Source organism: Triturus cristatus, chromosome 3_1 (assembly GCF_964204655.1).
Source record: "Triturus cristatus chromosome 3_1, aTriCri1.1, whole genome shotgun sequence".
NCBI lineage: Eukaryota > Metazoa > Chordata > Amphibia > Caudata > Salamandridae > Triturus > Triturus cristatus.
Genome location: NC_140583.1, coordinates 1,101,475,490 through 1,101,547,578, shown reverse-complemented (window position 1 = coordinate 1,101,547,578; position 72,089 = coordinate 1,101,475,490).

Here is a 72,089-nt window from a genome sequence, read left to right as displayed (position 1 = left end):
CCAATTCAGAAGGGGCTCTACAGTTGGCAGAATTGATGCCAGAGAACATGCTAATGCTGGACAATGCTTCACTCATTCTAAATATTTCAAAAGCATTCTCTTTCATCTAATGTCAATCACATGGATTACATTTCAGGAATAGAATGTTGTGAATTAATCCGAAATTGTTTTTCTGGATTGTGTGGTAGCCATTAACATGCTTTGCCCTTCGCTTGTGAAAATTAAACCACCCATTTTGTATTAATTTAATGAAGAAGAACAATTCTGCTCAGACAACACCATTTGGTCCAAGTTGTTTCACAACCTACAACCTCTTTTGCCCTGCTGGCACTGATTTGCTTTTCTGACTGTCTCTTATCAGCATTATATTCATTGGTAGGGATAGGCAGCTCTACATTCTTCCACATCAATGCCCCCTTGCAGATACTAGAGACACACATTGTTCTCAGTTGTGATTATGTGTACTAAACAGCCCTGTATCTCCCCACTTTTCCATTCACCAAGTTGCCTAAAGTTTCTCTGAAGATCATTATGAGGAAGATCCCACCTATTAGAATGTTGCTTGGCAAGAAAACACCTCTGCATTGTCTAAGGACAACATATAGATATGTCAGGCAGGATTTTGAGAAATTAATTGAATAGTCTTTCCCATATGTTGAGAATCTGTAGCAGTCGATGCAGAGAAGACCTTTGATTGCATCAAGTGATTGTACCTATTTATAATGCTTTACAGAACTGAAAAGGCTGAAGTCTTTATTTCATTGGTGAAATGGCATTATATTCATTTTTGTTTTAGCTCAGATGAAATGCAGGGTTTTTCTCTCTGGCACTTTAGAGGGTTGGAGAGGCATTAAGCAGTGTTATCCACTGTTCTGCTCCTTTTTTCTTCTGGCATTCAAACCCTAGTCAGCAGCCATATGCCAATCCACAAATATAATAGACAAAATCATCTGCTGTTAAATCTAAACTAATACTTCATGATGAGAGCATATTGCTCACCTTGTCCAACCACAGGCCCTCAACCGCTCTTCAACTGATTCACAAATAAATGGTTTTTCCACATTTTCAGATTACAAGGTTAATTGGGCAAAGATGAAGGCATTTTCCACTTTCGGACCCAGTACTTGTGCCATGGTAGAGGGCTATAGATTTAAATCGTGACTAGATTTCAAATGTTTGGGTGCCCTGAATAATAGATATGAGAAGATGGTCTCTGACAATTTGGAACCAGCAATTGCTAAAACTAATAATGACTTCATTAGATGTTTCCAACTTTATCTACCTATTTGGGTTAAACTTCAGGTGGAAAATTGGGATGGTGCTACAATATATTAATACTTCTAATTTTCTGTGGATACCTGTTCCCCAGAAGACCCTGTTTGACAGTGGCCATTACATCTGGGCTTTTATTTGAGCAGTTAATTGGCCAGGTATTAAAGTGTCAGAACTTATGGTGACTACAACATCTGGTGGCCTTCAAATGCCCACAATGGAAATGTATTACCCGGATATCCAAATCTTGCAACTAATTTTTTCGGCCCCTATCGCCAACTCCCAGAATACTCTATGATAGAAATACCCTATATGCAGGGCCTGGAAGGGCTAACCATTTTTTGTAATAATCATATTTATAGAATTTTTGCACAGCCAATTGTAACAACAAGTTATCACACATAGCCGCCTAAACAAGAGTAATTATACAGTCTCAGATTAATCCCTTCACCATATAGTAGCAATGTCAGAGCCCTCATGTGGGGAAATATATTCAACATTGGTATGGGGTGCTCATCCCAAACTAGTCCCACCTGTTGCTCCAAATCTTGGTGTGTGTTTTGGGCAACTCTGGGCCTCATAAAGCAGCTTCTGCTGCTGTGCACACCAGTTCACACCCTGGTACTATTGAGTCAGCGAGGGCACTGTGGGGTATTTCCATCGCCGTACAACGTTCCGTTTCGCAATCTCGTTGGCCACCCCATTAAGCACTTTGTCGACTCTCATGCCTCCTATTCGCTCAAAAATCCACAATAGGGCAATCTGGGGGCATGTAAGCAATAAAAGATAACAAACACTCAATTTTGTGAAGAATATGTGCTGTTAATCCAGATCGGGGGTGCTAGTGGGTTGATCTTCCTGAGAGAAAGGATGGATATAGAATAATGATAGCGCTATCCTCTGTAGAGGGGCGTCCCCCTTTAGCACTCCAGCATGCTATGTATGCATTTCATTAACTTGCAAACGAGTTTCTTTTGAGTATCAATAAAGTTGTATTTACTTTGAACTGTAGTTTGTACGTTTCCCTTATTATTTTCTCCAAAAAAAATCAAGTTCATTTCACTGTGATTAATATATACTTGTGTTGTCCACACATTGTTTTCATCTTGCGTCGCTTCTAGATGTATTACAATTGATCATTAGCCCAATGCATTTCGGGCCGTAGCCCTTCTTCAGGGTCAATATATATTTCTAAAAAATGAAAATGTGGAAAACAGTGTATTTATCAGTCAAGGCACTGGATTTAACCTATTGCGGTTAGAGCTATATTTTAATGAAGTACGTGTTGTTTATAGCGTCAAATACGCTGTATGAAAGAATATGACATTTTTGAAAAAACAGGTGACCATGTGTTAAGAGTGATCGAACTAGGTGGCAGTCAAAATAATCAATTCCATTTTACCATGTGGTGCGCATTTGAAAACAATCTGTGTTTAAAATTAAAAGACATGCGTAATTAGGGTGAAGAAATAGTCATAGCCGAAAAAGATCAACTCGGTTGTACCACAGGGTGCACGTATATGGTTGATTTGAAGAAAGGCGTACATCAGTGAAAGAAAAAACATTGTAATGCCCAAAAGAAAGACGCCATCAAGAGAAGTATTCAGTGTAATCGCAGTGAGTAAATTACTTACTGCGCGGGTTGGGTATGCAAAGATTGTAGAAATTAATCATCTGTAAAACGGTAGAGAGTTATTAAATGGCCTGAAAAACGAAATCAGTAGAATACTAAATGTTCATCTCTACGCTATAGAGAGCTTACCTAATAATACCGAAGAAATATTCAAGCGGTGGTGAACGCCGTGTGAACTTCCGTAGAATGCGGAAGTGAAAAGGTATGACTCTATATGCTGATGTCACGGTGACACGTGACTGTAAAATACGGTCCCTCAAAAAATGTGAAAAAATGTAGAGAAATATTTATACTACTTGGTCGAATACCCGAGTGTATGAATGGTGAAATGAGACTGTATAAATGATTTGTCAAAGGATATATAACATTGAAGTCGCGAGTCATATGACGCATGGTGTGGAGTAACAATCAGATAATTACAACAAATATAAAATTGAAGAAAGAAGGTAATGGTTAAAAAATAGTAACAACTGAATATAGGGGTGCCTGAGAGAAGTATTAATATTAAAGCACTGCTCTAAATATATCGGTAAGAAATAATTCAAAGTCACGTGTTCATGAAAATAGAAGATTTTGTAGTTCGAACTGTGAAGGTTCGTAGGGATGCCAAATAATGATGTGTTGGAGTCTGTGTACGACACAGAACTGTAATACTTGATGACGGTTAATGTGTAAAAGAAATTCAATAAAAAGGTGTGTATGTTGACGATGATTAAAATAAAGTGTGAGAAAAAGCCGTGAATTGCTCAAATGTGACAAATTACTGAAAAACGTAATGATTCTCCCTGTGAATTTTTGAATAAAATTATGCATGACTTATACAAAATAAATAAATAAACATTGATTTACAACAGTTATATCAACAAGAATAAATGTAGTATATTCTCAAAGAAAGCAACTCAATTCAAGTTTTTCATTAAGTCCATGTGGGCTGGTGGTATTCATGCGATAAATCCAAGCTGTCTCCCGTTGTAGTAAGAATTTCGTGTGGTCTCGGCCAGGAATAGATGTAATTCGTTCAAGAACACAGAAGCGTAGTTGGCTGATGTTATGTTTGAGTTCATTGAAGTGGACAGCCACTGGAGATTTAGGTGCCGATTCCGATCCTGTAAAACCTGGGTACGAATGGCCGTACGGAGCGTATTCTCCATCCGACTCGTACCCGGGAAAACCACCTTACAAACCCGCAAGTACGATTCGTACAGAAATGCCATTTCCGTACGAGTCGTACAAAACCACGACCGGCTAAAAAATACCCACAATTCCGATCCGGGACATCGCGTACGTGACGTCCGGACGGAGTCAGGCAGCGTTTTACGAACCAGCAAGTACGATTCGTGCCTACGTCACTCCGCACGTAGCATTTTTTACGGGAGCCAAAAACTTCTGGGAAATTGAGGACGACGCGAAGAAGGAGCACCTGTACGCGACGGACAGCCATGGACCCCATCCTACGTGTCATCCTGGCCCTCATAGCCTACGACCTGGTGCACAGGAACCGACGCAGACGCCGCAGAAGGTCAGAACAACACCCAGGGGCAAAGGTGGGGGGCAGGGGCAGGAAAAATAACCCCCACCCAAGTTAACAAGTAAACATGCCCTGTACATACCTTCCCACCAGGGTCTGGTCACTTCGGGGGGGTGGGGGCGTGTCCACCAAGGCCTGCATCCCGCCACAACGGAAGTGGACGTGGACGCATCCCATCACCACAACAATTGTGGTACGCACCGTACCCAGGCCTTCAGACCGTGGGTACGGGTCGCACCACGCATACCCCTATGTCACCCCAACAATGGCGGTACGGCCCGTACCCACGTTCTAAAGGCCTGGGTATGGGCCGTACCACCATTCTTGGGGTGATGTAGGGGTACGCGTGGTACGGCCCGTACCCACAGTCTAAAGCCCTGGGTACGGGCCTTACCACCATTCTTGGGGTGACATAGGGGTACGCATGGTACCCCTATGGCACCCCAACATTGGGGGTACGGCCCGTACCCAGGCCTTCAGAGCGTGGGTACGGGTCGCACCATGCGTACCCCTATGTCACCCCAAGAATGGTGGTACGGCCCGTACCCAGACCTTTAGAACGTGGGTACAGGCCATACCTCCATTGTTGGGGTGACGTAGGGGTACACGTGGTACGACCCGTACACACGTTCTCAGAGCGTGGGTACGGAGCGCATCACGCGTACCCCTACGGCACCAGCACATCATTGATACAAGGTGTACACACGCCACGAATGATGGGATAGGGCCTGGTGCAGCATCTGACCAGTATATTGGGGGGGTGTATGCCCAGGTGAGCAGTGTACTGCACCAAGGGTGCAGGCGGGTGGGTGGGTGTCGTGCTACGATCCACATCAGTGGACAGAGACATAGGGGCGGGTGCCTATCACTCCCAGCAGTGCCCAGACATATGAGGGGTGGGTGCCTATCACTCCCAGCAGTGCCCAGACATATGAGGGGTGGTTGCCTATCACTCCCAGCAGTGCCCAGACATATGAGCTGTGGGTGCCTATCACTCCCAGCAGTGCCCAGACATATGAGGGGTGGGTGCAGAGGACTCCCAGCAGTGCCCAGACATATGAGGGGTGGGTGCCTATCACTCCCAGCAGTGCCCAGACATATGAGGGGTGGGTGCCTATCACTCCCAGCAGTGCCCAGACATATGAGGGGTGGGTGCAGAGGACTCCCAGCAGTGCCCAGACATATGAGGGGTGGGTGCCTATCACTCCCAGCAGTGCCCAGACTTATGAGGGGTGGGTGCAGAGGACTCCCAGCAGTGCCCAGACATATGAGGGGTGGGTGCCTATCACTCCCAGCAGTGCCCAGACATATGAGGGGTGGGTGCAGAGGACTCCCAGCAGTGGACAGAGACATGGGGGTGTGTACATCATCCTCCGATGACCAAAACTCCATGGGTGCATGAAGGCATCCACAATGTGCGACTATGTTGAGAGTGCCATGACAACACATCACTGACAGCAGTGTCCCACTCCCATGAGGATGGATGTCCTTCCCCCACTGCATTACACACCACATGTGGGTGTGATGACAAATTACACATGCATACCCACCCCTGGCGGTGGCAGCACAATACACACACTGAGATCATGCAACAAACTGTATACTCATGTTAAACCCTACTAAACTAAGAGAGCCTAAAGGAACACACACTGTTGTGCACATTCCAGGACTGATAGGAATGTACAGGTGCTGGGGCAGCCAACAAGTTGTTGCCTCCCATGGAAGGAAAAGGGTGGAGTACCCACAGATACAATGCCCACATTTGTCAGTCAGGTGCCCAAGTACCCTGCAGAACAAGTAACACATGTGTGCTAGGCTTGGAGTACACACATGCATAGTGCGGAAAAGAGACCATGTCCACATGAAGCCATGGCAACATACTCCATACACAAGTACAGTGACTACCAAGGATGGCACAGACGATGCAGGCGGAGACATTGCTGAGCAGGCATGGCCAAAGTTGAAGGGCTCCGTCACACACCAAGGAAATGTAAACACAGGTCAGCACAACAATTGGGAAACACCCTGCAGGGAAGATGTCAGGTGCCACAGAGGAAGGAACACTCCTTGGGACAATGTCACCATACAGTAAGAGCTTACATGATCAAAGATTGTTTGCAGAGACCTTGTTATGGCACGCAGATACCAGGGTCCACCCCATGAGCAGCACACTACAACATTTCCCAGACACCTAACACATTATCACCACCCCAACTCATGGAGCAGACGCACCAACAGCAATACCAGAAAAACATTAGTGTGCAAATGAAAAGCAAAATGCTTTATTCAGCATAAAAATAATATTTGAATTGAAATGTACACTATATACAAGGCCCAGAGGCCAGTCCATATGCGAACTCCTGGGGAGGGACACATTGGGACGCGTCTCCCCTAGCTTGCCTGCACAGTTCAGAGTTCCTTTTCATCCACAGGGGGGGCAAGGACCAGGCACCGCAGGGGCAGGAGGGGCAAGGGTAGGTGTTGTGGGTGCAGGGACTGACGACTCCACCACAGGGGGTGGGGCAGCGCCAAAGGTGGTGGTTAGGATGGCGCTGCACAAGGTCGCAAGGTCTTCCAGCATCTCCCCTGCACCCGAAGGAACCACAGGCCCCAAGGGGGTCGGAGGGTTGGGTTGCAGCGCTACTGGGGGAGGGTGTGGACAGGGGGGGACTCAACTCCCCTGCCCGGGGACTTCCTCGACCGCTTGCAGGGTGGTGTCACACTGGGGCTGAGGGACAGATTGGCCATGAAGGACTCTTTGTCTGACTGTTGGGCAGGGGAGCTAAGGGGAGTGGTTTTGGAGGAAGTGGGTCGTGAGGACTGCGGACTCCCACTGTGGCTGCGTGTCTGCCGGCCCGCTTCCATATCTCCCCCTTGGCATAGGCGTCTACCTGTGAGGATGACAAAGTGAGACAACATCAATACACCTGCTCCATGTCACAGAGACACACATTAGAACAATTTGGCATCTTTGAACAGGGCATAGTATGCAGCCAACTCATAGTCATAGGGACATTATGCTTTGGGGAAGGCCAAAAGCACTACGTGGCAAGTACACAGGTGCCATGAGGGGTGCGACACAATCACTGATCATGGCTCACACTGTGCATCACAAGTAACACCAGGATTATGGACAGCACCTCAAAGCAGTCACATGCCCCAGGCCACTCACGCAACCTCAGCGGAGTACACAGACACACACAGGCACAGGCCAATCATCTGCCATTAGCAACTGCGGGTAAAAACCTCACTCTGCACATGTGCCACTTGACTGGGGGGTGTCACAGGTGTGGGGCTAGCTCGCACGTCAGACACACAGCACGGCTCCCTGCTCACATCAGATGGGTAGGGCATATGCATCCTCCGTGCAGCTGGGGTGCAACACTCCACATAGACACTCACCCACATGACAGGGGACTTACACACACACCAATGTCCATGGCCCGTACACATCATTTGGACACTCTCACCACAGGTACACTCAACTCACACACATCTGTGGGTACAGTCACCTGTCACACTGGGGGGACCACAGAATCACATCAGGACTATAGAAACAACATTCCCAAGAGGATTAGCCAGGCTGAAAGTGGCATGCACTGTGCAGTGATAGTCACAGTAAGCACAATGCAAGTGAGGAGTGCAGACATGAACCACATCATGCTCTGCATGGGAGACATAAGGCATTCCCCCCCCCCCTGGGACCCACCATGAACAACATTGCATGTCTTTCACACCTGGACACAATGCCAGAAGTGTCAGACACAAAAAAGGGACCCAGTCAAAGCTAGTGGAGTCAGCACTCACCTGCTCCCCTGGTCTCCCATACAGGCAGGGGTACTGTGGGAGGATGACGTCCAGCAACGCCTCATTCTCCTCTTGGGTGAAAGGCTGGGCCCTCTCCACAGACCTGGACATGCTGCCAGAGGAATCACAAGCAGCAGCAGTGGTGTGGAATGAAAGGTTGTGCAGGCAAGTGCTCTCTCATGGGTCCTGTCTGCCTTATATCTGCCTTGCTGGGCTGTTTCATTTACAGGAGTACAGAGTGATTGGTCAATCTCATTTGCATCCTACGTTTCCTCCAATCCCTTTAAACCTACCCCAGTAATGTCCTTTGCATGGTTCAAAATTTGAGCATGATGGCAAGTCAACAACCACTTTGCAACATAGTATATTGTCTCCAACCGACTTTTGCTGGCCACCTGATGAAAAATGTTGAACTGGAAACTCGGTCTGCATGACAACCAGCATGCATTCAGGGCCTTATACTTGTCCCTCATGTGTCCCCTATGTAATTTCACTATCCACACACAGGTACGGTGCGTTCCACACGTACCCCTAGGGCACCACTACTCCAGTGATACGGTCCGTACACGCGCGTGTAGGGTCCGTATCACTATGGTAGTGTTGCCGTAGGCGTACGCCATAGTGATACGGTCCGTACACGCGTGTGTAGGGCTCGTAGCACTATGGCAGTGTTGCCATAGGCGTACGCCATAGTGATACGGTCCGCACACGTGTGTGTAGGGTTCGTAGCACCATGGTAGTGTTGCCGTAGGTGTACGCCATCGTGCTACGGGCCGTATACCCGTGTGTAGGGTCCGTATCAATATGGTAGTGTTGCCGTAGGCGTACGCCACCGTGCTACGGGCCGTACTCACGCGGGTACGGCCCGTAGCACTATGGCGTACGCCTATGGCAACACTGCCATAGTGCTACGAGCCCTACACATACGTGTACGGACTGTATCACTATGGCGTACGCCTATGGCAACACTACCATAGTGATACGGACCCTACACACGCGTGTACGGACCGTATCACTATGGCGTACGCCTACGGCGACACTCCCATATGGATAGGACCAGTGTGTACACGTACGTGTGTACGGTCCGTACACACACGCGTACTCCTACCCAAACCCCATATAGTGATACGACCGTACACACGCCCTCAGAGCGTGTGTACGGTGCGTTTCACAGCTCACACTGGTGATAGGAGGCGCACAGGAAAGGAATGGAGGTGTCAGACTCGCACAAGGATAGACATCAAGTCATTGTCAGTGCAGTGCTTCATGTGTAGGGCCTAGGTGTGTCAGGCAGTGAGCTGGCACATGTCTCCTCATGTTTTAACCCAATAGTTGTGTGATGACCTGTGTACACATGTCATGTGTGATGGGGCACTATGTGGCGCACTTCCCCTTCACACCTTTTACATGTGTGCATGTAGTTCAAACTTCTCAAGCACTGCATCAGTGGCATGGCACAGTCACCAACACCCGCAACTGTCCCCTGATGCTAGGTACACAGATGATGACACCTGACATCTCACTATCAGCATGCCCCGATGTGACTATGTCATGTGTGTGTCATGTGTTTCCATGATCTTGCTGTTGGTGTTCCGTCAACGGCATCTGCTGTAGCTGCATCCAACATGTGTCTGTGTATAGATGCCCATGTCACACTATTACACACACCAGGACACATGTTGAATAACACGTAACGTGTGTCTGTATGCATCGAACAGGGACTTGCGAGCTCAGGACATATCAGCGTAGTCTCAATGTCTGTGTGATCATTTTTGACATGTACCACTTCATGGCAAGGTGTGTGGTCTGTCCTTTTTCCACGACATGTGACCTGTGCGTCTAGCTTGCCGGCTGCTGTCTGTATGAGATAAGATCCTTCAAATGCACATATGTGGATGTATGTCACTCCTGTAATGTGTCTGGCTGTTCACTCACACTGGCCCACAGCTACTTTCATGGCATGTCATGTAGACCTTGACAATCCACGTTTGTAGCTGGCTCTTGGTAGGAGTATCACCTGGCTGGCATACATGTGCAGGATGTATTTCACAGACCAGACTCTGTATGTAGCATATGTGTATTAGCTGTTGAACATGTGCTCAGTTCTTCGACATTGGTGTAGTAATGTACTCAATCATCGTTATTACTTCCATATTTCTGCAGGGCACCGCCTCTCCCCCGACCAATGCCAGACTTGGCTGCCATGAGGGAACGCGACTGCATACGCCGCTACAGATTCCCCCAACGTTTAATTGTGGACCTGACAAACAGACTGGCCCCACACCTCCAACCGCGACACAGTTATCCGACTGCGCTGACCCCCAAGATGAACGTGATGTCAGCCCTACATTTCTTTGCCACCGGTACGTTTCAATTGACCATAGCTAATGTGGGTGGCATGTCCCAGACCATGTTCAGCCGTGTCCTGCATGATGTTTTAGAAGCCATGTTGGAGCACCTGGATGAATTCATCCATTTTCCAACTCCTGAGCAGTTGACAGGTATCAAGGGTGAGTTCTATGCCCTGGGAGGGATGCCCCATGTAATTGGGCCCATTTATGGGACACATGTGGCTTTGGTACCACCACAGGCACAGGAGGTAGCCTTTCGTAACCGGAAACATTACCACTCCATTAATGCCCTTGTGGTGTGTCTTGCTAACAAGGTGATTTCCCATGTCTGTGCACGTTTTCCAGGGTCAGCACACGATGCCTACATCATGAGGCGTAGCAGGGTGCCAGAAATGATGCTGCAGCTGCACAACGAACGAGCATGTCTTGTTGGTGGGTAGACTCTGTTTGTCCAGTATTCAGCGGTATCTTAGTATGTGACGGCATCTCCTGACCCATTTCTTTAAATGATGTTTCCATGTGGGGGACTCTGGCTATCCCAACATGCCATGGCTGGTGACGCCTCTCCGCAACCCGAGAACAGCTGCAGATCACCGTTACAACAACGCCCATGGGCAGACCAGGTGAGTGATTGAGAGGACGTTTGGCCTCCTGAAGAGCCGATTCCGGTGCCTCCACAAGACCGGCGGGTCCCTCCCATATGCACCGGAGAAGGTCTGCAAAATCTTCCCCGTGTGCTGCATGCTGCACAACATGGCAGTGGAGAAAGCTGTGCCACTCATCCTGGATCCCGATGAGCAGGAACATCCACCCGTGGAGGATGACGGCCTTGGTCACGAGGCAAGTGAGGAAGAGGAGGAGGAGAAGGAGGAGGACATCCGGAGTCAGCTCATACGCAACTTCTTCTCATAATGGTGAGTCCCTGGGTCTGAGTGTGCACGCTTGGAACCTTGTGTGGCATGTGTTGCAATGTGTGTGTCCAGCTGACTGTATGCGAAGTGACTTTGAGGTGTGTGCTGATGTGTCACTCGAGTGCTGATGTCATTCCACACATTTTAGCTGACACATTCAATTGACAACTAGCATGGTGTCAACCTTATTCATGTAGAGTACATGACCATGCATGTGGATGACTATGTGTTTCCTGACTTCTTGTGTCTCTCTCATCCCCAGGTATTTGCGCATGCTGTCTGCTCGTGGCATCGTTGTGCTCCTGCTATTCCTCATGAGTAATGCAACGTGTGCTGAATCAGCGTTACATGCACGGACATGGTGAGAAGTCTCCTTTGGGTAAGGATTGCAGCAAGGCTTTTTTGGTGTGGTAGTTGTTTGTAATGTGTGGGCAAAGCTTCGGTGCAGGTATTGTTACTATGCATACATGTCGACTCACCATGGGGCACATCACATGTAGCATGACTCACATGAATTGATAGTCACACTTCGTGACAGTCATCTGTTATGGGATTGTGGATTTTGATGAAGGCATCTGTGTGTGTTCAACTTCCCTCGGAAACATACGGGAGGCTACGGGTGGACATATTGCGGGACATCCCCATGAGAGGGTCAATGGGGAATTGCAGCCTCTCCGTGTGCAGCAGGGGATGTTTGGCTCAACCCCTTTACTTGTGTGCCAGTACAATGGATTGACAGCATCTGTGGTGCGAAGGGGGTGTCCAGTGTAGGTCCCACATGTTAATCCAAAAGACCATGTGAGTCTGTTAATATTGATGCATTTCCATAGGTGTGAGCCTGAGTGTTCCTCAGCCTCCAAGGTGCCTCATCTCTGTCAATGCAGGTCTCTTGCCACTGTGCAAGCGCCATCTCTGGCATGGTTGTCAAGGATTGTGCATATGAGTCTATGTGTAGATTCGCAACCTGCATGCTGTTCTACATGTATTTGATTCTCTATTGGGCATGACGTCCATGGCTGTGTATGTGTTTTGGTATGTTGGTCCTCATAACGGGCCATCAACACCTTCTGGGGTGTGTTTCCTGTGCGCAGCTTGGCCTTCAGTTTCATGATCCGGTGTCAGTCATCTTTGGGGATTGTGCATCCTTTGTCTCTGGGTGTGCCATTGAAAACCGGTCACTCCTTCCTTGACATACACCTGTTGCAGTAGTCCTTTCTGACATCCTAGTCTTTGTGTGAAAATTGTGGCATAGTTCCCAGGACATGCCGCCTGCTTTTGCAGCCACTGCAGCAAGGGCACACAAAGTTTCCTGATTTGGCAACACACACACATCAAAGATGCTCCTTCCTTCCTTCATCAACCCATTCATTTGGCTGTCATCAGCTTGTCTGTGCCACAGTTGCGGCCACGCCGTCCCACAGGCTGGACCGTCTGCACATGCAACGTGCACATTGCACGAGCCTCATGTCCTTGCATGACCCACATCACACTACAGTCTGATGTTGCAGCCACCCTCCAAGCAATGTCCATCCACACATCTGCCGCCAGCTCTCAGGCATACACTAAGTGCACACACAACACCTTTGCATGATGAGTGTGCAACTCCGACTGCCTACACAGTGCTGCCACGCCTTCCAGGCCCTGTCACACCCACCAGGTCATGTTCCTCCTACTCCCCACCGGCTCTGTACCCCGGCAAGGACATGGGAGTGGGACTCAAGGCTTCTGCGTGTAGTATGCTGTCGTTGTGAGGCACATGGCACAGGTATCATCTGTCAGCGTGTCAAACTACAATGTGTCCAGGACCCCCCTCTCCACCATCACATGCGCACACAACCTCATCATCAACTCGTATGCCATTGACAGCCAGGTGCTCCTCACCCTCACCAAGGGCGCAGACATTGCCAGTTCCAATATTCTAGATTGCATGAGATCCATTGATGAATGGCAGAACAGCAGTCACCTGAGGCTGGACTTGTACAGGACTGAGGTCATCTTCTGAGGATTGTCCCCTTACAGCTGGGTCAACTGCTTGTGTCCCACCCGCAGAAGCCCCGCACAAGCACCCAGTGTCCATGCACACAAGATGGTGTGCATCATGGATTGCTTGCTCACATTTGCCATGGTAATCACCAGCATCTGTGCCTCAGACTGCAACACCCTCTGCATTATGCACATGATCTCCAGATAGATCCACTCCAAGGAAAGACGGACCATCTTCCAGGTCCACGACAACATCCGTGTCAAATACTGCCCTGCCCTCTACAGGGCAGCCACATCCAAACTCCCAGGACACTTGTCCACATCAAGGCTGAATCTGCACACCTCAGCTGCAACATCCCGCGCCCCAGCCACATCACCGTCCAGCAGAGATAGCTGCAATGGATCACTGTGTCCTGCAGGATGACCTTCAGACTCCCCACCCACACTCAGGAGGCAGGCCACAACCCCGACCCAACACCAACCTTGTACCACTGTCATCCGAGACCCCGTAGTGCCATCTCCGTGCATCCAACCTTGACTTGGCAACCATTCTTCAGATCCACCGTACTCCAGCATGCAGGACATAGTTCTCCCACCTGGGAACACATACCTGGGACTCCCTCCCCGGGAACCTCTGAATGAGGCATGACCTCTACGCCTTGATGGTACTCTTCCAAATAGGTCTGTCGGCATAGTATTGCATGCACCCCCTCAGCAGCTTGAGGCCATCCCAGGTGAGTATTGTGCTCCATGTCTGCATTGCATGATACATTGTGACCCATGTGTGTCCTGTACCAGACTCCTATCCCAGGGTATGGATGTGTGGAGTTAGTTCAACACTCAGGCATAGTTTGACATTTACACACACATATGTTGGGGAATAATGCCAAATGACAGCAACATCTCATGACAAAATAAAGTATTTATTTTTGGTGGGGTAAGTCTTTTGGTGGATGAAGTAAGGTGCTCTACCGGGTGCATAGAATCCAAAATTCACAGGGGGAGATGACATCCTTGTCAGTTGGAGTCATCAGAGTCCACACCACAGTGTTGGTCATCATTGGTCAGACTGTGACCAGCAAGTCCATGTGACAGAGAATGTCATTGGGTGAGGTGGCGCTGTTGCGCCAGAGGGCTAGGTGCCAGGCCAGGTGACCTGGGAGATGTGGATGGTCCGCTGACTCTCACGGTCTTTTCCGTGGACGACCCACCTTCCTCCGGGGACCCTCAGATGCAGGCCTTGATGATGTCTGTGATGCTCCGTCGGAGGAATCCTCCTCCTCCTCCCTCCCTGTGGCTGGTGCTGGTCTTTGCCTGGTGTCACAGGGAGGGTTGCCCATGTTGTGGGCAATCCGACGGAGTGAATGGCTCATGTCCATTTGCTCCGCCAGGAGCTCAGCCAGTCTTGCCTCCATCCGTCCTTGGTGTTGTTGTTGACTGGCATGTTGCTCGACCTGCAGGTTCTTCATCTCATCGAGGATCCCCTTCATCTCTGTGAGGCTCGACACTACCTGGCTGATGCCCCCGGTGTCACGCCGGTATGTGTCCAGGATGTGGCGTATGTGTGACATACCGGTTCCCTCAGCTGGCTGGTCAGGTTCGCGCCTCCGCCTGCCTCCACTCCCACCACCCCTGCCCACACGAGCCTGGCCTGCCGTTGTGGGCACATCGGGTCTACGGGACCCCTGAGGGATGGCATTATCGGGGTTGTCTGCCTCCTCCTGGGTGCCCGGAGAACCTTGTCCCTCCTGGTCAGACTGGCTGTGTTGTTCAGTGCGAGCAGGGCTCCTGGGTGTCTCCTGGGATGTGGCAGGAATGGGGGTGGTGGTTGGCACAGATGTACCTGACGCAGGTGCTGCAGGGGCTTGGGCACCAGAGGGGCCAGGTTGGTCGGGGTCATCCACAGAGTGGTGAGAGTCATCGCTGCCGGTGGGATCATCTTCACGCTGAGCCTGGGACTGTGATTGATCCCCCCATTGTTGGGGGGAGGTCGATGACGTTGCCATGTGTGTGAGAGAGAGACAATGTTAATGCTGTTTCATGCCACATCCATGTTTCATACATATTCAAGTTGTCACAGATCCTCCAGGTAGTTGGATGTGCCTAGCATTCCTCTCAATGTCCACTTGGAGATGGGTATGTTGCGGGGGACAGATTGGTATGTTCTCCTGAGTGTTTGACCAGTAGAATTTTGGCTCGGATGCTTATTTGGCGATGGATTGGTCTTGTTGTGTCACATGTCCATTGTGAGAGTGGGTTAATCCGTTGCCTGCCCCGGGGGTGTGTGCTTGTGTGAGGGGGGGTGTGACCGGGCCTGCTGTTGGGTGTAGTGTGATTTGTCATTGGGTCTCCCAGGTGATGTGTCTGTCCCCTCATGGTGCATGCTGGCATGACAGTGAGTTTGAGTGCCTGTGCTAGATATCTGAGCCTGTGTAGTTGGGGTTTGAGTGTACAGTGGTCACAGAAGGGCCTTGTGCTGCATACAGCACGGCCAAGTGTCAGCTACCTTGTCAGTACTTTGTCAGTCCCTGTGCATTGGGCATGGTGCATGGGTATGTACCTAGGCCATATGGGCTGAGGGCATTGGTGTCTGCTTCGGAGTTGCACAATGTGTTGTGTGAGCCCCACCCTCCCAGCATCTCGGACATCCAGTCTTGGGTTTGTGGTTGGTGTGGCCTGGGACATGGCATTGCCTTTAATTGTGAATGGGGCATGGAGACGTTAGTGGCATGAGCGTGGTTTTGGAGTGTGGTTGTGTGCGGTGAGGGCTTGGGGGAAGTTGCGTGCATTTTGAGTATTTGTGGTGTGGATGGCATTCCCCCCATGTTACATGAGTTGTTTGTGTACTCACCAGGCTCTGCGACTCCTTCGACTCTGTGTACTCCCAATGGCGGAAGCATGGCCATCACCTTCTCCTCCCAGGGATGGTAATGTACGGGTCTGCGGGACAGCCCGCCTCCAGTGATGTTACTCTGGGCGTATTCCTCATTTATCTTCCTCTTGACTGCCCTGCGCAGATCGTACCACCTGGCTTGGCATTCATGCCTGGTCCTTCGGATGGGCGCAACAGCATTCACCTTATCGACGATCCTCTGCCAGAGGCTTGTTTTTTGGGCTATGCTGGTCTGTCTGACCAATGTTCCAAACAGCTGTGGCTCGACTCTGATGACTTCGTTGACGAGGAGGTACAGCTCTGCCCTTGTGAACTTTGGATTCTTGTCTGTGGGCATGGTGTGGGGTGTGGGTGTGGATGGTTGTGGGTGTGTGGGTGTGAAGGTGTAGGTGTGTGTGTGAATGTGAAGAGGGGGTGTTTGTGAATGAGGTTGTGTGAAGGTGTGTAAGTGAAGGTATATTTAAGGTGTAAGTAAGGTGCAGTTGTTTGTCTGTGGGGTCTGCAGTAGTGAGTCTGTTGCAAAGGCTCATGGGTTGTGTGTGTGGGCCCTTTTTATTGGTCCATTGGTGGGTGTGGCTGGGTTTGAATTTGTGGTGGGTGTGTTATAAGAGGTGGTTGTGATTTAGGGCCTCTGTTTGCCTGTTTGGATGTGCCAGGTCAGTCATAGAGATGTATTTTGTCATGTTGACGTGTTTTGTGGTGTTGTGCGAGTCAAATTGACCCTTCTTGTGCTGTTTTAAAGTGTCCTGGTTCTGTACGAGTCTTTTTCGCGTAGGTAAGGTCCGTACATACGCGATGCTGGGTGAGGGTGCTGGGGTACGGTGTTGGGGTACGGTGCGTACAGGTACGGGGCTGGGGTATGAGCCTGGGGTGCGTCGCGTACAGGTGGGGGGCTGTGCTAAGGTGTTGTGGTACGGTGCATACAGGTACGGGGCTGGGCTACGGTGTTGGGATACGGTGCATACAGGTGCGGGGCTGTGCTAGGGTGTTGGGGTACGGTGCGTACAGATGAGGGGATGTGCTAGGGTGTTGGGGTATGGTGCGTACAGGTGCGGGGATGTGCTAGGGTGTTGGGGTACGGGGCGTACAGGTGTGGGGATGTGATAGGGTGTTGGGGTATGGTGCGTACAGGTGTGGGGATGTGCTAGGGTGTTGGGGTACGGTGCGTACAGGTGCGGGGCTGTGCTACGGTGTTGGGGTACGGTGCGTACAGGTACGGGGCTGGGAGACGGGCCAGGGGTACGGCGCGTACAGGTGGGGGGCTGGGGTACGGTCCTGGGGTATGGGGCGTACAGGTGCAGGGCTGGGAGACGGGCCTGGGGTGCGGCGCGTACATGTGCGGGGCTGTGCTAGGGTGTTGGGGTATGGTACATACAGGTACGGGGCTGGGAGATGGGCCTGGGGTGCGGTGCGTACAGGTGGGGGGCTGGGGTATGGTCCTGGGGTATGGGGCGTACAGGTGCGGGGCTGGGAGATGGGCCTGGGGTGCGGTGCGTACAGGTGCGGGGCTGTGCTACGGTGTTGGGGTATGGTACGTACAGGTACGGGGCTGGGAGACGGACCTGGGGTGCAGCGCGTACAGGTGGGGGCTGGGGTATGGTCCTGGGGTACGAGGCATACAGTTGCGGGGCTGGGAGACGGGCCTGGGGTGCGGCGCATACAGGTGCGGGGCTGTGCTACGGTGTTGGGGTACGGTGCGGAGGGGGGCATGGTGCTGACATACGGGGTACGGTGCTGACATGTGCGGGGCGCTGTACGACTTGTATCCAGGCACAAGTTTACCCGTGTACATGTAGGCTACAGCGTTCGCTCCGTACGGGGCATTTTACATGCGATTGTGTATTCGGACGGGCGGTACGGATCGTACTTGCGCGCTCAGACTTCTGTTTTACGATTTGCACGTAAAAATGTCCGGCTCCCTGTCGGCCACTTTTCCTGACGCTATTCGGACGTAAAAATTTACGGATCCCTCTCGGACCATTTTCCCGATGCAATTCGTATGTATTTTTCACGTACGAATCGTACTTCGCAGTTTGTACGGTACTTGTACGATTCGTACGTAAAAAAATACGGATACGAGTCAGACGGTAAATCTTTTTAACGGATCGGAATCGGCACCTTAGTGTTTCTGGTATGAATATTACTTTTATGTTCATTTATGCGTATTCTGACTTTGCGTTCGGTTTTTCCAATTTATGCTAGTCCGCATGGACATTTCAAGAAAAATATAACGTTGTTGCTATTACAGTTAACAGTCACTTTCAGTTTGATAGCAGCACCTGTCTGTGGGTGCCAAATGGTATCACCTTTAATGATAGCATTACAATTCCCACAGTTGTAATACGGTAAGGTACCTTTAAATGTAGGTGGTTCACTGATGGGGCTTTTTAGAATTTTTCGAAAATTACGAGTGCGTTGATACGCAAATCTGGGGTTAGATTCAAAGATACCATTGAAATCTGTTTCTAACTTTAACATGGGCCAGTATTTGAAATTATTTTTTAATCCAAAAACTCTCAGTTGAAAATTTCAACACAAGTCTTTTGGTTTCATTGTCTTTAGGTTTAGGTTTGAGTAAATCATTTCTGGTTTTGGTTTGTGCTTTAATTCTGGCTTCTTGGACAATTTTGAAAGGATATCTTCTATCCAGAAATTTATTTGTACAAACATTTGCGCTATTTTCATATGTTTCCTCATTTGATGATATTCTTTTGAGTCGCAATAGTTGAGAGTATGGAAGGTGTTTTTTCAATGAAGGTTGGTGAAACGACGAAAAATGAAGCAAATTGTTTCTATCCGTAGGTTTTGTGTATACCTCAGTCGTCAATAGTTTATTGGAAATCTTGACGATGGTGTCTAAAAAGTTGATTAGTGGATGCTGTGAATTCAATTCTTCCATCTACTTCATTCAATTTGTTTATGGCTTGCAATAGAAGTTCTTTTGGACCATCCCAAAGTACAAATATATCGTCAATGTATCGTTTGTATGTTATCAGATGATTTTGCCAAAGGTCTTGATTTAAAATGTTGTCTAATTCAAAGCGATACATAAAGAGATTTGCGTAGGTGGGAGCGGCACAATTGCCCATCGAAGTGCCCAATGACTGTATATAAAATCTGTCTTGCCAATTGAAGTATGAATGGTATAAAGTAAAGTGTAGCAGTTCCATTAAGAATACTTTCAATGAATGATCTTTCTCACTGGTAAGCAATATTGATTCAACTGCCATAATTCCCAGGTTGTGAGGAATGGAAGTATATAATGATTTTACATCAATGGTACAAAGAATCGTTTGGTCAGTGATTTTGGTTTTCAAGCTTTCCAATATGTTAAAAAAATCTGTGGTATCCTTAATGTACGTGGACATATTTTGTACCAATGGTTGTAGATGTCTATCCAGGTATTTGCCTATTGGTTCATGGATGGAATTTACTGTAGACACGATGGGTCTGAGCGGCGGTAGTGTGGCATGCTTGTGTACTTTAGGAATCATGTACAGGTAGGGGACTACAGTTCAAAGTAAATCTGGGGGCATACCCATACCATGTGATAGAAGTGCAAAGGTGTGTGAGGGATCACTGACAAAATATCGTGTTCCCAAAATATCAGGACATAAATATTGATGTAAAAAATATCGACATCCTATCTTCACAATGGTAAGTACTAAAATATCAAGAAAAAATATATAGTTGTAAAAAATATAAAAGTTAAAAATATTGTTTTTTTAAAATGTATAAAAAATAATTTAAAACAAATGAAATAATACATATAACTAAAAGATTTTTTGTAATATTATTGGAAAATGTTAACAATTATAAGTAATAAATGTAATGTAAAATAAATTAAACATACATATATAAAATGTAATATATATATTTACTTAATAATAATGAATACATATTTATTTTAATAAATTATAACATGTTAGAAATATATAAAAAATTATATAAATATATATATTTATATAGATATATTTATATAATTTATATATATATATATATACATACATACACCTGTAACATAAACATTAAAATATATTATCTACTGGCGGTCGCCAGTAGATAGTTATAGTTAGGACCGTGTTTCCATATTCTATTTTGAATAACTTTGGCGCCGGTTGACGAATCCTCGCTAATTTTTCAAAATAGGTGGGGCGCTCCGCTCCGCTCCTACCCTGAAAGTCTCGGGGTGATTAGTCAAGCGGGGGCCGAGAAAAAAGGGGGGTCCCAAAACGCGTTTCCCCATGCATTTTTCCATAGGGACCTTTAGTCCAAGGTACAGCCCGAACGGCTGAACAGAATTACTTGAAATTTGGCAGAGAGGTAGTCCTCAGGTCAGGGATGTGCCTTTTGAATAACTGGAGTCAATCTGTTCTGTAGTTCCTGAGAATATTTCAGTTAAAAGTACATATATATCTATAAGCGCGCACCGTGCGCGTACGGTAAGCATACCATACGCGCACGCTGCCCTGCGCGAGCGTAATTCTGATTGGTGGTTACATGACAGTAAACATTCCAGTCGGTCGAAATCAGGAAGTGTCGGCCGCCATTTTGTCTCTCGCAGTCTGAGGCAGTGAAAAACAAAGGTGGAGAATGTGAAAAGGGGGCAGGGTTGACAGTTCCTGACCCCCTAGCCTTTGTCAGGGGGTCACTGAAGGACCCCCAAGGATGAAAAAAACATTTTTTTTTTTGAAAAAGCGCAGGGTGCACGCACTGCGCGCGCACGGCACAGACAACGCATCGTGGGCGCTCGGTGCGCGATGCATACCCAGTGCCCACAGCGCGCGCACGGTAAGCGCACGGTTCGCGCACGGTGAAGAACCTGAAAAAAAATATTAATAAATACATAACTTAGCATTTAAAAAACCGTACAAATTCACTTACAAAACCATAGGTTTCACACACGTTATAGTTAGGAATTAGCATTTAAAAAACCTTGCAAATTCACTTAAAAAACCATAGGTTTCACACATGTTATAGTTAGCTGGACATTTCCCTCGTAAAAAAACAATGAAATTCCCCCGTTATAGTTTGTGCAGGCAACTATAACTCACACGACCGCAATCCTCTGCTGATGACGTCAGATATTACATCACTGATTAAATATGTGTCTTTCTGAAAAATAAATATTTGTAATGTATGTATAGCTAAAGATTAATGGAAGAAGACATGGGTAAATAGGTGTCTAAATACAGTGATGTAATATCTGACGTCATCAGCAGAGGATTGCGGTCGTGTGAGTTATAGTTTCCTGCACTGGACAATATATATCGCCAAAAGAACGGAGCAGCGATGGGGTTTTCTTTCAGCCCCAGTTACGCTTGCTTGGTAATGGGATGGTGGGAGCAAGAGGTAGCTTGGAACCCGAAAAATCATCAATACACGAGACATATTGTAAGCTGGATTCGCTTCATAGACGACCTCCTTATCATATGGAATGAACAGGAGGAAGCTTTTGAGGAGTACTTTGCAATCTTGAATACCAGTACACCCAATCTAAGATTCACATATGATCTCAGCAGAGAACGAGTTGTCTTCCTGGATGCGGAAATTTACATACAAAACAATTGTTTGGAAACCACGTTACATCGCAAAAACACTGCAACTAATGCCACCTTGGAAGCAACCAGTTTTCATCAGCCATCATTAATATCCAGCATACCATATGGAGAATTTCTCCGCCTGCAAAGAATTTGCAGTGAGGAGCAGGAATAGCAAAAACATAGTGCCAACACGATCAAAAGATTTGTGCAGAGAAAATACCCCAGGAACACGGTAAACACATGCTGGAGCAGAGCAAACCAAAAAACCAGAGCAGAGTGCTTAATGCCAAAGGACAAAAAAGATGGCATTACAGAAGAACCCATAAGACTTGTTATGGACTATAGCCAAGAATCCAAAGATATTGTACATATCTTGAAAAAAAACTGGAAAATTCTCCAGTTAGATGGAATTATCGGTGATAAAATGGGTGGTCATCCTGTGACCACATTCAGAAGAGCAAAAAATCTGAATGATCGTTTGGTACATAGTCATTTTAAAACCAAGAAACCCAAAGAAACATGGCTACATACAATGGCATTCATAAAGTGTCATAATTGCAAAGTTTATGAGATCGCCAAGCCAACAATGGAAGTCACAATGGCTAATAAAAAAACTTGGCAAATCAAAAATCTAATAACGTGCAAAAGTCAATACACGGTGTATGTTATAGAATGTCCTTGCCCACTAAAATACGTGGGATCTACCATCTGCGATCTAAAGAAGCGAATACTGGAACATGTACGAGCCACAAAAAATAAAGATAGAAATAATGCAGTAGCCAAGCACATGGAAACTTATCACAACGCCAACTGGAAATCTCTGAAATTCTATGGTATTGAATCAGTACCTTTGAATGTGCGTGGTGGCAATAGGGAGAAAATCTTGCGCCAAAAAGAATCTCGACACATTTTGAACTTGAGATCCATGACTCCATTCGGGTTGAATCAGTTAGAAGAATTGTATATACACTTATGAAACAGAAACAACCATGTTGATGAAGGAAAGATCCGGTATATACAGACTCAAATCAAGTTTGAAATCATAAATTTAAAGAGTCATAAAAAATACCAACAGAAAAATACAAGGGGTATGCCCACTGGAGGGCCAGAAACATGACGTTCCAAACGTATACCCGCCAGGGACTATGAACGTAAACCCACCAGAGGGCTTTAAACTAAAAGGACTCATAAAATCCACAAGAGGGTCGTATAACGGAAAAGAAATATTTTTTGAAATAACACTATGATAATGTAATCAATATGAACATTCAAAACAAGAGAATGAATCAATTGGTTTAAAAATGACTACATCACCCACAATCCAAAGGGTGAATGGGTGAGAAGCATCAGGAGATGATGTCAGAGAACTTCCTTCAATTTACTTTCTTAAAAGAACATTTTTTCAAAAAGAATTTCACATGTATTGAGCAAACAACAACCGTGAACAAGGTACATGGTATACCGAAACGCGTTGGGGAAATTGTTGGTTCTGCGATCATGAAGGATTAAAAACGGAGTAAAAGCTGTTTGGAGTGCGACCTCTTCTTCCTTTTGTGGGAGTGCTGTGGTGGATATTGGCGGTTTGGTTCAACCGCGAGGTAACGCACCCGTCGAGTAGCACCTGAAGCCAGGTACAACTGAACCATTTTGGATTATATATATATATATATATATATATATATATATATATATATATATATTAGATATATTAAAAATTAAATTATAAACATTTTATTGATTTTTAAAACTACATTTTACACTACATTAAGTGCAACAGTAGGGAAAGTGTTAAATAGCGGAGGTGAATAAATTACTATTTCAACTCCAGCGAGTGCAACAGTATGGAAAGTGTTGGATAGCGGAGGGGCATAATTTACTATTCTCACTCCAATGAGTGCAACAGTAGGGAAAGTATTGGGTAAGGAAGGGGTAAAAATTACTATTCCCACTCCAATCAGTTGAACAGTAGGGAAAGTGTTGGATAGCGAAGGGGAAAAAATTACTATTCCCACTCCAGCAAGTGCAACAGTAGGGAAAGTGTTGAATAGCGGAGACTTAAAAATTACTATTCCCACTCCAAAGAGTGCAACAATAGGGAAAGTTTTGGATAGCGTATGGGTAAAAATTACCATTCCCACTCCAGCGAGTGCAACAGTAGGGAAAGTGTTGGCTAGCGGAGAAGAATAATTTACTATTCCCACTCCAGCAAGTGCAACAGTAGAGAACATGTTGGATAGCAGAGGGATAAAAATTACTATTCCCACTCCAGTGAGTGCAACATTAGAGAAAGTGTTGAATAGCGGAGGGGGAATATGTTACTATTCCCACTCCAATAAGTGCAACAGTAGGGAAAGTGTTGGCTAGCTTAGGGAATAAAATCACTATTCCCACTCCAGCGAGTGCAACAGTAGGGAAAGAGTTGGATAGCATGGGGATAAAATTACTATTCCCACTCCAGCGAGTGCAACAGTAGGGAAAGTGTTGGATAGTGTAGGGGTAAAATTACTATTCCCACTCCAGTGACTGCAATAGTAGGGAAAGTGTTGGATAGCGTAGGGTGAAAAATTACTATTCCCACTCCATCAAGTGCAACAGTACGGAAAGTGTTGGATAGTGGAGAGGAATAATTTACTGTTGCCACTCCAATAAGTGCAACAGTAGGGAAAGTGTTGGATAGCGTAGGGGATAATATTACTATTCCCACTCCAGGGAGTGCAACAGTAGGGAAAGTGTTGAATAGCAGAGAGGAATAATTTACTATTCCCACTCCAATAAGTGCAACAGTAGGGAAATTGTTGGATAGGGTAGGGATAAAAATTACTATTACCACTCTAGAGAGTGCAACAGTAGGGAAAGTGTTGGATAGCGGAGGGGAATAAATTACTATTCCCACTCCAATGAGTGCAACAGTAGGGAAAGTGTTGGATAGCGGAGGGGTAAAACTTAATATTCCCACTCCAATGGGTGCAACAGTAGGGAAAATGTTGGATAGCGGAGGGGTAAAAATGACTATTCCCACTCCACCAAGTACAACAGTAGGAAAAGTGTTGGATAGCGGAGGGGAATATTGTACTATTCCCACTCCAGCGAGTGCAACAGTAGGGAAAGTGTTGGATAGCGGAGGGATAAAAATTACTATTCCCCCTCCAAAGAGTGCAACAGTAGGGAATGTGTTGGATAGCGGAGGGGAAACAATTACTATTCCCACGCCAATGAGTGCAACAGTAAGGAAAGTGTTGGATAGCGGAGGGGATAAAACCAAAGATTACAGCTATAGAACCTAAATCCCCAAACTAAATCAAAACAAAACAATTACCAAAAATATTTTTCAGTTAATAAATGAATATTAATGATCAACCAATGATTAATTTATTTAAATTACTTTTCACCCTCTACATCAATAAATACCAAAGCACACACCTAAAAATGCATACACAATTCCCATAACTAATTTTACATCAAAAAATTATTAACAATTAACAACAAATCATTAATTATTTGTAAAAAGAATTCTTCACAACATTTACAACTATAAACCCGACAACTCACACATCAAAATTATTTCACAATTAGCGTATGTAATATTTAATTAATAAATTAGTATTACTCAACTAATAATTAATTAATTGTAAATAATTTACCTCCCACCATATTCCCCTATAAATGACACCACCAATGTTGTAAAACATGACACAATTAACATCATTAATTAATAATTAATGTATTAATTGATAACAATTAACAAGAAACATAAAAACAATATTAAATTAATTAACACAATGAACACTATAAAATAACATTAAATAATTATTATATTAAAAATATTTAAAAATTTATTAAAATTACATTACTTCCCACCCTACTCCCCTATTAACCCACAACATGCTCCTAAAAATGACACAATTAACATAATCACCTATTAATTAATAATAATTAACAACCAATTAATAATAAATAATACATTAATCAACACGATTAATAATACACAATATTAAATACATAAATAATAATTAATAAAAAAATTAATTCATTCATTATGATTAAATTACTTCCCGATCTATTCCCCTATAAAGCCCCAACCTGCTACGGAAATAAAATGCAAAATGTAATTAAAATAAAATTAATAACTTCTAAAAATGTAATACATATATTAAAAAACAAATGCAATACTTAGACAAAAAAATAGAACACGTACACTTAAAATGCATACTAAAATACATAACACAAACTAAAAAAATGATATTTTTAACAACTATGGGGCCGATTCCGATCCTGTAATTGTTTTTTCACACCCGAATCGTATCGGTAAATTTTTCCATACAAATCGTAGAAGTCCCGTCCGACCCGTGAAGTACGATTCGTACGGGAAAAATACAACTTTTCCCGATCCGATTTGTACGGATCGGCCCGATCGGGAAAAGTTGTACCAGACGGACCCGGACACTTTTCCATACAAATTGTAAAAATGCAGTCCAACCGTACTAGTACGATCCGGACCGGCTTTCCGATTTACGATTTGTACGGAAAACGTCCCGTACACGGGGAATGCCATTACCCGCTACGAAGCGAACTTTGTACGACTCGTATCCCGGGAAAAGTTGTTCCCGGGGTGCGAGTCATACAGGGGTACGAGTCGTACAGGCATACACCCCCGTGCGTAGTGTATGTACGGTGCGTACCCCAACATCGCATACCCCAACATTGTGTATGTACGGTGCGTACATACGCGATGTTGGGGTATGCGATGTTGGGGTACGCGATGTTGGGGAACGTGATGTTGGGGTACGCGATGTTGGGGGTTCACACAGTACATACGCGATGATGGAGGTACACACAGTACATACGCGATGTTGGGGTATGCACCATACATACACAACGCACGGGGGTGTATGCCTGTATGACTCGTACCCCTGGGGACTCTGCTTTTACAGCTGTTTTTGGCTCCCGTAAGAAAAGAGCCGTACGGAGTGCCATAGGGACGAATCGTACTTGCTGGGCTGTAAACCGCTGCTTAAATACATACAGACGTCACGTGCAAGTTGTTCCGGACCAGAATCGTCGGTTTATTTTAGCTGTATAGTCTTTTGTACGATTTGTATGGAAAGAGGCTTTCTGTACGAATCATACTTTCTAAAAGTTTACCGGGTACGAGTTGTACGGGAAAAACGCTCCATACAATGATTTGTACAGCCTTTTTCCAGGATTGGAATCGGCCCCTATATGTTTGCAAATTATATTAATGACTTCGATATTTTTTAAAAAAATATTAATTACTTCGATATTGTTAAAAACGATATTACTTACCTTAGACTCGATATTCTGTACCACGATATTCTGACAGTCGATATTTTTGCATCCTGACATTTTGCACTCGATATTAGTGCAAGTCGACAATAAAAACTCGATATTCTGACTGTTTACCGAGTGTGAGGACATCTGAAGCAGGTGGGACTAGGAAGTAGATGGGTGCAGTGTAGCTGGGTAGGGATGTGACTCGCACAATAAAGACAATACACTTGCACTAATCTTAATTTAGATGAGATGGATATTATGCGAGAGGCAATCCTAGGATCTTACTCAGGGAGTGGTAGATTTAGCAGATCCCCCCCCCCTTTAACCAGCACACACATCAAAAGTTTAGCCTCCAGGAGACTATTCTCTGGGAGTTCTGTGCATAGGGAGATGTGTACTCTGAATGCATGTCGCAATTAAAGTATCTGTAAAACTTTGTGGAGGATAAAGCGTAGGTCAAATGCAGCTCTTGTAATGGGTGTAAATGGCTACTCAACCACACGTCTCCTAGGTGAGAGAGATGCCTACCGATTCCCATCGGTGAAAGCTCTCCAGGCCAATCATCTCCCACAGCCAGGTCCCATTCTACAAGAGGGTCTGCACTGTCAGTTTAGACTCCCAATCTGTTTATCTAAATGCAGCACGCCAGTGAAGAAGGACCACTTTGGCTACCCTAGGAAGTGTAGGGGGAATAGAGGTGCTGTAGAATATCCCATGTGTGGCTTCGAAGCCCATCCGATCCAGCTCAGCCTTGTATGCCAGATCTGACCAGCCTCCGCTAAACAAATTGTTGATGACAAGAGTCAGGGTTGGTAAGCAATACAGATAGAGGCTGTTAAACCTAGGTCACTGTCACACATAGCTGGCTGGCACCTGGTATGGGCAATTCTATGTCTAGATGTGTGCCAGAGTAACGCTTTCAGTGTGGAGCCCATCTCCTTGTACCATTGATGGGCCACTGCTTGCAGGAAGTTTTGAAAAAGGTACAGGAAGCACAGTAAGATCATTATTTTGTATAATGTGACCCTCCATATTATGGCAAGTGGAAGGGTCTCCCACCTCGCCAAGTTGGTTTTCAACTTCTGGTCCAGTGGCATGTAGTTAGGTTTCCATTCTAATCAAGAAGAAGAGCAATATGAATTCACAGGTAGTGAAAGCTCTGCACCACGCAAGAATGGGCATCAGCCATTCAATGCATTCCCAGTACCTTATTACCGTGGTTAAGCAGTTAGCCCAAGGCCTCCTTGTACAGCTTAAGAATGTGGAGGCAGCGCGGGCCCATCACCGATGATTTACATAGGTACAGTAGAATGTCATCAGTGTACAGGGCAATGTGATCTTGTGACACGTTTCCCATTTCCAGCCCTGTATTTGTGCATCGCAGCAGATGAGTCTCACCAGCAGCTCAATGATGAGGGTGAGAAGAAGGGGGTGCAGGGGTTATTCTTGTCTTGTTGATATATGGATAGAATTTGCAATGGAGACCATGCCATTCATTTGAACTAACGTAGAGGGCTGAGAGTACAGCAGTTTGACAGATCCACAGAAGTGAGGCACTAGTCCCAACCTACAAAGGACCTGGAATAGGAATGACCAGTCCACTGTATTGAAGGCTTTTTCAAAGTCAATTACCAGGAGGGTGTTGGGGGGGGTCAGCAGCTGTCAGTACACTAGGGCAACATGTACTCATCTAAGGCAGTGGTTTGTACCTCTAGCCGGCCTAAAACCGCGTTGATCTAGGTAGATAAGAGTGGTCAGGGCAGCCTTTAACCAGGCGGACAATATCTTGGCAAATAATGTAATTTCCCTCATTGATCAAAGAGATAGGTCGGCAGACCACTCAGGTGTTAGCTACAGAGCCCAGTATGGTGGCCATATCAACCATCAAAGTGACTTAACGTGGCAGCTTTGTTGTAGAGCGCCAGTAGATGTGGAGAGAGTATATCTCTATAAGTGACATGGAACCTGTATAACCATCTGGGCCGGGTTTTTTCCCAGTAGGTAGCACAGAGATGGATGACACTATCTCTGTAAGCGTGATTCGTTGATCCAGCTTGTCCCTCAGATATTGAGACACCTTGGGTAAAGAGCTTTTGTCTAGCAATGGGGAGGCCTTTTTAACTTCTGGCCTTGGAACAGCCATGTATAGCTGGCGATAGTAGTCTTCAAAGGTGTGTAGTCTGACTGGAGTTGTGTGGAGGCATGTGCAATCAGCATCCAGGATATAAGGGATGCCAGAGGTCTATTGGCCAGCCAGAATAACAGCTTGCCATTTTTATCCCCGTGCTCATGGATCCCACTGTGGAAGCTCGCCTCTTCCAACTACATTTGCCTTATTTCAGCCCTGGCCACAGCAAGTTGATGGTAGACCCTCCCCATCGGCAGATCATCTGGAAGCTCACCCTTAAGTGCAGCGTCTGGGCTTCCAGTAAGGTTACACGTTGGAGTCTATCTTTTTCTTTATTCAAGACAAATCCCTAATTCTCTGATTGTGACTATGTACTCTGCCCATAAAGTGCAGACCAAGTCTACCGTGCCTTGATTGAGCTGAAAGTATGCCTCAAGTACGCAAGAGCAGTTCTCTTCTTTAAGATGACATGCATTGAGGCCCCAGGTAGGACGGGCGTGAGCATCCTTGGAACCAAGTTGGTGTAGTATGGGAGAGTGGTCAGGTATTCCCCTTGGGAGGAAGGCCTAACGATCTCATAGTGTTTGAAAAATCTGTCATCTGAGCCCGCCAATACAAATTTGTGGCCTTATCAAAGTCTTTGCCAAATTGTGTGCCGAATTTCAGTTTCATCAATTCCAACATTGGAGATTTTTATGGCTAGTCAATTGCCTAAGAAGTGCCGGTGAGCAGCACTTTACACTATCCCACCAATACAGTCTTATGGTCTAAAGTAAGGTCAAGAGAAGGATGCTGTTTCCAGCCTTATACAACACCTGCACTTCTTAACTATTCTTGAAGCCTAAAGAGGCTGACACACAGAAGTTCTGTTCATATGCGCAGGAAGAAGGGATGCTGGTTGTGCTGCTGCACCCCCAAAATAAACATGCTGGAGTTCAGAAGGAGAATGAGCGATAAAGATGCCTCTAAAATGTTGTTTTTATCTTGTCATATTTGCTGTGCATTCAAATACAGAGGTCAAATGCCAGGCTATGTCTTCTAGCGAATTGCTGCTTATTGTTTTAACATGGAGATTGGTGCTTACTTTTTATTGTCTAACTGCAAAGTTAGAGGATTTTGAAAAGTGAACTATCTGACAATCTTGCTGGAATCCAGACAATGTGAAAAGTAAAGGCTGTAGGATGTCAGGTTTTTTTGTAACACACAACTACATTTAAATACCTGTAAAATAATTGTACAACTATTTCAAAGTACATCAGCAGTTACGAAAGCACAAATGAAGAAACATTTTTTTAATTCTGGAGTGCGATGGGAACAAACATATTAACAGGTGCAGAACAAATCAAAACAATTTACATGGTGATGTGCAAATGGTAGACATTTGCTGAGAAACGATTTCTGTGCATTGTTGTTTGTAACTATATAGTGAGATCGGTAAAACTGCATTTTGGTGGGAATTTTGTGGCCCTTTCAATGGAACATTTGCTGTTCAATTAACAATACACTACCACACCATGCTTTAGTAATATATTTGAAACAGTGTGCTCCAAAATGCACTTCCCGCTACATACCAGACCCATATCACTCTAATGCTGAATGGGTAAGACTCGTTTGCTATACTTATTCTTTGTGGGACATTTGGATTTTTTACAATCCTTATGACTTCAGTGATGTAACATTGATGGCAGCACCCCTACCATTGGTTCTGTTAGTACAAACTGTCCTGTGACTATAATTTTGATGACAAATGATAAAGGGATAAGAGAGGTTACACTTGAATTCAGCTATTACAAGGTTTTTCATAATTGGTATTGGACTCTACATAGACGATAAAGAACCGATCCATATCCAAATGCACTGTTGAGAATGTAAACAACAGGCCAGCGTTCTGATGCTTGTACTGTCTTGCTCTGTTCTCAACCTCATGCTGATTCCCCACATGACCGAAAAGGGCTAAATCAAATATCTATAATGTCCACACTTCAGTGAGTTTAGCCATTCTACATGCTATATCCGACACTGATGGGGGTCACATGATTGGTGCACGTGGATTGCCAGATCACTCGCGGTTGCAAAGGTTTGCCTACTCAGTCACTCCTAGCCTGAGGAGCAGTGGCGGGTGGCAAGTAAGGAGGGAAGGTGGTGAGGCGGGCTGGACAAAAATAAAAATACATTAAAATGTATTCCACTTACTTTCTTCCTGGCGCGACGTCCTCCCCCTCGCTCGGGTCTTCTCTCTGGGCGGGCAGGTAGGCTGGGGAAACTGAAGGAACCAATCCTCATGATGCTCTCATGTTGCATGAGAGCAGTGCCAGGATTGGAGAGAGCAGCCTCTCTCGCCACTCCTGAGGGCACTGGAGCCCTATGCTGTTCTAACCCAGCTGTCTTAAGTCAGATTGGCTAGAGGGGTTCAGACTGTGCATGTCTGGCTAGCCGTCGTAAGGTGGCCAGCCTAAAAGACATGCACACTTTAGACCCTAAGTGCCCTGCCTATCACTGCTTTCTGCTACTGCTTGACTGGCAGCATCAGAAATCAGAAAGCCCCCCACCCTCGTCCTGACCCTTGGCTTGGGACGAGGATTTGAAAAATAAAATGTTTATAAATGAACTTTATCATCATTTTATTTTTCTATCTTTGGGGGCAATTATTTAGTGGGGCGTCGCTCCTCTGTCTTAATGGAAGCGCTGCCCCTGCTAAGTCGCTGTTCGAAATTGGCCACACGTCCTTCCTCTAGAAACATATTTACAGATGACAGAACAACATTTTTTTTTTTATTCTTTTTTATGGGGGCCGTGTGTAGACTCCTGTGTTGCAGTATAGTTACTTTTGTTGCACTGTTATTTACTGCTTCTATCTACAAGTTGTGCGTCATACATCCTTACTGAAGAAAGTCTAATGCTCTGTTTCAGTCATGTGCATTTTGCTTTATAACTTTATCACTACTGTTTTACTGTTCTCTAAGTGGCTTAGTTGTGAATTTGTGACTTTTGAAATCTCATCACGCATAGTTATCCAGTAGTGTCTGTTCTGCTTCTCTTTCAATATGCGGCACTTGCCTTCAGAATGATATTCGTTTTAATTTCCCCATTATTCTCTCATGTCTACTGTTTTTCTCTTCTGTGTAGTACAGTACCATACATATTTTGTCTGGGGCTCCTTTTTTGGATCAAGCCAATAATGTTATAAAGCATTGGCAAATTGGACAACGGCACAGTGCCCCACCTTCCCCTGAAAAAGTGAACATTAATTTCTATCTTCTGCCTACTTCTCTATCTCAACCTTTAACATATAGTTCAATACTGTTTGGCACTAAGAGCTTGAAATTTCAGAAACTGTGGAATAAAATTCTTTTTTTTTCAACAGGGGCCCAAAAAATATTTCTTATCTGTGGCCCCAAAAATCTCTCAGATGACATTGGATCAAGCGTTGCATTTGTATCACATGCTTGAATTTTGATTTTTGGATGCTATATTTCAGTGTTAACAACCTGATTAAAGAATGGTCTAAAAATGTGAAATTGTTTTTGATGTTGCAGTGCTCAGTAATTTGAAATACTTTGTGAAAAAGTTAACTTTGTCATAGTAAACTCCTTTCAGAGCTCTAACATCAGTTGGTGAAAATGTGTGTTTCCTCCAGTTGATGGGACTAATGAGCAAGTAGCACCACAACAGTACAGAATGGGGTGCTCCTGATGGAGAACCCAACATCTGTACAACATGTTCAACATGCTTCTGCGGTGCCTGCTTTGATGCGTAGTGAACAAACTTTTGGCAAACAAATGTTAAACTCTTACTCACATATTAAGTTTCTCCTATCCACATCACCTTTGTGCCACCAGATTGTCACTTTTTTGATGTTTTGGTGGTGCAATGGGCCACTGCATGCTTATAAGGCCACGTAAAGCCACTTAATGCAACTTTTCATGGCTTTATAATTAGGTGCCTCTTTCACGCAGAAAACTGCATGAAAGGGGCATTCCATTGGTGTTACTGGGGGTGTTCGCATGCAGCACCAATGGAATCGGACCCATTCCCACATTTACAAGAAATTGTAAACCTGGGAATGCGTCAGAACCTAACGCCACCCCAGGGGTGGTGTTAGGAAAGTGCAACGAGGAGAATTTTTTTTATTTCTCCTCGTGCTTTCCTTTCTCTATGTGTGCTGCATTCTGCAGCACACAAAAAAAGGAAATCACCTGTGTTGATTGATTTACAAAATCAATCAGCCCCACAACTCAGGCACCCTTGCACCATGGTGCAAGGGTGTCTGCGTTGGCATATGGCAGCTCATTGTGTGTCGGTGTTGGGGAAAAGGACAGGAATGCACTGTATCACTTAGATACAGCGCATTCCTGCCCTTTTGTTTTGATGTAGGGCAGCACAGCAAGATTTCTTGTGGTGCTGCCCTTTGTCAAAACCTTATAAATAAGGCCCTTGGTGTATTGTAATATATGTTCTCCCCTTGTGTAAAACATTCCTTAAGCCATTCATTCGATATCAAATACCTAAACAGAACTCAAAATAAATAAATCAAATACACTTTTGGCTGTTGCATTATTTCAGCACAATCCAGAAGAGGACAAAAGGGAGTACCTCACCCAAGCTGATTTTCATAGTGGCGTTGGTGCTTCAACCAACTGTTTCACTTCATCATACTTGGCGCATATGCCTAAAAGTAAAATAAGATCACATTTGTTTATAGCTGGCAGGTGCTAGAGGATACCTTGTCCTAAATGAATGATGTGCTAGTGAGGCAAACCTGGTTTAGGCTATGACTTGAGCTATTGGAAGCCCTATTCGAAAACTCCAACTGTGAATGGCCCCACACTTCCACTCTACTGTTTAATTTCCACTTGTCTAGCTACTAGACATTAAGGATTGAATGGACACAATTCTGTGACCAAAATATAAAAAAAACACAAGATTGATGAGGTACGTATATGTAGGTAAGTATAGATTTACTGTTCTTAACGCCATATCTATGTGCATTGACAAAAATAATATATATATGTTAACTGAAAAAAATCAAAGGTTACAGGAATCGTATAGTTAGACTCAGATTTCCCTTGTACAAAACCAGTGAAATTCAGCAGTTATAGTTACCTGAGATAACTATAACTTATGCCCCTGCAATGACCTGCTTATGACCCCACATATTACATCACTCATGATATGGTCAGTGTTATGTTATGTTATGTTAAGTGTTGCTTGTAAAGCGCACTGACACCGAAGCTTCCTGGCGCTGGTAGACAGAACAGAGTGAGGAGGAGGTAGAGGCAACAGAATCTACGTGGGGGTAGGGAAAAGATACGTTTTTAGCATTTTCCTAAAGTTGAGGAAAGAGGAGCAGGATTTGATAGAAAGAGGGAGGGTGTTCCAGAGTCCAGGGGCCAACTGGGAGAACCGGCGTCCGCCGAATCTCTTAGTTTTGCCCCTGGGGATGATCAACAAGTCAAGGTAGGCGGATCGAAGATGGCGTATAGGACAGTAAGGGTGGATGGTAGATTTCAGGAAAGCAGGGGAAGGGCAGTGAAGTGCCTTGAAGGTAAGACAAGCCACCTTGAAGGCAGCCCTTCGCTCGACCGGGAGCCAGTGCAAATTCACAAGCAAAGGTTTAGCTGATTGCCATCTGGGTGTTCCATGGATCAAGCGGGCAGCCTGGTTCTGGACGATTTGGAGGCGTTGAGTCAGGTATTGTGGTAGACCGTGATAGATGGCGTTGGAAAAATCCAGACGGGAAAGTACCAGCGAGATAACAGTTTGGGTGAGTGCTGCCGGGGGAAGAAAGTGGCGGATTTTGCGGATCCTCCGAAGTTGAAACATACAGGAGGAAACCACCGCTCCCATCTGAGCCCTGAGAGAAAGCTCGGTGTCAATGATGACACCTAGACTTTTTACTGTATTTGCAGGGACGGGGGAGGAGCCGAACTCTGGAGGCCAGAACTGTGGACCCCAGTAGGTGGAACTGAGTCCAGGAAGTAGGAGCTCAGTTTTACCGGGGTTCAACTTCAATTGGTTCTGGTTCATCCAGAGCTGGATATGAGTCATGGCTCCATGAAAAGTTTTGATGGCATTTGGTGAGTTGAGGGGGAAGATGATCTGGAGATCGTCAGCGTAGTTATAAGTGACGATGTCCCATTTCAGAAGTGATTGAATAAGTGGTCGGAGGTAAAGATTAAAGAGGAGCGGGGAAAGGGAAGAGCCTTGGGGAACACCACAGGATGTGAGAGTTTTTTTAGCAGTGTAGGGGCCAAGGCGGACCGCCTGTGTTCTCCCCGTAAGAAAGGACCTGACCCACTCAAAAGCAACGCCCTGGATGCCCGCCTGCCCGACACGGTGGAGAAGGATGTCATGATCCACCGTGTCGAACGCGGCCGACAGATCCAGTAGGACGAGGGCTTGGGGTTTTCCCGCGTCCGCGTTGCCTCTGAGTGTGTCAAGGACTGCCAGAATAACGGCTTCAGTAGAATGGGCGGGTCTGAAGCCGGCCTGAGTTGGTACAAGGTAGCCAGAGGATTCTATAAACCTGGACAGGCAGCGAGTGACGTGAGCCTCCATAAGTTTAGAGAAATAAGGGAGAAGGGAGATGGGGCGGTAGTTCGATGGCTCCAACATGTCGGCGCCAGGTTTTTTTAGTAAGGGTACCAGGATGGCTTCCTTGAAGGAAGTGGGGCAGATGCCGCTACTGAGGGAGCTATTAAAGAGATGTAGAATACTGTCAGGTAAATTGAGACATATGCTCCGCAAAACGGACGGTGGGCAGCAGTCATTTGGGGAGCCGGATTTTACACGAGTGGCTAGTTCCGCCAGAGAAGAAGAGTCTAGAGCCGGGAAAGAAGTGAAGGACAATGGGTTGTTAAGGGATGTATCCGATAGTGACAGTTGGGGGAGTGAAGGAATGGATTTTTTAATTGTGGAAATTTTTTCTAAAAAGAACGAGTTCAGGGTGTCACAGGCCTCCTGAGTAGGGGTCTGGGCTGGTAGGGTCCTGTCGTCTGTGGTTAACTCGTTCAAAACTCTGAACACCTCCTTAGATTTGTTAGCTGCCAGAGAGATCCTACTGGCGAAGTGTTCGGTTTTTGCTGAACGGATAGCTGTCTTAAATTCTTTACGGGCAGTCAGGTAAGATTGTTTGGCTAGGTCAGAATAATCATGTCTCCAGATGCGTTCCAACTGGCGAGTTTTGAGTTTCCGGGCTTTGAGGTCGTCGGAAAACCATCTGTGAGAGTTCCTGTGTCTGGTACAGGGGAATTTGACCAAGGGGGCAAACAGATCGCTGGCTGACTCAAGCCAGGTGGCCACGTTATGTTCTAGCCGATCCGTATCAATAGGGTCAGAGATCGCCGGGCAGGAGTCAGCCAGGGCAGTAAGAAATCCCTGGGAGTCATATGAACTCCATTTGCGGGCAAGGCCGCCGGCCATCAAGGGAGCAGGGGCCTGAACAGCAGCCGTGATGATGGTGTCTACCAAGTGATGGTCAGACCAGGCACACGGACGTATGACTGGTGGGGACAACTCCAGGTTGCAGGTCCAGATCTGGTCCAAAACATGTCCCTTGATGTGAGTGGGTTCGGAGACATGTTGGACAAGGTTCAGACTTTTAAGCGTCTCAAAAAGCTCAGTAGCATGAGGGCCGGCGTGACTGTCGCCAAACCAGTAATTCAGATCGCCAAAAATGGCGAGGTGGGAGTGCGATATAAGAAGGGAAGACAGTTGTTCACTAAGAATGGTGGGAAAAGATGGCATGGGGTGTGGGGGCCGATAAAGTAGAAGGAAAGTGAGGGGACCAACGTCCGTTTGCACGCTGATAATTAGGTTCTCCACCTCAGGTAACGGAAGGGAGTAAGAGGATAAGGATATCAGACGCTTGGAGATAATGGCCGCTACTCCACCCCCAGGCCGGTCGCCAGGGCGGTCGGCGCGAAGGATGTAGTAATCGGGGGGGAGGGCTGCCAGAATATCCGGCATGGACTCTGAGGTAAGCCATGTTTCTGTCAGTAAAAGCATGTCAGGGTTCGAGCTGGTTAGCAGGATAAAAATATCCTCAGAGTGCTTCACCAGTGAGCGGGTATTAAGATAGGATACCCTGAGGGATGTAGTGTTCGCTGGTGGCAATGCTAAGGGTATACGGCCCTTGGGGAGGAGTTGGTTAGGGCGCGAGAGGCCTGCTGACGTAATGCGATGCAAAGTCGTAGGGGATGGTAGAGTGACGATGTGCTGAAGGTCTCTGAGTGCTTGGGGGGAATATGTAATAGGCTGGGCGGCATGGCATGCCCTCAGGCCCGTCCTGGCGCGGACGGGCGCAGACGGGCTTGCCTTTGGCGCGCCTTCGGCGCGCTGCCGGCGCGCCCGCTGCGCCCGTCCGCTGCGCGGCCGTGGAAGGCACATGGTTTATGTAGGTGGAAAACAGGAAGGGGCGTGGCCCGTGATGAAGGGGGCGTGGCCTCACCAGGCTTCCCCGGAATGACGTGGCAAGAAATGGCGGCCCGCGACAGCGTTCAGATCAGCTGTGCGGGGAAGGGGTAATAGCGAGAATATTGCCAAAGTAAGTTTCTTTAAAAGTGCGCAAGCACACAAAATAGTACACGGATAATACACAGTAAAATCAATTTCAAAGGGTTCGCTCGTTGCTCCCGGCTTCCGCCTCAGGAGTTCAGTCTATCTGCTGGCGCCTGCAATTTGGCGCGTTTTAAAGCGGGGGGGGCGTGGCCCGTGATGAAGGGGGCGTGGCCTCACCAGGCTTCCCCGGAATGACGTGGCAAGAAATGGCGGCCCGCGACAGCGTTCAGATCAGCTGTGCGGGGAAGGGGTAATAGCGAGAATATTGCCAAAGTAAGTTTCTTTAAAAGTGCGCAAGCACACAAAATAGTACACGGATAATACACAGTAAAATCAATTTCAAAGGGTTCGCTCGTTGCTCCCGGCTTCCGCCTCAGGAGTTCAGTCTATCACATCACTCATGACATTACTCATGACATCATCAAATGAGTGTTAGTATTTTTAAGAATGTATGGGTGTTAAACATATATAGTAACCTACTACAAAAGTTAAATTAGTATACTACTAAGTGATACTATTTCCAACATACATTATGTGAGTGGCTGTGTGACTGTATCTTTGTGTGTATGGGTGTGTAAGTGGCTGTATGGATGGATGTGCGAATAGCTGTAAGGGTGAGTGAGCTGCTGTGCGAGTGGCTGTATTGGTGAATGAGTGGGTGTGTCAGTGGCTGTATGGATGAGTGAGTGGGTGTCTGAATGGTTCTATGAGTGAGTGGTTCAGAGAGTGTGTGGCTGTATGGGTGAGTGAGTGGTTGTTTGAGTAGGTGTTTAGTTAAGTGAGTTGGTGTGTGATTGGCTGCATTGGAGAGTAAGTATCTGTGTGAATGGCTGTATGGGTGAGTAAGAGGATATGTGATTTCTTCATGGATGTGAGAATGGCTATGTAAGTTGTTGTGTGGGTGTGTGAGTGTGTGACTGCTTGTATGGGTGAGGGAATGGGTATGTGAGTGGCTGTACTGGTGAGTGACTGGTTGTATGAGTAGCTGTATGGGTGAGTGAATTGTTTTGTAAGTGGCTGTGCGAGTGAGTGAGTGGGTGTGCTAGTGCCTCTGTGGAGGAGTGAGTGGGTATGTGAGTACTGGTTAGGGTCTGTGAATAGATATGTGAGTGGTTGTATGGGTATGTGAGTGACCATACAAGAGAGTTTATGGGGTGTGAGTAGCTCTGTACATGATGTCAGCAGTGATGTCATCAGTGATGTCATTTGAGGTGTAATCAGTGATGTCCCTAACCATGTCATGAGTGATGTATTATGTGAGGTCAGAAGCAGTGCATTGCAGGGCCATAAATTATAGTTAGCTCAGGAAATCTGAGTCTAACTATAAAGTCCCTGTAACCTTTGTTTTTTCAGTGAATTTCTGAGGTTTTTAAAAATATTATTTCCTGACTATAACGACACTGTAAACTTTGTTTTTTTAAGTGAATTTCTATGTTTTTTAACTGGTAGTCTTGTTTGTAGAGTGATGGAGGAAGGGGGCATGGCCTCCGACCAACTCCCAGTAATCCAGTTGTAGGGGACCCTCAGCAGCCAGGGGATCTTCAGCCCCCCACCAGTAGTGCACAGTGCACCAGGAGGCATGTTTACAGAGTGGTAGAGAAAGAGGGCATGGTCTCTGAAGACCTCACCACAGTCCCACAGTGTGGGACTTACTGGAGGTAACAGGAAGGCTTCTTAGCCCCTGAGGACCCTCAGCATTCAAGGGGACTTCATCCCGAACCAGCAGTGCATCAGGGGGCGCCTTTGCAGAGTGGTGGAGAAAAGGGGCGTGGTCTCTGAAGTCCTCTCAGCAATCAGGCTGTGTGAGACTTACTGGAGGTAGCAGGAGGGCTTGTTGGCCCTCAAGGACCTTCAGCATCCAAGGGGACATCATCCCTAAACCAGTAGTGCACCAGGAGGGCAGTTGTGGCCCCAGAGACCCCATCCTCTAGGACCAAGCCTATTTTGATTAGGACTTTGAATGGGGCAGTTTCCAGCCGTGTGTATCCATTCCCTGGGTCCGGCCTTTTGAAAAAAATGTGTTATTACATTAAAGGGAGGGAGGCCAAGCAACCCCCTCCCAAACTGATGTCGGCCGCGGAGACCTCTTCCCCGTGACCTTTACTCTTTTTTGTCTTGTAATGACTAAGGGGCGGGGGCCATGTGCCCACCCCACCTCGGCCTCTAGTGTGGGTGCCCTGGTCCCACCCAGGGAACCCCTATACTTTGTTGGGGACCGTGGGCAGAGCCTGAAGGGCCCCGTGGTACCTGCCGGCTCCCCAAAACCTGCGGCGAGACAGCATTGCTTTTGGTCAGATGGAGCTGCTAAACATACCAGCTCCCTCTGTCCACAAGCAATTCTACTCTGCTTTTAGCAAGCAAGAGCCTTTTTCATGCTCTCGCTTGCTGAAAGCGGAGCAGTGTTTGCTATGGCTTGGCAGGAGCAGTAAAGCTTCAGCCAAGCCATAGCAAACAGCCATGTCCCGGGGATGGGCACCCTGGGACATACCCAGTCCTAGGAGGTGGCCGCCTTCAGGGCCATCTATGGCTCCGGGAGGGGGGCCATGCAGACCCCCTCCATTGCTGGACATCGAAAAGGCGTATGGCCGAAACACGGCAGTCAGTGCTGGGAGGCTCTGCACATTAAAAGCACTTTCTTATGAATTCCCGCAAGTGCTCTCCTTTTTTGGACGACATCGAACTTGTTTGCTGTTGTGGATATATATATATATATATATATATATATATATATATATATATATATATATAAATATGCAAAAAAGAAGCAGAGAACTCTGGGTAGTTCTCAAGTTTAGGTGGAAAGCAGCTCCTGTATGGAGCACTCTCAACACCAGCGACACTCTAGATCTGCTCACTGTGTCAGGGGTTGCTTTTACTCATTTCAGGTTGGCTTGATTGGTATTTTACCAACTCAAAGCTGTAATACTGTGCCTGGAGTGGTAATTGGCTTTTGTCATTATACAGCTCGGCAAGGACAGCACTGTGCTAGTCCTATGCTTAAAGACTTTGCTGTACAAATGGCAAAAGACTTTGTCCTTTTCTATCTCGGCGTGGATGGCACTGTGCTAATCCTATGCTTAAAGATTTTGATAGAAAACAGACATTTGAGGTGAGCAGATCTAGAGGGTCGCTGGTGTTGAGAGTGCTCCATACAGGAGCTGCTTTCCACCTAAACTTGAGAACTACCCAGAGTTCTCTGCTTCTTTTTTGCATAATTTATTCGTCACTCTATGCCTGAAAGGGTATTTCTTTGACTTATACTGGGTGCTCCCTTGTGTCTGGACAAAGCTATACCTCTCTGAAGAGCTCTAATTAGAGTGAAACACTGTGTCAGGGGTTGCTTTTACTCATTTCAGGTTGGCTTGATTGGTATTTTACCAACTCAAAGCTGTAATACTGTGCCTGGAGTGGTAATTGGCTTTTGTCATTATACAGCTCGGCAAGGACAGCACTGTGCTAGTCCTATGCTTAAAGACTTTGCTGCACAAATGGCAAAAGACTTTGTCCTTTTCTATCTCGGCGTGGATGGCACTGTGCTAATCCTATGCTTAAAGATTTTGATAGAAAAACAGACAATTGAGGTGAGCAGATCTAGAGTGTCGCTGGTGTTGAGAGTGCTCCATACAGGAGCTGCTTTCCACCTAAACTTGAGAACTACCCAGAGTTCTCTGCTTCTTTTTTGCATAATTTATTCGTCACTCTATGCCTGAAAGGGTATTTCTTTGACTTATACTGGGTGCTCCCTTGTGTCTGGACAAAGCTATACCTCTCTGAAGAGCTCTAATTAGAGCGAAACACTGTGTCAGGGGTTGCTTTTACTCATTTCAGATTGGCTTGATTGGTATTTTACCAACTCAAAGCTGTAATACTGTGCCTGGAGTGGTAATTGGCTTTTGTCATTATACAGCTCGGCAAGGACAGCACTGTGCTAGTCCTATGCTTAAAGACTTTGCTGTACAAATGGCAAAAGACTTTGTCCTTTTCTATCTCGGCGTGGATGGCACTGTGCTAATCCTATGCTTAAAGATTTTGATAGAAAAACAGACATTTGAGGTGAGCAGATCTAGAGTGTCGCTGGTGTTGAGAGTGCTCCATACAGGAGCTGCTTTCCACCTAAACTTGAGAACTACCCAGAGTTCTCTGCTTCTTTTTTGCATAATTTATTTGTCACTCTATGCCTGAAAGGGTATTTCTTTGATATATATAAATATATATATATATATATATATATATATTCCATAGGTTTCATACCATAGGTTTCACGCACGTTATAGTTAGGAATTGGCATTTAAAAAACCTTGCAAATTCACTTAAAAAACCATAGGTTTCACACATGTTATAGTTAGGTGGACGTTTCACTCGTAAAAAGCCAATGAAATTCCCCCGTTATAGTTAGTTGAGATAACTATAACTCGCGCGCCCGCAATCCTCTGCTTATGACGTCGCATAATTCATCACTCATGACATGGTCAGTGGCATCACTCATTACATCACTGATGACATCATCCTTGTGATAGAGTGGCGGTCGCGCGAGTTATAGTTATCTCAACTAACTATAACGGGGGAATTTCATTGTTTTTTTACGAGTGAAATGTCCACCTAACTATAACATGTGTGAAACCTATGGTTTTTTAAGTGAATTTGCACCCCGCGATTTAAAAAAAAAAAAATGTTTTTTTCACCCTTCGGGGTCCTTTAGGGACCCCCTGACAAAGGCTAGGGGGTTAGGAACTCTCTACCCTGCCCCCTATTCACGTTCGCCACCTCTCTTTTTCACTGTCGCACCCAAAACAAACAAAATGGCGGACGACACTTCCTGATTTTGACCGATTCGAACTTTGACTGACATGTAACCAACAATCAGAATTACGCTCGCGCACGTTAGGGTGCGCGCACGGTGCGCGCACGGTGCACGGCTATAGATATTTATGTACTTTTAACTGCAATTTTCTCAGGAAATACTGAACAGATTGACTTCATATATGCAAAAGGCACATGCCTGACCTGATGACTACCTCTTTGCCAAATTTCAAGTAAATCTGTTCAGCCGTTCAGGCTGTACCTTCGACTAAAGGTCCTATGGGAAAATGCATGCGGAAAACGCATTTTGGGACCTCCCTTTTTTCTCAGTCCCCGCTTGACGAATCACCCCGAGACTTTCAGGGTAGTAGCTGAGCGGAGCGCCCCATTAGTTTTGAAAATTTTGCGAGGATTCGTCAACCAACGCCAAAGTTATTCAAAATAGAATTTTCAGATTTCCTATGGAAACACGGTCCTAACTATAACTATCTACTGGCGACCGTGTAAATCTGTAAATCTGTTCAGTATTTCCTGAGAAAATAGCATTTAAAAGCATATATATATCTATAAGCGCGCACCGTGCACGTACGGTAAAACTTACCGTACGCGCACGCTGCCGCGCGCGAGCGCGATTCTGATTGGTTGTTAGATCTTAGTAAACATTCGAATCAGTCGAAACTAGGAAGTGTCGGCTGCCATTTTGTCTCTCGCAGTCTGAGGGGGTGAAAAACAAAGGTGGAGAACGTGAAAAGGGGGCAGGGTGGACAGTTCCTGACCCCCTAGCCTTTGTCAGGGGGTCCCAGAAGGACCCCCAAGGGCCAAAATTTCCTTTAATTTTTTTGCGAAAAATCGCGGAGTACGCGTAGAGTGCGCGTACGGTAGAAACGGAAAAATTCCGCGAACTGCGTAATGTGGGCAGCACGCGCATGGTACGGTACGGTACGGTATTTAAAAAAACGTACAAATTCACTGAAAAAACCATAGGTTTCACATACGTTATAGTTAGGAATTAGCATTTAAAAAACCTTGCGAATTCACTTAAAAAACCATAGGTTTCACACATGTTATAGTTAGCTGGACATTTCACTCGTGAAAAACCATTGAAATTCCCCCGTTATAGTTAGTGCAGGCAACTATAACTTTCTAATGTTGGCAGTTACCTGTGGGGTGAGGCACTTGTGCTCGCTACGTGTACTTCTAATGTTGATCAATAAAGAGCACTTACTGCCATCCTCTGAGGTGCCTCAAATCATCTTATTAAGTATTAAATGTGTATTATATAATATAATCCACATTTAATACCTAATACTTAATAAGGTGAATATAATTTATATCTAGTCACTACAAACCAGGTTATCCTTGCTTACAGCTATTCCGTTTCTAGAAGGCAAGCGCTTGATGCAAAAAACATAGGTTTGCTTTTAAAATGCACTGTTCTCTCTTACTCATCGAGCTGCTGTCTTTTATGTGCTCAACACTTCCCAGCTAGCAGTGGAACAGACGAGGTAGATGACCGCTACGGAGCACCACGCCTCCACGTAGCGGCAGGAGACCCGTGACCCGCCCCCAGACTCGAACCGGCAATGGCGTTGACAACGCGGAGGACGCGCTGAGAAGGTAGATGAGATCCCCCCCCCCCTCCTCAAGATACAGCGCTGCAGCGACCCTGAAAAGGAGGAAAGCGTGAATGCCGAGAGCAGCGCTGAGGGGGAACAAGAGCTTACCAGACGGTAAAAAAAAAATAACTCTCGGCGTTAATGGTGCCCGTTATGTTGCTCTGCGGCTCCATTGAAACAGCTGATGCACTGAAGACACGGAGGTTGTGGAGGTATTGAGGTAATCTGCCTGCTTCTCTACGGATGCTCAGTAGACGATCTGCGGCTGCATTTTTTTAATATTGAATAAACGGTATCGATAGGAGAGAGAGAGGTGAGGCGGGGTGGTAATAAGGCTGAGGCTGAGGCTGACAAGGCAAGGGGCTAGGAAAACGTATGGACAATAGCGGCGATAGTGGTAAAAAATCGCAACCGGCCCATAGCAAAAAAAAAAAAAAAGGGGGAGAGGAGGAAAAAAAAGAAAATGGGGAAACAATTAAAGGACTGCAACATCTCGAACAAGGTTAATAAGGAAAACATGGCCCGTCTTAAAAAATCTCGCCAGACCTTGGCTAAAAAAGCGATATTGCGTGGTGCTAAGGCTAACCCCACTTCACCGGGCGCTGAAACTACCTCAGAAAGTTCTGAGGAGGAATCTCCCGCAAGGTATCCTGCACTTCTACAGGATGATGGATTTCTTGATCAACCCCCCCCCCCTGTGGACACCGAGCCAGGCCTGTCCAAAGAAACTATACCAGCCTCTATACCAAATCAAAGAAGTGATAGAAAAGAATTGAAAGAAATCAAGGAGTTTCCTTTATTCACTAGCAAATCCACCCCAAGGTCTCAACGCTCTTCGCCCTCCTCCTCCTCCTTAGGTGTCTCTATTCAAGGGCCGACTGATATATTAACTACAGAAAATGGTACGGGAGGTGTTGATAGCCACCCTGGGACGATGCAACAGATTACCGAAATATCTGGTTCGATGGCTCTTCCGCATAAACAACTGAATTTCCAGATGAAGCAACCACAACCGCAGCCTCAAGTACGAGCAGAGCAAACTGAGCAAAATCGCTTGACACATAAATCCATGAATTCTTTGAATATAATGAATAAGGAAATAGAGAACACCGATCACCCGCTCCAGGAACTACTCAATGAAAACAGCGAATCAATGACAGAGGTACCAACAAGCCCATCTAAAGGGCTAGCAGCTGTCACTCCACTGGGAAGCAGGAAAGCTGCCCCAGCGGAGATCGTAGCTCTCTCTCCAACTTTCCTGAGCCCAGCAGTGTTCAAGGCAGGCGGGGTGAATGCTGGTACGAGAGATCAACTCACCAACGTTTGCCAAAGTTCTGAAATTAAGACAACGCATCAACTAGATATCAAAGATATGTTAAATCTTATCCTCGAAGAAATACGAGACATGAAAATTTCACAACAAGTAGAGATTGCTGCGCTCCATACAAGATTAGGAAAGATGGAAGAGACAATGGCTGGACTCCCGAATAGACTACAGGAGGTCGAGTCTCGGGTCTCAACGCTAGAGGATCAAGTATTTACTGCAATGGGAGAGGTCAAAGAGGTTAAAAAAAAGACACTTACTGTTGAAGCCAAGCTGGAGGAGCTTGAAAATTATTCTCGAAGATCGAACCTCAGAATTGTTGGGGTTCCGGAAGGGCTAGAAGGAGCCCAAACAATCCAGTGGGCGACCTCATTCATTAAGAAGCATGTCCTGCCTGAACTTGATGGAGATCTCACAATAACAAGAGCTCATCGAGTACCTGCACAACCCTTTCCTAATTCTACATATCCTAGAACAATACTACTTAATTTTTCTGACTATAGGATTAAGGAAAGAATTTTAGCGAGGGCGTTCCAGCAGAGACAGTTTCCAGTTACGGAGACCTGTAAATGTAGAATATTCGCAGACATGACAGCAGCTGCCGCTCGCCGGAGGAAAGAATTTGTTAAAATTCTTCAATTATTTAAAGCGCATGGCGCCCAAGCTACTATTGCTCATCAATCAAAACTCAAAGTGCTGGTGAAAGGAAAGTTTTTTTTGTTTTCTGATTTGGAAGAGGCTCAGGCCCTGTTGAAGGAAATTTCGGAAGGTTCTAATAGATGATGGCAATTGGTAGATGTAATGTAATGCAAGAGATTCTGGGTGTGAGGGGGTGCGAGGTGGGGGAAGTTAAAAAAAAGGAAAATGCGTTTTTTTTTTGTTTTTTTTTGCTGTCGCTACATCCTGTGATTCTATGGATATGACTCAATTCGATTATGGGTTTAAGTAATTGGTTAAACATATAGGGTTCTATAATAATCATGGGGCACAGGAGGGTGGGGGATACAAATGAATGAACGGCAAGGAGGGGAAAAAAAAAAAAAAGAAGGGAATTTTTTTTTTACGAATGGGTGGGATCTGGGGATAAGGGCGGGTTCATCCTGGGCGTAACTCCAAGACGCCCATAAGGTTTTTGGGAGGGTTGCAATGTGGGCTGCGTGGCAGCTAGGGGTTTTTCCACAATGCAAGGGGAGGGCAAGTGGTAGGGGGTGGGGACTGGGAGGACCTTGGGTTAGCTGGGGGGGGTGTAGAAGCAAAATAAAAATGAGCAGAAGTCGAGCAGAAGCTGAAAAGGTTAAATTTGTTAAGCAATGGAAGGTTAAAATAGGTAGACGATGGGTAGGTTATGTTTTTTCAGGCAACAGGTGGAAAGTAGTTAGTGGAAGGAAGATGGAATTATATAGGAGATGACAAACTCATGTACTATCCACTCTCTAAATGTGAACGGGATCTTAAATAAGCAGAAATACGGAGGCCTGATTAGATGGCTTACCTCCCTGACACCTCAAGTCCTGTTTCTACAAGAAACACATTTAAAATCAAATTCTCCAAATTTATTTCTTCCTCGTTGGTTTTCTCATGTCTTTTTCGCCTCCGCCGGACTGGCTTGCAGAGGAGTTGCTATTTATTTTTGTAAAAATCTTCCTTGGGAATTTGGTCAAATAGTAAGAGATCCTCTGGGTGGATGGATCTGGGTTGAAGCCAGATTAAAGGGCGCTACATATAATTTTGTGTATTATTATGCCCCTGTAATGGATGACAACGCAGCTGTAATTAAAATAGGGGAAATATTACGGGGGAGACCGGGAAAAATTATTTGGGGTGGAGATTTCAACTTCATCCAAAACTTAAAAAAAGATACCTCAAATAGGAAAAAAAAAGAGATGAAACCCCAAACCAAGAAAGCGCTAGCAGGCTAAATAGCAGAACATGTCTTAATAGATCCATGGTGTGATGCTAATCCCTATAAGATGGAATTTACCTGTTATTCTAATAAATACAATACAGCATCCAGAATTGATTTTTTTTTAATAACCAAATCTTTGGGGTATAAGAGTACACAAATTTTGACAAACCCATTTTCGGATCATTCCCTAATAAAAGTGGAGATTAAAATTAATGAAAAGGTGAGATCAAGATCCAAGTGGCAGATGGATCGACTCCTCTTACAGGATAGCCAGTGGGTAAATAACACGGAGGAATGGATAAAATAATTTTTTCGTAGAAACAAGGACACGGCAGACATATTCTCTGTATGGGGGGGGTTCAAGGCTGCTCTAAGGGGCCAAATAATAGCCTACTCGGCTGCCCAAACGAAACAGAGGAGAGAAAAAATTAATAATCTCCAACAGAATGTCGAAAAGGCAACAAAGGCAGTAAATAATCGGACTGCAACATTAGAGGAGGATAAAAGACATCTGATCAAAGCTAAATATGAATTGAAAGAATTTTTTATTTTAGAAGAGATAGCTAGCTCCAGAGCGTACCAGCAACGGGTCTATGAAGAAAACCAGCTGATTGCTAAAATGCTTGCTGGCGCTACTAAAACTAAGCAAGAGTCAGCAATGATCACCGAAATCATGGACCCCAGAAATAATGGCCTTTTAACTGAAAAAGGAGAGATTACGCAAATATTCTTGGAACACTACACTAAATTATACGCAACTGAATATCAGGTTGGAGTAGACCAGATTGATCAATTTTATGAGCAAGTCGAGACACCCAGTCTTACAAGAGAAATGGTAAAACAGCTTCAGATAGATATATCCAAAGACGAAATAGAAAAGGCCATAGGACTAATTCCAGGGGCAAAAGCCTGTGGAGCGGACGGGCTCCCGATTGAGCTATATAAAACTTTTAAGAAGACACTAACTCCCTTTCTTAAAAAAATATTTACTTGTATCAAACACGGCGGTAAGGTTCCCAGAACTTTCACGGAGTCTATTTTGATTAGTTTTGTTAAAAAGGGGAAGAATGAAAAAGATGTGAATTCGTATAGACCAATCAGCCTTTTGAACGCAGATTTTAAAATATTAATGAAAATCTGGGCCCAGCGCTTTACACCCATAGCCCAAGCCTTAATTCATCCAGACCAGACTGGGTTTATCTTAGGTAGATATATGTCAACAAATACCCGATTTTTAATTCTGACTTTAGACTTTGCCTCTGTAAATAAACTACCCATTTTTATCACAATGGTCGATGCCGAAAAAGCGTTCGATATAGTGAATTGGGAAGCTCTTTTTATCGGTTTATCTAAGTTTGGGTTTCCTAGCCAAACTATTAAAATGTTAAAGAATATATATCAAGGAGCTCATGCCAAACTAATTATAAATGGTGAATCAATTGGGGAAATAGAAATAAAACGAGGGACTAGGCAGGGCTGCCCCCTTTCACCCATCTTGTTTACATTTTTTATAGAGCCATTGGCTTGTAGAATAAGGGATAATCTCTAAATTAGAGCTCCCATTGACGGGATGCCAAAAATGAAATTATTTGCAGACGATATAATCTTGTACCTATATCCGGATGAAATGAACTGGAGCGAGGTATTAACGGAGTTTAGAAGATTTGAACAAATTGGGGGATATAAAATAAATGAAAATAAAACAGAAATGTTAATATTAAATAATTACTATAATTTCTTACCCCAGAATTTAAAACCCCAGGCGATGAAAACAGACCCAATAAGGTATCTGGGTATTTATGTATCTAGCCAAGCTGATCTCCTTTTTAGCTTGAATTACTTGACAATGAAATGTAAGATCAAAAGTTTATTGGACAAGTGGTCTATACTACCATTGACTTTGATAGGCCGGGTCGGGCTTTTAAAGATGTCTATTCTACCCTTATTGAATTTTTTATATATTAATATTCCTCTTAAGATAAATGTAAACATTTTTAAAGAAATTGATTCAATGTTTAGAGAGTTTATTTGGAATAACAAGACCTCCAGAGTTAAACTTTCCACACTACAATTAGAAATAGACCAGGGGGGATTGGCTCTACCTAATATCCAAATCTATTATGAGGCTGCCCTTCTGGACATAACTGCCCGTCTACTTGATTGTAAAGATTCGACAGAAATTTTTTACTATGAAAAAATGCTTAGTGAATCTGGAACACAATTATCTGCCTTTCTTAAAACAACCAAATTACCTAAGAAATCCCGCTATAAGACAATACGAGACTTTTCCAAGCGCCTTCTATGCTTTTTTAAGCAAACTAACTCTTCTGGCTACATTTTTTTAAATCTCGAAGAAATTAGAACTCTGGGGCTGCAGATGCATTCTCGCCTGTTAACAAAATGGAAGGACAAAGGTTTTTTTGAGTTAGGTAGCTTTTTTTTAGTTCAAACCTTTATGTCCTGGGAACAGGTTATAGCCAGATGTGGGAATATGGCGAAACCTGGATTTTTGGAATATTTACAGATCTTGCATCTAATTAAAAAATATGATATCTGCCCAGACCAGGTAGTAGGGGGACTTGTGAACGCACTTTATAAGATGAGAATGAAAGGCGCAGGTAATTGGTACTCTCTACTTTTAAAACAGAGGTCAGCTCCCTTAGTTGAAACGTTCTTGGAAAAAATCATTCAAGAAACGAACTGCAAATTTTCCCAGCAAGAGTGGCAACAGATTGCATTAATGGGTAATAAGGCATTGAGAGCGGCCAATTTCAAAAGGATGGCCTTCCTTTCAAGGTGGATGGCATACTATACTCCGGCAGTGTTAAATAAACGCTATGCCGGGGTTGTTAACAATTGCTTCCGGTGCCAGGCCTTGGGAGAGGGAGACTGGCTACATATCTGTTTTACATGCCCAAAACTTCAGATTTTTTGGAATCAATTTTTTTCGGCTATAAGCATTGCAATGGGTAAAAATATCGATCCTGAAACAGAGGTAGCACTGTTTGGGATCTCTAGAGTAAGAACTGACCTAAATAAAGCAGAAGCAACGTTCGTGGCTATTGGCGCGGCAATAGCACGATCATTGATTTTGCAAAAGTGGCGTACAGAACAGATTTCTACTTACTCGGAATGGTTAATAAAAATGTGGAGGACCAGGAGATATGAAGAAGCATATGCCAAGCGGATTGGGGCAGTAAAAAAATGTACTTTGGTTTGGAAATTTTTAGATAAGTATCAAGATATATAAAAAAAAAAAATTTAGTATGGTAGTGGCACAGCACTTTAGCTCTCAATACCTTAGCATGTTGCACTTTAGGATAATTTGCATTATTGCACAATTTATTGTTGATTTGATGAAACAGATTAAAACATGCGGGGAAAGATGAAGGGGATAAAGCAAATGTTTCTCTTACTGTGGAGCAGAGGTCAGCAGATAAAGTATTGCACTTTAGCACATGTCACTTACGCATATTGCACTTTAAGAAATTTTGTATCTTTGCACAATTTATCTCTGAGTTGTTGAAAAGATTAAATACGATGATAATGAGGGGTGTAGTCATATTATTGACTGCAGGCTAGTAGATAAACTGTTATCAAGATAAAATTGAAGTTTAGAAGTAAGTCTTACGGTCCTATGCATCACACTTTACGAGTTCTATACTTTTTTAGATTATTTATATGGTATTCATTATAGGTATTTTGACACATCCATTGTTGAACTGTCGAGGGCCCAATTGCACTGCACATTGCACTTTAGTAGGTCTACACTTTTTGTATCCTTGATAGATTGGTGTGTCAGGATGTGCTGTTCCAGATGTATACATGTAATAGAAAGAGACTGTAAAATTGCTTTAAAAACTGTCTTTTTTTTTTTTCCTGCTCTATTCTACTCAATAAAAACATTAATAAAAAAATAAAAAATAAACACTTCCCAGCTATATGGAAGGAAGTGTTTCTCGCTGATAGGTCCTTACAGCACTGACGTACTTCCCCCGTTGTATCTCTATCAAGCCACTTGTCCAAATACTCTCAGACGGAAAGTGGAACAATGCGCTGTTCCTTGCCCAAATGTTAACTCCATTTAAGATTCTGTACCTGGGACTCTGCCTCAGATTCCCTCTTGTCCTTTTTCTGCCATTCCTGCCCTTCCCTTTTACACTTCCTATTTCCTGGTTTTCTCTTCTCCCTCCCCATTGGCCTCGCAACAAGCTCACCTTCACTTTGAAAACTTCCACATACCTTTCATCCCACGCTTTCGCCGGCCTGCCAGTTGAGAATGCTCTAGCAACTCCCCCACGCGCCACCGCCCCAAGCAAAAAAAAGTCCTTGATAAATTAAATCTGCATATACAGATGGCTGCAGACCATTCAGTGGCCTCTGTTGTCCTCGTTCGGTTTCCTGTAAACCCTTTCAAACCCGACACACAGGCCAAATGCTGGGAACTTAACTAATATGTGCCTCAGCATCCACCTCTCGATGACTCCGGCCCGCTATCCCTAGCTTCCCATAGCAGTGTATCCCATCGCAGAGCACGTTAATCGCTTCCATTCTCCTTTTATTGCAAAAGTACCCCCAGAGTTAACCCAATGATTGGCTCTGCCTGCTGACCCACAACCTTCCAACACATGTTGGTGTTGCCCCTACCCACCTCAAACCCAATAGCCTGATGCCCCCAGGCAGAGCCGGGTGTACACTAGCAGTCTAAGCACCAGGTAGGATCGGTGCCTTCTCTCGGTCCCCCAAGCCCCTTTACCTCTTTGATCGCCGCCACCGTATTCTTGCATTGACCCATCCTGCTTGTGAAGATGGAGGCAGGGGGCGCCTTGTAGTCCTCATCGGTTCACCTGACAGCGCAAGCGCTGTAGGCACGACCTAAAAATGGTCTATGTCCCAGTAAAACGCCAAAACTGTTTTGAAAGATTTGGTTTTCTGATTCAAGTCTGCCTTGTACTGAAATCTGGGAAGATGGTGATTTTTGCATCGCAAACCCTTTGTTGACGCTATTTGCAGCAAAAATGAGACGCTTTCTTCTGTGACACTTTTTTCCAATTTTTCCCCCAAAAAAACATATTTAGCTGTATTTTGGCTAATTTCTTGGTCCTTCCAGGGGAAGCCACAAACCCTGGGTACTTTAAAATCGCAGGATGTTGGAAAAAAGGACGTAAATTTGGTGTGGATACCTTATGTGTACAAAAACGGCCCAAGAGTTAACTACCCCAAATAGCCACACAAAAAAGGCTTAGCACTGGGGGAGGGGGCTAGTAGAGAAGGGTTTAAGTAATAAGCAACATAAAGAAATGAAACATGGGAAATAGAAAGAGAGACAGTGAAGGTGAGGGGATAAAAGAAGGGCAGAATAAAAGAGCTATTGAATGGGATTGAAGGATAAAACAGGCAGAGAGGGAGTAAAAAGGAGTAAAAGTGCCAGTGCCATATAAAGACTGAGAGAGGACTGCAAAATGTAGTCGTTGAGTGGGATGGAAGAGAGGAAGATAAGAAACTGCAAGAGAAAAAAAGACAAGGAGCAAAGAAGAGAAACAAAGTGAAAGGCGGATTTAAGAGAGAAAGAAAGAGTGATAAAGAGAGTACAAAAGAATGGCTTTGAGTAGAGGAAAGAAAACCTATGTGGATAAATGGAACCGGTTAGAGTCCGAGGTAAAAGCAGAAATCAATAAGGGTAAAAGGAGAGGGGAGGTAAGAGTCAAAGACAAAAAAGAGAGTGTGGCAGGCAGAGAAGAGAGTGACAGATAGAGAAAGAGAAGGAAGTAGGAAGGAAGAAAATGATAGGGAGAGAACGAGATGGAGGGAAAAGGTAAGAGATAAAGGCAAGGTAAATGGGGTGGAAGGAACAGGAGGCATGAGCACAGGCACCGGAATTATGCCATTTTGTGGCAATGGCGTTTGATGTCATTATGTGTTTTCCACATTTACCTCGTAATCCATCATCTGCTACATAATCTGAATATTTTAACAAAAATGAAATGTGTTTAGCTTAAATGAATCAAAAGCTACGAAAAACATATGTTGCTACACAGTGGAAGGTCCTTCAAAAAAGTTGACTGGTTATAATTCTGATGCTTATTGCTGTACGTGTGTGTCTGACTGGGTCTAATGGGGTGAACCCTTTGCCCAGATAGTGCTAGATAGTAAAAAAAATTAAATGATAAGATAATATTATCGCACAGTGTGCCACATTATGCTACAAAATGTCGCTTTCCTTGCTGCATAAGTTAGTATACCCTGCCGCATAATTTGGTCCTCCACAGAGGCATGATTCCAGTGGCTCTGGGTATGAGAGAGACAGATGACAATTATCTGAGCGAAGGAGCGAAAAGTTGGGAAGAAACATGCTCATTTATAGTAGATAAGAAGGGCGCTGCCAGAAAAGAGCATGTTGTTTTTCTGCGCAAACGCTGCTTCAGTGCTCAGATACAACAGGCACGCACACTGCACATGGTTTGGCGGGGGCCTTGTGTGGGTGACTGGTTTGCTGCCTGCTTCTTCTATCCATACAGCACAAAGAATATGTAATTTAAGTGGGAAAAGCCCACTTAGCTGGAAGGTCTCCATAATATATACTTTGTTGTTGTATGGAACAAACCACCCTTGACCAATCTGCACTCGAAGTGCAAGGCCTCACATTCCGGCGGTCGCCATTATGGCGAGCACAGTAGACTAATTCATGCCCCTTGTATCGGCACATCGCTTTCTTCACTCCGCGCGCTCTCGAGAATCTCCTTTATTTAGCATGTCCTTCTCAAAATAAGCTGCCTTTAACTCACGGGCAACTTCAATCATGGACTTGACTTACCCAAGCCACTAACTCAGGCCGCACAATGCAGCCAGTTGAATAACGCGCTTATGCATCTGTTCGAACGCCCGAGATGATAATCCGGCCCAAAAACTATTTCCCAGATGGCGAGTAACTATGGGAAGGTGCCATGTGAACTTCTGAAACTGACAGTTTTATATGGTCTTAAACATTTTCTGCAATTCTCATGCGCCACTTTCTGAAGCTCTGAGCCATCGGTTCACGCAGGAAGGCTGCAAAGAGCATAAAACCTTCTCCTGTAAGGTAACTCCTGTGTTTAGGAGTGTGGGTTCCTAATTTTTGCGGGGTTCATCAGATCCCAGAAATAATCCTGGAAACGTACGATGGTTATAGATTTCTAGTAACACTTGTGCTTCACAAGGGTGCACCCAAGTGGAGTTTCCACTCGGTGGGAAAATGATCTGGAAATGTGCCTTTGCACGTGCAACTTGTTTATTTGTCCCTAATGGTGGATTTTTCGCTCAGACTAGAAACCCCTTCACTCTACAGCTCATTAATTATAATGATGTCCCTCCTTTTACGACACTATAAGGGCTCTCTCACAGGAAAATATTCCTATGCACTTCATGGATTTTACAGTGCTTGCAAAATGTTTGCAGATAACCACAATCTTATGAGTTTATAGGTGTTCGCTGCCTTTTTCAGTGTCAGCCCCTAGAATCGACATAAAGCCACATTTTGTGACCTTAACTCTAAATGAACGCTGCTAATGCAATTTCCAATTTCAAAGATGCACACATTCTGACTCAAGGATTAGGCATTTGGACGTTTAAACCGAATTGTTCTTTTGTGGCGCCCGAGTGCTAGTTAGGCGCTCAAAAATGTTTTTATAAAAATATAGCTGTAAAAGTCCGTAAAAAGAAAATGGCATTTTTGAGACGTGTGTTTTTAATGCGGGGAATATCGCGACCAATCACTTCTTTAGCTTGCAAGGGGATAACTTGCAGCTGAACTTTATCCATGACGAGGCACAACAGACAAAAAGTAAAGCCTGCGAACCAAAACATCGTCATTGAAATCGAAATGAAGACACCAGCGAAGCTCCTTTAATAGTACGTGGTACACAGAGTTCTTTCAGTGCCTTCCCGCATATGGGAGCATTTACGCTTTGATTTAAAAAAAAAAAAAAAAACGTAATCCTCTTTCATGGTGGCAGGTGTAACAAAAACAACCTTTCTGTCTGTTTTGCAATAGAGCCCAATACCAAAAAACACACAAAAAAACGAAAAAGCTGATTGATATCCACGGAAAATTGTATGAGCGATAATCAGTATAGAGTTTCTACAGTGAGACTTTTGTCGAGGGCTGGCCCGCTTTCTAGCGCCATATTATCTCGCGTAACAGGATTTTCACACGGTCTTTATTGACGAACGGCAGTAAATAAGTTGTCAAAACACACAAAGAAGTGATGGGGCGAGGTACTCGTCGTTCCTTGGGGAGGAACGTCCCGCTTTTACTGTATTTTTAGATAATAGGCATGTATTACCCCGAGTGTCCAACTTTGCATCCTCTTTCAGTGCTCTTTGAGATATGCTAAATTGTGCCTGATATAAAACACGCCGAATGTTTGCCTTAAGCAAAGGCTCTGACATCATCTATTGACTGCGACCAAAGGCCTAATGTACCCTTGAGTGCCGCCTTAGTATTATAGCCTGTGCAGTTGATGGCCAACGCTCATTAACTATAGGAAAAGGGTGTTTTTTTTTCTTTCTCTACTGAACTTGACCATCTGTTTGGGTTTCCTGTTTAGCACGATTCATTGCAGAAGTCGACCCCTAGGGCTGTCGCATTCTACCTTTCAACTCCACTTCTGGTCATAATTAAATGTTTCGAGGAACCCGAAGGCCCAAACAGTATCGGGCGAATCTCAGAACACAAGTAGAAGGGACAGATGCTGTTTTGTTAAGAATTTAAGGAAAAAGTCAAGTTTTTTAGAGCCTGGGAATGGTATGGTGCCATGCATAGCATACACAAACTCCTTGCTGTGGTATGCAATCTATGGTCTCTGATTTTAGTCATGGGTAGGCGCTACTACTTCGTCGGGCTCAGGAATATTAGTGGAAAAGATGCAGCTTTTCATTACATTTTATAGGCACTTCATTTTACTTGCAGGGACTGAATGCCCACTGAATCAAAAAATGACGTTTGATTTGTGTAGTTTAAAAACTTTGGGTTTGATTCAGCAACCTGCAATTTGTAGTATGTAAAGCAGTGCTATAGCAGTACTACTTAGTCACTATCAAGTGCAATTCACAAACTTACAAGTGTATATCTCCAACTTTCCTATCTTCTGTATGGGGAGATCATACCACATGCAAGTTTACTACTTAGTAGTAAATGTGGGTGGGACCAGTGGAAGTGTATGGAAGAAGGGGGATACTTACTACTAAATGGTGGGGCTGTTTGGGAGGAGAAAGGAGGGATTTAGAGAGGGTTAGGGAGGGACATGCACATACCCACAAAACAGTAGGCCAGTCTGCTGTGCTGCACAGCTAAATAATTCAAAAATATGCTTTAGATTTGGCCGCCGCAACATTTTTTAGACTTGTGCACCACATGAGCACATATCTATAAAATGATGCAGCTGCTTTTTACTTAGTTACCAATCTGAGTTGGATGGTAACAAAACAAGAAAAATACATAAAAGGGTTTTATTTTTAAAGCAGATAAGGGATAAACAACACAAGTTGTTGGAAGTATCATGGGGGCCTGGGTGGGGGTGGAAGCAACACAGGGGAGGAGGGGCAGAAGCAACATGTGGGCGTGGGTGTAAGGCAGCAGCAAAACAGGGCCATAGGTAGGGGGAAAACAACACAGGAGGCTTGGGTGGGGGGGATCAAATAGCCAAAAGACAGTAACATGGAGCTGGTATGGAGAAAGCACACTGGCAAGAAGGCTAAACAAGAAGACTAGACTAGAAGCATACCGGCGGGAGAGAAGAACACGAAGCATGGCAGAGGCAGAAAGACAAGCACACAGGGAGACAGCGAGAAAACACATGTACTCCCATAGAGTGCTTGAATAAAAAAAAGTAGATAATGAAAAATTAAGCAATGGAAGTGCTGGAGCGGGTAGTACAACATTTTGTATACCCCCCCATTCTGCATGTTTATATTAATTCGAATAATCAATTAATTGTAATTGTCTGTTTGAAGTGATAACTCACCAACTATATTAACAAAAGATTAACAAAAGATTTATACGTGGGAATTGCATCTTGCATGGCTATATTAATTGTAAACTAACTTGAGTACGCATATTAATAGTAGAAAACTAGAATATTGCATGTTATAAGCAATGTTCCCTCTAATTTTTTTCCTCTGTGTGCGGCAGTGTAAAGTCTCTGTGCACTGCAGCCCAGGCTATGTGCGCCGGGAATCAGACCGCACGTGTGGGTGCAGCGCCAAATATCACTCCAAATTTTTGCTTAAAAAAGTGAAAGGACGGTGCATTTCCCCACCTGTAGCACCACATGAAGGGTCTAAAGGCAGGTGTTCAATTTAGATACACACGCCATGACATGAATTGATTACACAGGCAAGTACACTTCAGGTTTAGAAAAGCACAGGACTCCAACAGTGGTACCATAATAAGATTTTACTAAAGATCCTCAACTCAAGCACTGTTCATAGGGTAGGAAAATGTTGGGAGCCTATACAAGATCACATATATACAATACACATGGATATGGCACTAGATGAATCTGGCTGTGGGCGGCTTGGAGAAGCCTTTAAATCCACAAAGTGCAAGCACTGGGTTAAGCCTCACAATGACCTCGGAGCCTTATCTTATTTTGCGGCTCCTGAAACTACTGAGCTTAAACACGGAGTTGCATAAAACCGTGTTCCAATACTGCCCCACGCATTGGTTTGCAATGCCAAAGGAGTGTGTAATAATTACAAGGAGACTGATCCAGCATCACCCAGCTTGTCATTGAGGTGCCTAACACAGTGTTTGGTTAAAGTTAGAACACTCTTTCAAGCAATAATATAGTAAATTACCTTTGACACAATTCTGTCCCGAGTCACTATCAGGAAAGTGTATTTGTTGCGCTTGATCCCATTAAAATGGAAAAGGATGAAAGAGTGGCGGACTTCAGAAAGGAAAGTGTCTTTTGTGCTTTAATGTCGTTCTCTGCTCATATTAGTTTGTTTTGCTTAATTCTGATTCTTCTTGAATCTATACATTTGTGAGCAATAAAAGGTTCCCACCTTTTAATTGCTGCTAGTACCAGTGATCACTCATGTTCAAGTGTTAGTAGTTGAACAGTGGTTATTGAAGGTAGATGTGAAGACTTCTTTTTCAAAGAAAATCCAGCAACACCTTGTATTGCAAAGGAATTGGTCACTATTTGGTATGCTTGAAGTGTTATGTAGATGCCTTTTTTTATTTCAGAACAATTTTATATGTAAAAAGGAAACATCATGAAATGCAATACAAGCTTTGTAAAGTATACAAAGGGAACACACACTAAAATCAGTTCTGAGATCACAAGTTCTACAGTTTAAGGTGCAGTGGGAATCGGGATTAAAGACTATGTTAAGTAATTCACTGTTATATTGGTTATGGATCAAAATGTTGTTGGAAAGCAAAATATTGAGACGCATCAGACATAAGAATAGAAATGTCACACAAACACAAGAAAAATATGAAAATGTCACATAAGGAAAATGAAACTTGCCAGCTATCTTTTGCTGGAAAGAAAGCGTCACTCATAGTTATTAAAATGTCACTAAAAATTACACTGAAATCATGAAAAGGTCACACAGAGCAATGTGAAACCTTGACAGCTATGCATGTAATTTCTATATACGTTTCACTCCTCTTTATGGCTTGATTTTTCTTGCGAGAAAGTGTTACTCACAGCCCTGCCAGGGACCACGCATCAGGTGTTAGACTAAAGCATTTCTGTGTGGTGGTCTGCACTGAAATGCAAATTCAAGCACAATAGGCATAGCACCTGCCTTGGCTGTCAAGCCATAACTCCGCTATGCTGAAACTGGAGTGGCAGCAGGCCTGTGCGAGAGCACTGCTCCCGGTAGGCTTTGCGGGCTGCTGGCTACAATGTATTAGTTAAAATAGGAAGTAATCCTCATGGCTGCGTGCAGCATTATGCAGGACGTGGCAATGCCAGGGCAGTGCTTACACCGTAGCACGGTAATATAAGCATAATCATGAATGATCCCTGCCACCGCCAAGACCCAATCCCACGGACCCGTGGCGGCTTCTGGAGTCTAGAGCACGCACTGTGCAACTGCTGAGTCTGAATGCAGTCCAGGTGGCACGTTTGCTGAGGGAGTCATTCGTTGTGGCTAGGAGGACTCTGATTTCTATGATTCGAGAGAGGGCAAAGCTCTGGTAAAATACGCGCATCGGTGCTTGTTAGTAAGTGTGCTCGCTTTTAAAATGCATGCTTTTAATGAATATGCATACTTAAGCTCATGGTATTTAGAGAAAAAAACGTGCCTTGAAGTTGAAAACATTCCCGACTTCGGCCTAATCTATATCTAATCCCCAGTGTATGATTTTTATTGATCCAGCTAGCTGTTTAGTGGGGCAATCAGTGCCCCAGTTGTACGCCGACGGAGCCAGAGGACAGGGCTGCCAGTCACGGACTGTGTGCCTCCTCCCGTGGAGAGTGAACAAAGACTTTAACATGAGAGGGGTGCTCCCTGTGACCTTTTGCAGTAACATTCCTATATCTGAAGCGGAGACAACATTTAACAGTATTTAACATTATTCCTGCAGTGGTGAATATTGTATTGTCTTTCTATATCTCAAATCTTGCTCCCCACAGCCCACTTACTCCACGAGTGGCGCCAGCACAACCCCACAGGCACCCTCGCCTCTTATGCTGCTGTCTGGCTGTTTTTGGCTGCCTCCAATGCTGCCTCATTGCAAACACGTCCCCTGGCTGGCAATTACCAGAACCCCTCGGGGTGATCCAGGCATGCACTTGTGTTATGACCGAGTGCTTGTTTTGACCGCTTCGCAGCCGGTTCTCGCTCGATATGTCACAGATATGTCTAGGCAGGCCTGCTTCAGGGCCCTCCTTTATCTCTTCTTAGTCTTACAAGGCCCAGTAAAACGCACTCTTTTCCAAATCTCTTTCTAAATATTATCACTCTCAAAAAGTGTTTTTTTCCATGTAATGTTCCTTTGAGGGAAAGAGGAGGTTTCTGAGGTGAGAGTATCAGGCAAGTGACACTACTCAGGCTCCCTCTGCGCGAGCCTTCAGGGAGAATCCCTCTTCATTACTACCTCCACCTGACCCCGGACTCTGCAACGCACTCCCTTACAGGCTCCCTCTGTGCGAGCCTTCAGGGAGAATCCCTCATCATACCTACCTCCACCTGACCCCGGACTTTGCAACGCACTCCCTTACAGGCTTGATTATCCACTACTCCTCTCCAGTGCACCTTATCTCACAGCTGACCTTGGGCCCCAGCCCCATATCAGGCACCATCGGGCTCCACTTTCATTTTTCCCGGTAAAAACATTAGTAAAATCACCTTCAAACTTAAAACATTGAATATAGCGGTAAATATAATTAGCACAAACTTTAAAGTATGTTGCACAGTAGCCCTTATGACCCGACTGCTAATTAAATAAACAAAAACAGAAAGGCCATGACAGGGCCGGCTTCAGAGCTGATGCGAAAATCTTTTTTGGTGCCGCACCAATAACCTCTTTCTCCGTAAATAACCTTTACTACCACCTTCCAACAGTGCCCATCATCCCTCCATGACCCCCCTATTGACCTCCTCCTCGGATTCCCTCACTGCCACCCTCCACTAGTGCCCATCATCTCCCCATAGCCCCTCCACCTCATGACCTCCTCCTCCGATTCCCTCACTGCCACCCTCCACCTGTGCCCCTCATCTCTCTGTAGCCCATCCCCCTCATGACCTCCTCCTCAGACTCCCTCACTGCCACCCTCCAGCAGTGCCCTCATCTCTCCCTAGCTCCACACTCCACCCCATGACCTTTTCCTCGGATTCCCTCACTGCCACCCTCCAACAGTGCCCCTCATCTTTCTGTAGCCCCTCTCTCATATGCATTTCATTTGTTGTACAGCGCTACACATATCAGTGTAGTGTGTGTCAGTACTTTACACCACACACACATTATACAGAGACAATGAATCATACAAATGTGTAAATCAGTCTACAGGGAATGTCACATAAGCCAATGAGGATTACAAGGTGTATGAATCATGTCATCCATACTGGTGGGCAGTATATTTTAAGAGGGTTTGGTCTGGCGAAACACAACCTCAGGATTTAAAGAGTATTCCATGGGGGTCAGCTTTACTGATAAAAATATATATCTGGCCAAACATACTCATTTTAGCAACATTAGAATAATGAAAGACTGAGGTAGTCTAAATACAGCACAAACAAATAAAGTGAAGTTCTAACTATACCATTCATGTTTGTGTGCTGCTCTTTGGTGACAGTTCATTGGTCACCGCCCTATGTTAGGATTGTAACTTCTGAACTGCAAGTAGCACAAGGATCTCTGTGACAAAGGCAGTAACCCACTGAGCTTCCACATAAAATAAGTTCATCTGCATTTAAAAACAACTAACAGATAAATGATTTCTCTCCAGCAGGATCATTTATCACCAGCGTTATCTGGGCATTTTGTATTCTCTTATTGTTATCCTGCAGTGACCACGATAATGATAAAAACTGTTTAAATGAAGCACACACGAAGTATTTGTCCTGCTGGGCCTGCGCAGTTTTTAAAAAGAAAAACAAATAGTAACACATTCTCTTACCTACTCCATTAGTCAAGCTTTGTGTCACAGCCTGATGTGATAAGCAGCTGCAGGGGTCAGGAAAGGTGAATCGGAATAAACAAACTTATTTTCTCCGGGCGCTGCATAATAAAAGAAATATCCACGCAGCAGAACATTGTCGCCTTTGCCATGTGGAGCAGAACATTTTCGCCTTTGCCATGTGGAGATAAAGGGGTGAAAAATCAAACAAAGCCGCTTAACATGTAAATGGTCTTTTAAAGACCTGTGAAGTACTGGGTGCGCCTGCGCTAATCTTTAAAACTGTCTGTGTGTGCCTGGGAAGCTGTCTCAGCCCGGGCGCACACACACGACAGGATTGGGCATTGAAGCACTTTGAGCCCCATGGCGTTGCGCGCCTGCCTTCAAGCCCTCACTGGCCAAGGCTCCTGTTTGGGTGGGCCAGGCTCATGTTTGGGTGGGCCTGGCTCACCCAGCGCACCCGCTAGAACCGGGCCTGCTTTGAGATAGTATTTTTGTTAATTGCAGTGCACACCGGCGCTGCAATTAACAAGAATACTATCTGAGAGGCCGACATTAAGCCCCGCAGCTGCCCACTATTAGCTAAAGAACTGCAGGGTCAAATACGACGTGGGCTTTCAGACAATTCTGGAAGCACACGTTGTGTATGACTCTGCATTCCTTTTGCTGATAGTGCGGGCTGAATGTGGGCCTTTGAGATAGCATTCTTGTTAATTGCAGCGCCCGTGTGCACTGCAATTAGCATGAAAACTATTTCAAAGGCCCACATTCAGCCCCGCAGATGCCAACTATTAGCAAAGGAATGTGGTAATCTAAAGCGCAACGTGATTAAAGCGCGACGTGTTCTTTCAGAATCAAAAACACGTCGCGCTATAGATTACCACATTCCTTTTCCTAATAGTGCACGCCAGCGGGGCAGTTTGTGGGTCTTTGTGAAAGTATTCATGTTAATTGCAGCGCATGATGGACCGGCAATTCACAAGAATACTTTCACAAAGGCCCACAAACTGCCCAGCTGGCGTGCACTATTAAGAAAAAAATGCAGCAAGTGGCGGCGTTTTGAAAGTGGCGGCGCGAACGGGCTGGTTGTGTGTGTGCGCGCCACAATTGGGTCACTGCGCGCTCAGGGATACTTTAGTGCGCGCGCGCACACCCGCGCACGTTCTTGGGAACAGTGGTTATAAGTTGCTTTGGTGATGTATTTGTGATTTGTGCTTTATTCAGTGGGTATAAACCGCTCTGAGTGTTGCTTCTGCTAGATAAATACACACACATATGGGTATTAGCAAGGGAATAACATTTTATTAGCCATTTCTATGTTTTAATTACGTTTTTGTGTTTCTTTTGCTTAAGTTGACCATTTCGGCCTAAACAAGATGGCTGAACGAGACGTTAAACGTGACTGCCCTGACAACACGAGGTTATGGGTGAAGAGCGCAGGCGTCACCGCCAGCAGCAGTGGCCTGGACCTGACCCCGGGAGAACATGTACCCTTCAAGGACGCTCCGGGAACCCATCCAAGACCAAAGACAAAGCTCAATTTAAAAGCCGGAACAAGCAAGTTTGATGACTTCATCATTCAACACCCTGAGAACTGTACCCCGCTACCCCAAGTTGACCAATCAGGACTCTGTAAACCCCGATCTTGGTACTTTTTGACATTATTTTCATTATAAAAGTAGGTAGGGAATTAGGCTAAAAGGGCTATCGTTCGCTTGCTCTTCTTTTTTCTTTTTTTTTTTTTTTTTTTTTTTTTGAAACCTTTATTACAGAATTCAAAAAGATATACAAAGAGGGGCCTACAACCTTCGGGCCGGCCGCTAGCAAACAGTATGAGCATAGAATACAGTCAGTAAACAGTCGCTGCAGCGTGAGAGAGGTCACAGGAGTTGAAAGAAGCGTTGGCGGCCGCTTGCTCTTCTTTGACGAACTCGATTTCCTGATGTTATGCTGACGGAGAGGATGGTGACACTGCTGGACAGCCGTTATCCTGAATCTTTGAGAGACTGAATTGCGGCCTAACTTTGCTGAATAAATTCTTCCTTGACTGATTGACTTAGAGGATGACTTTAGCCAGAATAGGTAAATATGATGCTCTGAAATGCTGATGATGACTTGCAATATTTTTAGATAAAGAATATTTGATTAATTGACAAACGTGTTGTGTCGATTATTGGAATAAGAGAATAATGGTAAAGAAGTAATGTGTAGATAGACAAGCTTTATTCATTAAAATCATAGATAACAACTAAATGATCCATCTCCTTATGAGAGGGATATCTTAGAGTCTGAGGACAATGTGTTTAAGGGTAAGGTAAAGGTATTCCTCTCATGTCAGCGTTTGGAAGCGTATTTTCCCTCAGAAAACAGATCAACGGAGTGTAAGTATATTGGTGTTATGGGCCCCACCAAAGAATGCATTTGAGTGAATTGGATGCCAAGGTAGTTGGTCTGTGCCGAAGGGGGAATTTGATGTTCCGCGCTGCAACAGAAGAACACAATAACGCATGCATTTTCCAGTGGTGGGATAACTACAAGAAGAAGAAGGAAAGCCCACACACCGTTAGAAAAAGAAGTGAGCAAATGAGATTAACAATGAAGACAACCAACGGAACAATATGTTTCGCTGCAGAGGGTGCATGCGCTGCCTAGAAGGCGAGACCTAAAAATGAGTTTGGCCACGGGACATTAGTATATTATACCTATTCACCAGACATTATCAGCGGCATGTTTACATCCTAAGGGAAAGTTATTGTTTGAGAATGAGGCATTAGTGAGACCTTGGTCGGGTCAAAAGTTTTACTGCCATACGCAAGGAATATCCCACTTAAATCCATATGATTAGGTTTTGCATGTTTTTTATATTTTTTGTTTAGCCCCCCTTAAACTATTTTATGTAGTTTTCATCCATGGAAGATGATTTGAGCCGACAATGCACTGAACGAACTGTGAAACAAGGCAGGAACAATCAGCAAGCGATACAAAAGCAATGCTCTGCATGTAATTTAGGAAATTGTGAAAAATATATTGATCAGTTATCTAACAAAAAATCTGGACATCATGGCATAACTCACATGTCATTTTCACATGGATGACTTCTGAAGTGTATTTCATGTAATATAGGCAATTTGAACAGAAATTACACATATGAGTCAAAATGTGCAAGTTTGCCCACTCCCAGTGAGGAGCTGCATTGCATTCCCCAAATGTGTTGGCAAGAATAGGGTCAGTATGAGAGGGTGAACCAAGCAAAAATGAGAATTGGCAAAATCTGGCACTGAGTGGCAGCCTTTTGGCTGTGTCAATGCTTGTTTTGATTTATCACAGTTTTTGCAAACCTTTATTGCTGAGCAAGCTGTCAGTCCCTCATCAGTCTACAAAAAACACACCTGGCTAAAAGAGAGCATTTGTATTCTTAAAAAGCATACATTATCATAGTAGTCCCTGGTACTTAAGTAAACTACTTTGTGAAAGTGAAAGGGCAGAATGCCGTCATTCACTGTGAAGATAGCTACTGGCTGAAGTGGGCTGACCCACTGCATCATGGTGAAGTGGGTGGAAACATATGAATGTCACAGTAACAGTCAATGGATGAAGGAGGCTGTCCAAGTTGGGACCAATATGAATATTGCAAGAATGGACCTAAAATACAGATCCTTGAAGTCGATAGCTCCGTCCTAAACTATTACAATGTTGTGAACGAATAAATCCAACAGTTACGGCCGACCGCGATGTCGCCTTCCAGCTGCGGTGTCTGGAAGACCCACAAACAGTACCTTGGAAATGCAGAGCATCGTGAACCTGGCAATGAGCTCAGAAGAGGAGTCATCTGCATTGGCAAGCATCGGTGCAGGAGTCGGCCCCTTGAGGTCACACACATTGTGGATCAAACTCCGTGAGGTTGAAGTCAGGAGTGATGGCGTGAGGGCTGGAATGTGAATTGGGACAATGCAAAGTGTGGTGCTCACAGGTCATGGTGCAGGCAGCGGTGTCGGTGAGACCAGGGCTGCATTGTGAAGTGGGGTAAAGTGATATGCAGTGTCCACAGGTCACAGTGCAGGCAGCAACATCATAGTTGCTGAAGCACTGTTGTTGGTAGACCCAAGGTTGCCATGCAAGTGGGGCGATGCTTCATGCGGTGCCCACAGGCTGCAGTCGGTAGACCAGCGCTACTGGTGTGGGACGGGGCAATGCTTCTTGTACCTCATGAGTTGGGTCCACAGGCCACGGTGCAGGCAGCGGCGTTGATGTTGGTGTGGAGCTTCATCATCGGTGAGACCAGGCGGTGATGTGAAGCAAGGCAATGCAAAGTGCGGTGCCCCAGGTCACATGCAAGCAGCAGTTTAGTGATGGCGTCAGGCGGCAATTTCAAGAAGACCAGCGTTGCGGTGCGAAGTGCTGGGTCTTCAGGTCACAGAGCCGGCAATGGCATAGTTGATGGCGTTGTTATGGTTTTTCTTCTATTTCAGCACAAAACACTGTTCCCAGTAGTGATGTTGACAGATGAACTTAAGTCTTTGATGTTCTTGAGAGTTCCAACAAGAGGCAAGCTCTACTTCAAGCCCTTGGGGAAACTCAGGCAATAAGCTTCAGAAAGTTCAGTCCAGTCCTTTCACTGGCCAAGACAGCAGCAGCAACTGCAGGCTAACCCAACAAAGCAACACACAGCAAAGGGGCAGTACTCTTCCTGGCATCTTTTCCAGCTCTTCTTCTTGGCAGGTCCCTTAGTCCAAAAGTGTTCTATAGTTCTGAGGTTTTAGGTCTAATACTTATACCCCTTTTCCCCATTTAAGTCTTTGTTCTGAAAGTCTTTCTTGCTCAGCAGAACCAGTTCTGTCCTCCCTGGTCCAGCCACATTATAGGGGGTGGAGACAGCATTGTTCAGGCCAGCCGCAGCCTATTCAGGTGCCAACGACAACTCCTCCCACCACTCTATCCCAGGATGACTCATCAGCATATCCAGGGCACACCTCAGCTCCCTTTGTGTGAGTGTCTAGAGTAAATGCACAAACCAGCCCCTGTCAATCTAAAACCATATGTTGATTCCACAGGCAGGCAGAGGCACAGGATGGTCAAACAAGAACATGCCTTCTCTGATTGTAGCCAATAGTGTAGCATCTAATGTTTGCTCATGTTCCCTCTCCACTGTCTGAATAGTTTTTTTAGTTAAGCGAGTTGCAGGTGGATGTCCTGCAGCCCATCATTCTGTTTACTTATACATATCCCTCACTGTTACCCAGAGCATTAATGTGCTCCGAGTCCTGACAGAGCCTGTGTTAAGTTCAAAATATGCTACTATGGCCTGTCGTACATCAACTTTGAAAACTTGGTCTAGCAGTGCTGCTGTCACGAAATGCCATGTAAATTGTCTAGGTGTGTGTGTAGGGAGTCGCAGAATTAGTCGGACGGGGGCATGATCAGATAGAGTTTTGGGCATGTGTTCTACGGTTTTTGTCAATGTGCTAACCTCCAAGACGCCAAACTGAAATCAATCACAGACCATGTATTGTGAGTAGTGAGGAACATGTACCCTCTTGCCTACCTGTGTGCCTTAGCCTAAATATATCAATTAGATTCTGCTCCTCCATGCCCTCTCTACGTACCTTGGCTGCCTTTTTGCCATACCTGAAAGTGTTTGTCGATTTGTCTAATGTTGTATCTATGCAGGTGTTGAAATCCCCACCCCACACTATTACAGCTGGAGATAGCTTGTGTAGCCTTACACATATTTGTGCGTAGAAGGCTGGATCATCAGTATTAGGGCAGTATACATTGACTAACGTCAGAATTGTGCCACGAAAATTACCTTGCACAATAATGTATCGGCCGTGAGGGTCTATAATCGTATGTAGTGATGTGAATGGGGTGGTTCTCTTAATCATCAATAATACCCCTTGGGCAAATCTCTAATATTAGGATGCAATGCGTGTAGATGCCCATCGAACACCCACTTTTAACTCTGCGCGGGTTGCAAGGTATGTTTTTTGTAGGCATGCCACTTCCACTCCATGTCTATCTAGATAAGCCTGTCTGACCTTTTGTGGGTTATTTAGGCCTCCTACATTCCAGGTAAGGGGAGTCAGAGACATAAAGGTCGGTGCCATTGCACATTTTGGTATTTTCTTGTCAGTGGGTGTGAAGAAATATGCAAGCTAAAAGCAGGTAGCAGATCAAGTGCGTTATGTCGATTGGTGCCAATTTGAACTGTTCTGAACCCCCGCATATGCCCTCCATCCTCCCACTACGATACCCCAATTGTGTGTGAGACATACCCTTCCCTTAACTCAGTTTCCTCAACTCCCCCCTCCCTTCAACTTTAGATGGTGGTTGTGATGTGCACATGAGGGCGGTAGCGGCTCGCTGGGTACCCCTGCGATGTGATACTGCAGGGGGGCCGCATAACAAACAGTTTTTGTGCGCCAATAGCACGTGTCCATTCATTATTCTATGTTTGTCTTTTCCCAAACTGGAGACACTGGTGTGTCTCTGAACCCATTTCTATGTCTGAAGGTATTTGGCAATAGTGGGAATGTCAGTCCTCCTCTTAGTGAATTTAAGGGTTGTTAATATACATTTGGATATATCTTACTGCGGGACCCGAATTGACAAGATAGTCTTAGCTTGGGTTGTCCAGACCTGAATTGCAGTCTTGTTTGTTGTCTCCTCCTCTAGGTGATTTCCGTTGATTGCTTATTTGGGCCCTCTGCTGTAGGAATTGCTTTGCATTTAGGTGGTCTCCAAATATCTTTGGCCTGCCGTCTATAGTGATCTTGAGTCAGGCTGGGTATAACATGGCGTAAGTAATGTTCATTTCCTGTAACATTCTCTTTATTGGCAGAAACATTTTGCGTGCCTCCTGGACTTTGGTCATAAAGTCGGGATAAATGGAGACCACCATACCCTCATATCTGAGACTCCGTAGCTCCCTGGAATGATGTAGTGTGGCATCTCTGTCTCTGAAATTTAAAAGCCTTGCTATGATGGGGTGAGGCATTGCCCCTGGTGGTCATTGCGGTGCAAGTAATCTGTGCGCTCTCTCTGCCACAAATATGTTAGAGAACGTCCCAGCTCCCAGCAAATCAGTCAGCAAGTTTTCTACAAATCGCTCCATGTGGCCAGTGTTTGTGGTTTCAGCAATTTCATATATTCTGAAGTTGTGCGCCTGAAGCGCACCTCCAGGTTCTCTGTCTTAGTCTGTAGTGCTGCCAGTGACTTTTCCATCTTCCTCTCGGTCTCACTAGCAATGTTTTGAGCGTCTTCTGTGTTGGATACTCTACGTTCCACTGTATCTAATCATTCTGCATCTTTATCCATTCTTTCGGACAGTCTGTCTACACGGTATATTGCGGCATCAATTTTCCCATCAATGGTGTATAAAGTGCTCTGCATTGCTATTGGGATTTGGAGCAGATCAACTCCGACTTCAGAGTCTGGGGATGGTGCCTTTGCCCCCGGAGCCTCCTGATCCATGTTGCTTCTGCCCTGAGCCCTGCAGAGGTCAAATTGTAGCTTCGACTGTATCCTGTCCACTTACTCCATTTCTGTGGTGTGCTGGTTCAGAGAGGGATAGGATGCAGACAATGTCGAGTTGCCTCCCGGTTACCTATCCACAGTGAGTTAGAAGTGGCACCACTTATATAGCGTGGTGGAGCTACGGGTGGTGTAGTAGTGCAACTTGAGTATGGATTGGCCTCTGGGTCTGGGTGTTCCCCCTTCTGCTGCCAAGGTATCCTGCCTCTTGCTCTTTGCCACAACCCTCTTTAGGCCATGTGTGTTTTGCAGCAATTTAATTGTTCAGCACATCCTGCAGGGCTTACACTGTACAGAGTATTTATTTTCTCAATGGTGCATAACTCCGCAGGTGTTTCACATAGCGTGGCTCTGGGGCTGCAGAGCAAGTTTCGCCTGCAGGCTCCACATGGCCTGGCTCAGCACGCAGATTTGGGCCTACTGGGCGCGTTAACAGTCCTTTGTGCGAGTGCCCAAATAATGAGGAATTGAGGCTAAGTGGGGTCGCACTGTTTTGGCCATGCACCCCCTCACTTGGTATGTTTCTCTGTGGGCCTCCCCACGGCCTGTTGCGGTAGGCTGTGCCTCACTTACTGGCTCACCGCCGACAGCTCCCGGGCAGCAACAGCTGCTCCGCCGGTCCCAGTGTGCTTCTCCCTGGGTGGTCTGCACCCATTCCCCGGGCAGCAAGCTCTCAAACACCAGCCACATCCAGGGAGCATCCAGCAGCTCTTCAGCAGCCCGCTACTTGCGGTGTCCCTCGGCTTGTTGTTTCATTGGGCGGCTCCTCTTCCTTTCTAGGCCGTGTGGCTGCAACAGCTTCCCAACTCCGGTGTAGGTCCTCCGGTTAAAGTATGTGTTCCAGTTCTGGTCTAATTCTTGGTCTTGCCTCCTGGCAGCACCAGGTCAGTGTCGCTGACATAAATAAACCATGTTTGACGCAGGATAGTTATGAATAATGTTCATGGCTGAAGGAGCTCGATCAAAGCGTGGCCATCTTCTAGCTAGGCAAGCTCCGACTGCCAACTCAGGCAATAAGTTGCAGAAAGTTTTGTCCAGTCCTTTCACTGCCCAAGACCGAAGCAGCAACTGCAGGCCAACCCAACAAGGCAACACACAGCAAAGAGGCAGAACTCCTCCTGGCAGCTCTTCCAGCTCTTCTTCATGGCAGGTCCCTTAGTTCAAAAGAGTTCTAAATGTCTGGGGTTTTAGATCTAATTCTCATACCCCTTTTTCCCTTTGAAGTCTTTGTTTCAAAAGTCTCTCTTGCTCAGCAAAACCAGTTCTGTCCTCCCTGGTCCAGCCACACTACAGGGGGTGGAGACTGCAGTGTGCAGGGCAGCAACCACATCCTATTTAGATGCTAGTGACAACACTCCAACCACAGTACTCCAAAATAGCTTATCAGCATAAACAGCAAATACCTCAGCTCCCTTACAAAAACCAGCCCTTGTCAATCTAAACCCAGAAATTAATTCCACAGGCAGGCAGAGGCACAGGATGGGTAAACAAGAAAATGCCTAGGTTCTGTTTCTTGGAAATAGTGTTGGGTATTTTTGCAGTTTAGAAGATATTGAAACTGAGACAAATTCATTACTGTGCTTCAGGAAAAATAATTCAATCAGCACATTGATACCAATATTTCAAGTCTCATGAGGTAATTCTATTGTCAACCCTGAGATATTTTAGGCCCACTATGGTATTTTGTAGACAATAATATGTTACATGTTTTTTTTTTTTATTGTAGAACGGATATCAGTTCCGTGTCCTGAGGAGAATCCCATAAGAGATGATGCAGTGGATACAAAACATGTTGAGCATCATTCTTGGACCAACTGTGTTAAAATTCCTTTTTGATATAAGGGTGGCACTGTAATTCAGGGAATCATTAATTACCAAAAGTATTTTTTTTTAAACTATATCCTGGTTCCAGAAGTTACGTTTTTTCAGAGGAGCACCGTCCATTCATAAGAGAGCAGTTGAATTCAATTTGAAGTGCCATATTCATGAATATATACGTAATTATTTCTGAGCTCTTGTTCTGGGCATTACAAAATAGGAACTGACATTTTGTATTGTATTTGTTTTATTTTAATGTCATTAAAAAAAATTTTTGTTCATAATTGTGTCGGTATCCACTGTTGTATTTTGATTTATGTTAGTGGGAGGGCAGAATATTTTTGATTTAATTTAGCAATTGATGTTTTTTGTGTGACAAAAACAACAGCATTTGGTATGATGCCTTTATAAAAAAACATCATATAAACGGTGAATACTCTAATTGATTAAAGCGGCCCAAAATTAATTGGAATTTAAAAGATCAGTCAGTTTTGGCACTCAATCAATCAATCAATCAATCAATCAATCAAGGGTTTATAAAGCACGCTACTCACCCGTGAGGGTCTCAAGGTGTTCG